The 60,020-nt window shown below is 41.6% G+C and overlaps 1 protein-coding gene and 1 pseudogene across 2 annotated transcripts; both read right to left on the bottom strand.

Annotated features, from left to right (window-relative positions):
• Positions 1–23,858: 23,858 nt before the first annotated feature.
• Positions 23,859–46,456, bottom strand: LOC103304779 (eukaryotic translation initiation factor 2 subunit 3-like; annotated as a pseudogene).
• Positions 46,457–54,178: 7,722 nt separating this feature from the next.
• Positions 54,179–59,799, bottom strand: LOC103297403 (cyclin-dependent kinase inhibitor 2A). Of its 2 annotated transcripts, none has more exons than XM_008154096.3 (3): positions 59,644–59,799; positions 56,886–57,162; positions 54,179–54,396 (listed from the first exon to the last, which is right to left on the bottom strand). In XM_008154096.3, exons 1-3 carry the CDS (start codon positions 59,767–59,769, stop codon positions 54,383–54,385), a joined length of 417 nt encoding a protein of 138 aa, XP_008152318.3. In that variant the 5' UTR covers positions 59,770–59,799; the 3' UTR covers positions 54,179–54,382. The 2 variants fall into 2 exon arrangements, with proteins under 2 accessions (XP_008152318.3, XP_054582914.1); XM_054726939.1 differs by having other exon boundaries at positions 59,661–59,744.
• Positions 59,800–60,020: the final 221 nt, after the last annotated feature.

The raw sequence follows: 60,020 nt of genomic DNA, 5'->3' as shown, positions 1-60,020 counted from the left end.
CCTGGGAGAGTCAAGCAAAAAAAACAGCTAAAGGTACCGTCCCCCACCACCACCACCACTGAGCACTCGGCCACTAAACAAAGTGTTACTCAGAAGCTTGCCATTGTCCGCACCTCCAGCTCCATAGGCATATCCAGAGGTGTTGCCTGGAGGGAGAGCAGGCCATACACCAGAGAGCTCCTTTTCTTTTCCTAAAGGAACTGGTTTCATTTGAAACACTAAGGGTGCTCTCAAAAACTGGAAATTGTAGGGAAGGGCAATTGCCAGAATCATTGGACATATAAACTAAATTGTAGGCTGGCTCTTTAGCATGAGAGAACTTGGGAAGGACATAGCTGGGAGGAGACTGGGTCCAGAACAAATCTCAACTGATTTTCAGAACTATCCCTTCAAAGGAGTCTGAATTTCATTGTTTTATTGGTGAGCAATTTGTGCCTCAGGGCATTATGGAAAGCAATAAAGCAATCACCTAGCAATTAGTAAAGCTTAACGGCTCGGTATGGTCAGGGATGGAGACAGCCAAAGAGAACTACCCAGAGAGGGGCCCAAACAGCCTAGTTCTCGGCTCCCAGGTAACTGAAAAGGGAACTTTCACACTGTCCGGAGCCCTTAATGTCCTGCACATGAAAGAGGAGGATGTCTTCAAATTCCTTGCAGCAGGAACCCTCTTGGTGGCACCAACCTTGACTTCCAAGTGGAACAATTCAATCACAAAAGGAAAAGTAATGGCATCTACATCATAAATGTGAAGAGGACCTGGGAGAAGCTTCTGGCAGCTCGTGCCGTTGTGGCCACTGAAAACCCAGCTGATGTCAGTCATGGTCCAGGAATAATGGCCACGAGCTGTGCTGAAGTTCGCTGCTGCCACCGGAGCCACTGCTATTGCTGGATGCTTCACTCCTGGAACCTTCACTAGCCAGATCCAGGCAGCCGTCTGAGAGCTGAGACTTCTGTGGTTACTGATTCCAGGGCTGACCACCAGCTTCTCACGGGGGCATGTATGTTAACCTGCCGACCACTGCTCTGTGTAACACAGACTCTGCTCTGCATGGTGTGGACATTGCCATCCCTTGCAATAACAAGGGGGCTCACTCGGTGGGTTGATGTGGTGGATTCTGACCCAGGAAGTTCTGCACCATCTCTAATGAACACCCATGGAAGGTCATACCTGATGTCTACTTCGATAGAGCTCCTGAAGAGACTGAAAACGAAGAGCAGACCATGGCTGTGCTCCAAGGAGGAACTTCAGGGTGAATGGATATTCTAGCTCCCAAGTTCACTGCTGCTCAACCTGAGGTGGCAGACTGGTGGGGAGGCCTGCCAGTGCCCTCTGTGTCTATTCAGCAGGTCCCTACTGAAGCCTGGAGAGCTCAGTCTGCCACTGAAGACTGGTCTGCAGCCCCCCACTGTGCAGGCCACTGAATGGGTAGGGATAAACACTGAGTAGTTTTAAAAGTTCCACAAGCTTTTAAGCAAAATAGAAATAAGGTTGAAGGAAAATAGAAGTTCTAAAAATTAAAACGTCACAAAATATACTGTTAACCCAGAATGACAATGGGCATAACCCAAGAATATGCTCCCTGGGGAGCAATATTAGAAGCTTACCAGTACAGGAAAGAGAAAGACGACTAAGATAATCCAGCCAGTTGCTAAAGAAACCAAAACAACAACAACAAAAAACCTAGCAAATAACAACAAGCACCAGAGGGGAGGTACCAGTCCCTAGAGTTGCTACAATATATTATCTAAAATGTCCAGTTTTCAACAAAAATTATTAGTCATGCAAGGAAACAGGAAAGTATGACCCATCCACTGGGGAGGGGGGCGCGGACAGACACTGCCTGTGAGAGCAACCAGATGTCAAATTTAACAAAGTCTTCAAAGTAGCTGTTACAAATATGTTCAAAGAACAAAAGGAAACCAATGATTAAAGAGTAGAAAAGGTATGGAGAAAATGTCAAAGCAAATAAAGAATGTCAATAGATAGGAATGATAAGGAAAGAATCAAATGGAAATTCTAGAATTGAAAAGTATAATAACAAAAAACTCACTAAAGGGGCTCAACAGTAGATTTGAATCAGCAGAAGATAATAATTAGAAGAAAGGTCAGTAGTGATTATCCAACCTGAAGAACAGAGAGAAAAAAAGAATTTTTAAAAAATGAACGGGGCTTCAGAGAAATGTGGGACACTATTAAGTCCAGCATATTTGAAAAAATCATGGCTGACAACTTCTCTAATGTACTGAAAAACAATAATTACATATTCAGGAAGCACAACAAACTCAAAGAAGGATAAAGGTAAAAAGGTCTACAAACAAATATCATATGAAGAATACTGAAAGCCAAAGACAAAGAGAAAATCTTGACATGAGTAAGAAAAAAATGACTCATCATTTACAAGGGAACCCCAATAATATTCAAATCTGACTTTTCAGCAGAGGCCAGAAGCCAGGGGAATAATATATTCAAAGTGCTCAAAGAAAGAAAGTGTTAACTAAGAATTCAGCAAATTTATCTTTAAAAAATAAAAGCAGCCTAGCCAGTGTAGTTCAGTAGTTGAGCATCTATCCTGGTCAGGGCACATGGCCAGGGTTTGGGGATCCATCCCCAGTAGGGGGCCATGCAGGAGGCAGCAGATCAATAATTCTCTCTCCGATATTTCTATCTCTCCCTCTCTGAAATCAATAAAAATATATATACTTTTAAAATAAACTATTAAAGAACACAGCCATGTACACAGACAATAGTGTGGTGAGGACCAAGTGGAAGTGGGGTCAGAGGCTGAGTGAAGGTGGGCAAAGGAAGGAAAATTGGGGACATCTGCTATAGTGTCAACAATATAAAATTTAAATTTAAAAAATGAATCAACCAATGAATGCATAAAAAAGTGGAACAACAAATCTCAAATCAGTTTTTTAAAAAATAAAATGCTTAGGAATAGACTTAAGTTATGAAAACATCAAAACACTGATGAATGACATTAAAGAAGACACAAATTAATGGAAGGACAGCTTATGCTCATGGATTGGAAGAATAATATTGTTAAAAGTTCCATACTACCCAAAGTGGTCTACAGATTCAAAGCAATCCCTATCAAAATTCCATCCTCATTCTTTTTTCAGAAATAGGAAAAAAAAATACTAAATTTATATGGAAACACAAAGGATACAGAATAGCCAAACCAATCTTGAGAAGAACAAAACTAGATGCATCACAATTCCTGATTTCCAAATATATTACAAAGCTACAATAAACAAAACTGTGGTACTGGCATAAAGACAAACATAGAAACCAACACAATGGAAAAAGGAGCCCCAAGGTAAACCCACACGTATACAGTCACATGGTTTTCAACAAGGCTACCAAAAATACATAATGGACAAAGGATAGTCTTTTTAATAAATGGTGATGTGAAAAGTGGATATCCCAATACAATAGAATGAAGTTGTATCATTACCTTATACCACATACAAAAATTACTCAAAATGGATTAAAGACTTAAACAGAAGACTTAAAACTCTAAAACATAGAATAAAACATAATAAAACAACATTGAATTTGGCAATGATTTATCCTATCTAATAAAGAGGGAATATGCTAATTGACCATCATGCCTTCACAAAGATGGCAGCGCCCATAGCCAATAAGGAGAGAATATGCTAATTGACTGTCACGCCCTCAAAGATGGCAGCGCCCACAGCCACAAGATGGTGGCGCCCAGTCCTCTCAGCCCCGCCGGGGTGGCAGATGCACTGCTCCGCACACCTGCCTCCGGAGGAGTGCCCCAGTCTCCTCAGCCACCCAGAGCTGGCCAAGGCGCAGGCAAGCCTCGGATGGCAGCTGCCCAGCAGGGCCACCCGAGGCTCAGGTAAGCTGGGCCAACTGAGGCTTGCGCTGCCAGCAGTGGCAGCAGCAGAAATGTGATGGGGTGTCGCCTTCCCCTGATTGCCAGGTCACCTCCTGCCCCTGAGGGCTCCCAGGCTGTGAGAGGGGGCAGGCCAGGCTGAGGAACCCCCCACTCCAGTGCATGAATTTTCATGCACCGGGCCTCTAGTTGTATATGATACCAAAGCACAAATGACAAAAGTAAAAGGAGACAACAGCAAACTTTTATACTTCTGTGCATCAAAGGACACAATCAATAGAGTATAAAGGTGACCTATGGAATGGGAGAGGATATATTTGAACTATATATCTGATTGATAAGGGGTTAGTATTCAGAATATATAAACAATTCCTACCACTCAACAACAAATAGACAAATAGTCTGATTAAAATTTGGGCAAAGACTTGAATAGACATTTATCCAAAAATAATACATAAATGACCAACAAGAAATGAAAAGATTCTCTATATAACTAATCATTATAGAAATGCAAATCAAAACCACTCTGATATATCACCTCACAACCATTAAAATGGGTGCTATAAAAAACAAATTAATCCAGCAATCCCACTTCTGAGTATGCAAAAACAAACAAAAAAACCCCTGAAAACAGGATCTTAAAGAGATATTCAAACACCCATGTTTGTAGCAGTTTTATTTGTAAGAGCAAAGAGGTGGATGCAACCCAAATATCCATCAAGAGATGAATGGATAAACAAAATATGATATACAAACAATGGAATACTACTCAGTTTTAAAAAGGAAGGAAATAGTGTCACATGCTATAACATAGAAGAACCTTGAGAACATCATGCTAAATAAAATTAGCCGGTCACAAAAATACAAATACGTATGATTATATTATGTATCTAAACTAGTTAAACTTACCTATATAATAAAAGGCTAATATGCAAATTTTCTCCTCGGGAGTTTGACAGGAGACCAGGAGTTTGATCACTCGCTATGACATGTGCTAAATGTCAAATAACTGTTAATCAAGAATTATAGCCACAGAAAAATTATTGCCAAGGGACCCCACCTGTGCACAAATTCGTGCACTGGGCCTCTAGTGAAAACATAAAATAGAATGGTAGTTACCAAACACTGGGGAGAAGGGGAAATGGAGAGTTGTTGTGTAATGGGTATAGAGTTTTAGCTTTGTAAAATGAAAAAAAGTAGTGAAATGTGGCACAATAATATATATGTACTCAATGCTGCTAAACTGTACACTTAAAAATAATTAGGATGGTAAATTTTATGTAATGTGTTTTATCACAATTAAAAAGTAACTTATAATGTTTTGTAACTCTGAAAATTACAAAACATTGTTGAAAGTAATTAATAATCTAAATAAATGGAAAAACATCCTATACTTATGGATTAGAAGACTTAATATTATTAAAATGCCACTACTCCTCAAATTGGTCTAGAGATTCAACACAGAATTACATGGAGAAATTTACAAAGCCACAATCAAAGTGAGAGATTTTTCTTTTTCTTTTTCAGTAAATGATGCATCAAATAGACCAAAAATTTAGATATAGAAGATCTGAACAACATAATTATCAAATGTTATTAAATAAATAATATCCTATATATGATAATTAGAAAAGTTACATTCTTTTCAAAAACCCATTACATTTATAAGAAACTAGAGTCCTGGTGCACGAAGTTCATGCATGGGAGGAAGTCCCTCAGCCCAGCCTGCACCCTCTCCAATCCGGGACCCCTTGCGGGATGTCCGACTGCCTCTCGCAATCCAGGACCCTGGCTCCTAACCGCTTGTCTGCCTGCCTGCCTGATCGCCCCTAACCACCTCTGCCTCACTCCACACTCTGGCCGGTCGCAGGCACCAGGGACCTGGGCTGGCTTCGCCTGGGTCGGCCGCAGCTGCAGGTGCCCGGGACTGTGGGATTGGCGGCTTGTCCCTCTCCTGGGCTGCAGCTGCAGGTGTAGCCGCTGGTGCCCAGGACACGGGGCAGACGGCTTGTCCCTCTCCCGGGCCACAGCCTGGCTGGTCCCTATTCCTCTTTTGTGAGCTCATTTGTGCCTGATTGGTCCCCATTCCTCTCTCCCTAGTGTTGAGTATCTGAGACGTGATAGTGTGATAGCGTGACAATCATTTGCATGTTAGCTCTTTATTATATAGGACTAGAGGCCTGGTGCACAAAATTTGTGCATGGGGGGGTGTCCCTCAGCCCAGCCTGTACCCTCTCCAATCTGGGACCCCTCGAGGGATGTTTGACTGCCCGTTTAGGCCCGAACGTGGTGGGATTGGGCCTAAATGGGCAGTCGGACATCCCTCTCACAATCCAGGACTGCTGGCTCCCAACTGCTTGCCTGCCTGCCTTCCTGATTGCCCCTAACCACTTCTGCCTGCCAGCCTGATCACCCCCTAACCACTCCCCTGCCAGCCTGATTGACGCCTAACTGCTCCCTTGCTGGCCCGATTGCCCCTAACTGCCTTCCCCTGCTGGCCCGGTCACCCCTAACTGCCTTCCCTTGCCAGCCTGGCTGCCTCCAACTGCCCTCCCCTGCCGACCTGGTCGCCCCTGTCTTCCCTTGCAGGCCTGGTATGCCCCAACTGCCCTCCCCTGCAGGCCTGGTTCCCCCCAAGTGCCCTCCCCTGCCGGCCTGGTTCCCCCCAACTGCCCTCCCCTACAGGCCTGGTTGCCTCCAACTTCCCTCCTGGTCACCCCTAACTGCCCTCCCCTGCTGGCCTGATCACCCCCAACTGCCCTCCCCTACAGGCCTAGTCCCCCCACAACTACCCTCCCCTGCCAGCCTGGTCACCCCTAACTGCCCTCCCCTGCTGGCCTGATTGCCCACAACTGCCTTCCCCTGCTGGCCATCTTGTGGTGGCCATCTTGTGTCTACATGGGGGCAGCCATCTTTGACCACATGGGGGTGGCCATCTTGTGTGTTGAAGTGATGGTCAATTTGCATATTACTCTTTTATTAGACAGTATAATGACATTTTAGTACACAAATTATGTTTCAACAAATTTTAAAGTAACTTTATCAGAGGTTTTACTCTCTGACCATAATACAAAAGCGAATGTTAATAAAAATTAAAAATCATAAACAAATAGTATCATTTGTAAGTTTAAAAATACACTTCTAAATAATTCATGTGTAAAAAAATAAAGAGTAATTAGAAAATTTGATTACATATTAAACTGTGACATGCAGCTAAATTTTACACTTAAAGGAAATTTATAGCCTTTAGATGCTTATGCTAGAAAAGAAGAAAAACTAATAACTGCAACTGTGATGAATTATCAGTATTATAAGAATTTAAAAAGAAGAGCTCTGGCCAGTGGCTCAGTTGCTTGGGCATTGTCCCATGCACTGAAAGGTTGCCTGCTCGATTCCTGGTCACAACACATGCCTGGGTTGAAGGTAGGGGACGTGCAGGAGGCAGCTAATTGATGCTGCGCTCTCATATCAATGTTTCTCTTTCTCTGCCTCCCTCTCTCTCTCTCTCTCTAAAATAAAAAATCTTAAAAGAGAGAGAATGTTCTGGTGATGGCAGAGTAGGTGGATCTTGTACTCACCTCCTCCCAGGACCAAGTTGGAAATACTATAAATTGGGGAACAATTACCCTGAATAACCAACTGAGGACTAGCTGAAGAGGAGTCTTATAACCAAGGATTTGCAGAAGAAGCCACATCAAGACTAGTAGGAAGGGTGGAGACTTGAGAGGGGTTGACAGAGGTCCTACTGGTGGTGGCTGAGGTGCCAGAGGGATACCTCAGCTGTGGTAGGTTACTCTGAAGAGATGTGGGGCCTAAACCCCAGACCAGGCTTCCCAGCCCAGAGCATCAGAGCTGGGAAGAGGTGCCCACATAGCTTCTGGCTGAGAAAAGCAGCAAGGTTTCTGTCCACCAAGGAGAAGCAGAGTCTGACGGAGACACAGGCAATATTTTAAAGGGCCAACATGCAAAATTTCATTCATAGCCACACACCCTGGGCTCTGACAGAAGGAGGGTGGTGTGGACTAGAGTCATCTGAACAGAATCTGGGTTTGTGGCTCTGGGGAGAAGTATTGGGGGACAACCACCAGAATCCTTGTACTGAATCATTCTCGGATACCGCAGTAGCCATCTTTCTTGGGTGGAGCAATACCCTCTGAGTGGCATCAGCCTGGGGCAGAGCAATTACCACACCGTCCGGAATGCCTCTTGCGCCACTCTGCAATGTCACGCCCTGCTGAAGAATCAAGGGCATAGGCCCAGACAAGGAAGTCTGTGCTGACTCAGGGGGTGTCAGTGACTGGCTTTGGGGCAGGGCAGCTCACACCACTTTTCCGTGAGCCTGATTGGCGCTTACACCTCAGGAGATCTGATAGAAACATCCATCCGGCTTTTGGCAGACCAACCTCTGGGCTCAGGAGGCCCCACCCCTCTGACCACTAGTTGCTCTATCCTGAAGAGGGCAGGCCAAAATCCAGGATAGATTCAGATATGTGGCTCTGGAATGGGATGTTATACCCACCACATTTTCTTAAGTCTGAACAGCACCGCCCCCTTATGAGAGATCCACTAGCCCCATCCTTCAGATTCTGCCAGAGGCTCTTTCAGTGACTGAGCTTAACAGGCAGCTGGCAAATCGAGGCAGGCAGAGGCAGAGATGGGTCCTGGGGTGCCTTGGGACATTTGCTGACCTGCCCTGGGGCCTAGTTCTAATAAAAAGCTGTCCTGGAAAACAGCTTGGTTCTTCCCAGGTGCAGCCAAGCCCCACAGAGGCAACTAAAAGCTGTGGATCACTTGTATATTCAAACAGGTTGCCAAAGGCCTGGCCCAGACGTCTGATATTGGCCTGCACCAGAGTCCCTCCCAAGAGACCTCAAAACAACACACCAAGTGGCAAGCTTCAGACAACATCAGAGCAGGATCCACAAACTTCACAAAGAGTCTATCCAAAGGGCAATCACAACAGACACTAAACTCTGCTGAGGTGAATGCTACTTTTTTTCTTTTTTAATATTTTTCTTTTATCTTCTCTTTTTTCTTAAACATTTTTTCTTTTCTATTTTAATCCATTTTTCTTATCCTTTTTTCTCTTTTTTCTTTTCTTATTCTTTTTTCCTTTTATCTTTTCTTATTCTCTTTTTCCTTTTTTAATTAACTTTTTTAAAAATAATTTTTTGGTCAGCACTTTGCACAACAGCTTGCATGCCAAGGTCTGGGTTGAGCTTCACAGTCAGCCAGCCTGTGGGTCAATCCCATGCAATCAAGACTCAATTACAACAGGAGGGCCCACATAACCCACACAAAAGACATTCCTAGAGAAAACAGCTCATATGATCAAAGAGATCATACCACTGGGTCCCATAGGACACCTATTACATAAGGCTGAGATCTATCTAATACATAGGAAGAAAACAAAGAGACAGCCAAAATGTGGAGACCAATAAACAGGCACAAAATGAAAGAACAGGAAGAATCTCCAGAAAAAGAGCTAAATAAATTGGAGGCATTCAATCAGATAGAGTTCAAAGTAATGTTTATAAGGATGCTCAAGGAACTCAGTGAGAACTACAACAGCATGAAAAAGGACATAGAAACCATGAAAAAGAACCAGTCAGAGGTTAAAAATATCATATCTGACATCGAGAATACACTGGAAGAATTAAAAAGTAGTTTGGATGAAGCAGAGGATCAAATCAGCAATTTGGAAGACAAGTTAGGAAAAAAACACACACACACACACAATCAGAGCAGGAAAAAGAAAAAAAGAATTAAAAAGCAGGAGGATAGTTTAAGGGAACTTTGGGACAACATGAAGCATAACAACATTAACATCATAAGAGTACTAGAAGGACAAGAGAGAAAGCAAGGGATCAAGAACCTATCTGAAGAAATAATGACTAAAATTTTCTTAACCTTTTGAAGGAAAAGGACACACAAGTCCAGGAAGTGCAAAAAGACCTGAACAAGATGAACCCAAAGAGGCCCACACACAATAATTAAAATGCCAAAGGTTAACCTTTTGCACTCGGATGTCGAGTGTGACTCGACACGGTTAGCATTGGTAGCAGCTCGTATGTTGAGCCACACTCGACGCGTAGTTTCACCGTGGGGGGTAGGGGGATTTTTGTCTATTTTTCCAGTATCTTTTCTTGTTTTCATTAGCATGAAAGGACAAATAAAATGTAAATGCCGTCTCAACTGATGCCACCATTTAAGCTTATCTTTTGGATAGGCAGCAATCTTGATTAGGAGGGTCCAAGGCATGAGTCCTTGCATCATGCCTTTTTGAGCTTGCATCATCTTCCCTTGGAAAAGAACCTTCCTTATCTTTTCGTCTCCTAGGTTTGTTTAGGTTTCTATTAGCATATCACAGATGTTGTCATGACACAGGGTTTAGTTGGATGATTGGTTTGCCCCCTAGCAGTCGCACGTTCTGAGTGAATTTCCCCTCCTCAGGATGGATAAGTTTTCCAAAGACAGAAAGCAGCGATGATGAATTTTACTTCAAAAACGAAGAAAAAAGTGAAAAATGTAATAGTGACTAAAGTGAGTTCTCCGAGGATGCGAGTGGAGATGATGAACAAATTGCTGGTCCTAGTGGAACTACAGAAAGGAAAAAGTCCCTTGCTTTGCCCAAAGATCTGGCTGAAAGTACTGACAGTGACAGTGACATTGAATTCATAAAGGCAAAACGAAGACGCACAATTGTTTATTCGAGTGAGAGTGATGGAGATATAGGTGATATCATTGAGAATTCGGGTATAAGACCCAGTGAAAGTTACGTTTCTAGGGGAAAACAGGAAAAAGAAAAGTGGACATCTACATCTGTGAATGACAAAGAGCCTAGCAGAATCCCTTTCTCCACTGGTCAGTTACATGTTGGACCTCAAGTTCCTTCTGGATGTGCCACACCAATAGACTTTTTTCAGTTGTTTTTTCCTGAGACGTGGATAAAAAATATAATGGATGAGACAAATGAGTATGCTAGGCATAAAATTAGCCAGAAAGAACTATCCCAGCGATCCACTTGGAATAATTGGAAAGATGTGACGATAGAGGAAATGAAGGCTTTTCTTGGTGTAATACTAAATATGGGTGTATTGAATCACCCCAACTTGCAGAGTTATTGGTCCATGGATTTTGAGTCTCATATATCATTTTTTCTATCTGTTTTCAAAAGAGAAAGGTTCTTGCAAATATTTTGGATGTTACACTTGAAAAACGACCAAAAGTCAAGTAAAGATTTGAGAACAAGAACCGAGAAGGTAAACTGCTTCTTGTCATACCTTGAAATGAAATTTAGGGAGACATTCTGTCCTGGAAGAGAGATTGCTATTAATGAGGCTGTTGTTGGTTTCAAGGGAAAGATACACTTCATCACATATAATCCTAAAAAGCCAACAAAATGGGGTATTCGTTTATATGTCCTCTCAGATTCAAAATGTGGTTACGTACATTCATTTGTCCCTTATTATGGAGGAATAACATCTGAAACGTTGGTGAGACCTGGTCTCCCTTTCACTAGCAGAATAGTTTTAGAGCTTCATGAAAGATTGAAGAACTCAGTACCTGGTTCTCATTTCTTCACTGACAGGTATTACACTAGTGTCACTCTTACAAAGGAATTGTTCAAGGAAAAAACACACTTGACAGGGACAATAATGCCCAATAGAAAAGATAATCCACCTGTTATCAAACATCCAAAGCTAATGAAAGGAGAGATAGTGGCTTTCAGGGATTAAATGTAATGCTTCTTGCGTGGAAAGACAAGAGGATAGTCACAATGCTCAGTACATGGGACACTTCAGAGACTGACTCTGTGGAAAGGAGAGTGTGTGGTGGTGGGAAGAAAATAGTTCTCAAACCCAAGGTCGTGACAACTATACAAAGTTTATGGGGGGTGTTGATATAGCTGATCACTACACAGGCACATACTGTTTTATGAGGAAGAATCTAAAATGGTGGCATAAATTGTTTTTCTGGGGGCTTGAGGTCAGTGTTGTAAATTCCTATATATTGTACAAAGAATGCCAAAAAAGAAAAAATGAAAAACCGATAACGCATGTGAAATTTATTAGGAAACTAGTACATGATCTTGTTGGAGAATTCAGAGATGGTACACTAACTTCCAGGGGTAGATTATTATCCACTAACTTAGAGCAACGTTTAGATGGAAAGCTCCATATAATCACACCTCACCTTAACAAAAAACACAAAGATTGTGTTGTTTGTTCTAACAGAAAAATCTAAGGAGGAAGAAGAGAGACGATTTATATTTGCGAAACATGTGAATGTAAACCAGGTCTTCATGTGGGTGAATGTTTCAAAAAATATCACACCATGAAAAATTATAGAGATTAAAATTACTCTTTGAATGTATCAATAATTTGAAATATTAAAAAATCCAAATAAATAAGTTTGTATGAAAAGAAACTCCAGTTTTTTATTCTACTGCCACACTTTGTAAAATCTGGGTTATTTAAAAAATTAAATCCTGAGTAGAATAAAGGAATTGAGAAAAAAGCAAGCGAGTGCAAAGGGTTAAAGACAAAGAGAGAAACATAAGGGCAGCAAAAGCAAGATAGTCAGTTAGCTGCAAGGCAGCTCCCATAAGGCTATCAGCTGATTTCTCAATAGAAACATTTCCAGCCAGAAGGGACTGGCAAGAAATATTCAAAGTGATGAAAAACAAGGACCTACAACCAAGAATATTTTACCCAGCAAGGCTATCATTTGAAATTGAAGGAGAAATAAAGATCTTTCCAGACAAGAAAAGGCTATAAGAGTTTGTTATGACCAAACCAGCATTATAAGAAATGTTAAAGGGCCTGTTAGAAGGAGGAAGAGGAGAAGGAGGAGAGGGAAAGAGCTAAAAGAATGCAATGACAACACTGGCCAGTGTGGTTCCAGTTGGTTGAACATCATTCCATGCACCAAGAGCTCATCAGTTCAATTCCCAGTCAGAGCACATACCCAGGTTGTGGGCTCGGTCCCCAATAGGTAGAGTGTAGGAGGCAACCAATCAATGTTACTCCCTCCCTCTACCTTCCTCTCTCTCTCTCAAATCAATTTTAAAAACATGTTTTTAAAAGAATACACCGGTAATAAATATGTGCCTATCAATAATTACTTTAAATATAAATGTCTTAAATGCTCCACTCAAAAGACAAAGGGTAACTGATTGGATAATAAAGGAAGATCCATATATATGCTGTCTACTAGAGACCCACCTCAAAACAAAATATACACACAGACTAAAGGCAAAGGGATGGAAAAAGATATTTCATGTGAATAGAAATGAAAAAAAAAAAAAAAAGCTGGCATAGCAATACTTATTTGGGACAAAATAGACTTCAAAACAAAGGCTAGAGTAAGAGACAAAGAAGTATGCTACATAATGATAAAAGGAGAAAACCAGCAAGAGGATATAACTCTGCTAAACATTTATGCACCCATCATAGGAGCATCTAAATATGTAAAACACATTTTAATGCACATAAAAGGAAAGATTGACAGTAAGGTTTTTTTTTAATACCCCATTTATATCAACAAGGTAACAGTGACCTTAAATGAAATACTTGATCAGAAGGGTTTAATTAATATCTTCAGAGCACTTCATCACAAAACAGCAGAATATATATATATTTTCCAGGCACTCATAGAACATTTTCTAGAATAGATAAGTTAGGACACAAAAAAAGTCTCAATAAATTTAAGAAGATTGAAATCATATCAAGCATCTTCTCTGACCATAATGACATGGACTAGAAATTAATCACAGGAGAAAACTGGAAAACACAAATTCATGGAGGCTAAATAACATGTTACTAAACAATGAATGGGTTAACAATGAGATCAAGGAAGAAATCAGTTATCTTGAAACAAATGAAAATGAGAACACAACAACCAAAAATCTGTGAGACATAGCAAAAGCTGTTCTGAGAGAGAAATTCATAGCATTATAGGCCTACTTCAGGAAGCAATAAAAAAACTCAAATAAACAATCTAACTATAGTTAATAGAACTTAAAAAATCAACAAACAGAGCCCAAAGTGAGTAGAAGAAAGGAAATAATAAAGATCACAGCAGAAATAAAATAAGTATTAAAAAATACAAAAGATCAGTAAAACCAAGAGCTGGTTCTTTGAAAATATACACATGATTGACAAACTTTTAACAAGACATATCAAGAAAAAAAAAGAGAGGAGCCAAGTAAATCTCCTATCTAATAAAAGAGCAATATGCAAATTGACCATACCTCTGCCACACCCACCAGCCATGCCCACAGCCAATCAGGAGCGAGTATGCAAATTAACCCAACCAAGATGGCTGCAGCCACAGAGCGAGCAGGAGGCTTGGGTTTCCCAGGCAATGGAGGAAGCCAAACTTCCCGCACACCCTGGCCGGCCCAGGCCTCCACTCCAGGCTACAAAGTTTCAATTATAGAAGATAAATAAACCCCAGATACCAGGGCCTCCGCTTGGGTCGATGGGGGGCGTGGCTGGCCTGGAAACCACCACAGGCACCTCACAGAGGCCGCCCCACGCCCCAAGGGACACCTTCAGGGCAAACCAGCCGGCCCCCACCCATGCACCAGGCCTCTATCCTATCTAATAAAAGAGTAATATGCAAATTGGCCATCACTCCAACACACAAGATGGCTGCCCCCATGTGGACACAAGATGGCCACCACAAGATGGCCAGCAGGGGAGGGCAGTTGGGAGGGACCAGGCCTGCAAGGGACGGCAGTTGGGGGCGATCAAGCCTGCAGGGGAGGCCGTTAGGGGTGACCAGGCTAGAAGAGGAGGGAAGTTGGGGGCGACCGGGCCTGCAGAGAAGGGCAGTTAGGGGCAAACAGGCTGGCAGGGGAGCAGTTAGGCATCAATCAGGCTGGCAGGGGAGTGGTTTGGGGGTGATCAGGCTGGCAGGCAGAAGTGGTTAGGAGCAATCAGGAAGGCAGGCAGGCGAGCAGTTAGGAGCCAGCAGTCCTGGATTGTGAGAGGGATGTCCGACTGCCCCTTTAGGCCCGATCTCAGTAGGATCGGGCCTAAACGGGCAGTCGGACATCTCTCTAGGGGTCCCAGATTGAAGAGGGTGCAGGCTGGGCTAAGGGACACCCCCTCCCTGCACGAATTTCGTGCACCGGGCCTCTAGTAAAATCATAAATGAAAAAAAGTCAACTGACACTAAAGAAATACAAAGGATGATAAGAAAGTATTATGAACAACTATATGCCAACAAATTGGGGCAATCTGGATGAAAAGGATAAATTCTTAGGACATACAATCTTCCAAAACTGGACCAGGAAGAATCAGAGAATCTGAATAGACAGATTACAACTAGTGAAATTAAAGCAGTAATTTAAAAAAACTCCTAAGAAATAAATAGAAGTTTTGGACCATGTGACTTCATACACGAATTTTATCAAACATTCTAAAAATAACTAACAGCTATCCTTCTCTAACTATTCAAGAAATTCAGGAAAAGGGATGACTTCCAAATTCATTTTATGAGGCCAGTATTATCCTAATGCCAAAACCAGATGAAAACACTACAAAAAAAAAAAGAAAAAGGTAAGTATAGGCAAATATCACTGATGAACATAAATGCTAAAATCCTTAACAAAATATTAGCAATGTATTAAATAGATCATTCACCATGATCAAGTGGGATTTATTTCTGGGATGCAAGATTGGTGCAATATCCACAAATCAATAAATGTGATATACTACATAAAGAAAATGAAGGATAAACACCATGTATTCATATCAATAGAGGCAGAAAAACATTTGATAAAACTCAGCACACATTTATGATAATATCTCTCAAGAAAGTGGGAATAGAGGGAAACTACCTCAATGTAATAAAGATCATATATGACAAACCCACAGCCAACATCATACTCAATGGGCAAAAACTAAAAGTGTTTCCCTTAAGTCAGGGATGTCTGCTTTCACCACTCTTATTTAACATATTACTGGAAACTCTAGCCATAGCAATGATACAAGAAGAAATAAAAGGAACCCAAATGGGAAAGGAAGATGTAAAACTGTCATTTGCAGATGACATGACATGATATTGTACAGAGAAAACCCTAAAAACTCCACCAAAAGCTACTTAGATCTAATAAATGAGTGCAGCAAAGTAGCAGGATACAAAATTAATATTCAGAAATTGGTGGCATTTCCATACATCAATAATAAAAAAAAAGAAAAATAAGAAACCAATCCCATTTACTATTGCAAAAAAAAACAAGGTACCCAGGAATAAATTTAAACAAGGAGATAAAAGACCTGTACTCAGAAAACTATAGAACATTGAAGAATATAGTTGAGGCAGATACAAATAAGTGAATTGAATTGGAAGAATTAACATCACTAAAATGCTCATACTACCAAAATCAGTCTATAGATTCAATGCATTCTTATTAAAATACCCACAGCACATTTCATAGATATAGAAAAACTATTCCAAAAAATTTATATAGAACCAAAACTGAATAGCTTCAGCAATCCTGTGAAAAATTAACAAAGTTGGAAGTATCACAATACCTGATATCAAACTATAATACAAAACCATTATAATAAAAACAGCTTGCTACTGGCATAAGAACAAGCATACAGATCAGTGAAACAGACAGAGAGCCCAGAAATCAACCCACACCTATATGCTCAATTAATATTTGACAAAGGAGGCAAGAGAATACAATGGGATAATGACAGTCTCTTCAATGAATGCTATTGCTAAAATTGGACAGGTACATGTAAAAAAATGCAACTATACTACCAACTTACACCATACACAAGAATAAACTCCAAATGGATAAAATACTTAAATGCAACTCGTGAACCCATAAAAATCCTATAAGAAAGCATAGGCAGTAAGATCTCAGACAACTCTCTGAGCAATATTTTTGCCAATATGTCTCCTAGAGCAAGGGAAATAAACAAATGAGACTACATCAAACTGAAAAGCTTCTGACAGCAAAAAAAACCATTAACAAAATGAAAAGACAACCAACTGGATGGGAGAACATATTTGCCAATGATAATACTGATAAGGGGTTAATCTCCAAAATATATAAAGAATTTATACAGCACTCAACACAGAAAAAAAAAATCCCAAAGAATTCAATTTTTAAAAATGGGCAAAGCACCTGAATTGATACTTCTCTAAAGAGGATATACAGATGGCCAATAGACATATAAAAAAATGCTCAGTTTCACTAATCATCAGAGAGATGCAAATTAAAAGCACAATGAAATATTACCTCACATCTGCCAGAATAGCTACCATCAATAAATCAAGAAAATAGCAAGTATTGGTGAGGATGTGGAGAAAATGGAACTCCAGTGCACTGTTAGTGGGAATGCAGACTAGTACAGCCCTTGTAGAATACAGTATGGAGTTTAGTAAAAAACATTTAAAAAGAGAATTACATTTTGACCCAGCAAACCTACTTCTGCGAAAATATCCTAAGAATCCCAAACACCAATTTGAAAGAATATATGCATCCCTATGTTCACTGCAGTGTTATTTGCAATAGGCAAGATCTTAAAACAGCCCAAATACCCATCAGTAAATGAGTGGATAAAAAAGCTGTGGTCCATTTATAGAATGGAATACTAAGTGGCCATTAAAAAGAAGGAAATCTTGCCCTACCTGGTTTTGCTCGGTGGATAGAGCCTCGGCCTGAGGACTGAAGGGTCCCAGGTTTGATTCCAGTCAAGGACACATGCCTGGGTTGTGGACTCAATCCCCAGAGGGGGACATGCAGAAGGGAGCTGATCAACAATTCCCTCTCCATTCCTCTCTGAAATCAATAAAAAAAATATATTTTTTAAGAAAACAAAGGAAATCTTACCTGTTGTGACAGCATGGATGGACCTGGAGATTATTAGTGAAATAAGCCAGTCAGAGAAAGACAAATACCATACAATCACACTTATATATGGAATTTAATGAACAAAATAAACTGATGAACAAAATAGAACCAGAGGCATGGATATACATGGAACAGAGTGACCGCTGTCAGAGGGGAGGGGTTGTGAACTGATGAAAGAATGTGAAGGCATTAGCTAAAGAACATATATGCATAACCCATAGACACAGACAACAGTGTGATGATGGCCACAGGGAGGGGGTGGGGGCAGTGTAAAGGAGGGCAAATGGGGGAGGGGGAGAAATGGGTACAGCTGCAATTAAAATGATAATAATAAAATAATCTTTCCTTTTCCAATAAAAAATTAAAAATGGAATCAAAATTATTAACAGAGGAAATATATAAATAGAAACTCCATATTAGACTTGAAGAGAAGTCATTAGAACTACTATGTTAGTTCAGCAAGTTTACTGGATACATGATTAATATTTTTAAAATCTATTATCTTCCTATATGCAATCAATAAACATTTAGATATGTAGTTTTGTTTTATTTTTAACATTAATTTTTATTGTTGACAGTATTATAGATGTCCCATTTTTAAAAGATCCTATTTATAATAGCAACAAAACAAGATCTCTAGGGAAAAAGCTTAGAAAAAATGTACAATAGATTCATGGGGCCGGGGGGGAGGATTACTGAAAGCACTAAAGAAAGCTTAAATAAATGGAGAAGTCTTCATGGGAAGAAAGACCCAATGTTACAAAATCATCAGTTTTCCTTGATGTAAACTAGCCAATTCAATTCTGATTTTTCAAAAAATTGAACAGAGTTGAGCGTTACATTTTTTTGTATTATTTCACAATATTTTAAGTTTAAGTGTAATAGAGTAGGAGGAAGTTTAATGAAGCTTGAGAATTTAAAAGGAGACAGAGTCTTAACAGCACTGTGATTGACTATCTCAGAAATAATCATACATCAGGCACACAAAATTGACAGATTATCGAGGCTTGTCTACTTCTATTTTGCTGTAGCTTTTCCTGTCATTATTAACTGGAAAATCCTTCAATGAGCTTTTATTAGGAGTCAGAGATGAGAGTGAGGGCCTGGAGAGACTATGTCACTTCCCTTTGCCTGGTGTGTGGAGGAAAATAAAAGGGTAACCACAGCCACAAGGTCAAGGGAAGATGACCAAGACCTAGGGCCTGGCCACAAGGAAGGAATAAGAATTTGAGGAACCCATGTGGGCCTGAAAAGACCCATGGAGTTTCCTGATAGGCTGCTTAAAACCAATGGCATACAATACAAATAAAATAAATTAAAAAAACAAAACACACACACACACAAAAAAAACAGGGAAAAGAGCAAAGATAAATAAGCGAATTATGCTAATTATAAGAGCTATTCTCTGTACTATGATCCAGTTCCAAATTTGATTCTGAGATTTCTATCTGTCAGTGGGGAAAAAAGGAAAGTATGACAAATGTTATAGTGCTCATTTCTAGAAATTACTTAGGGGATACTATAAATCCCTAAGTAAAGTGTATGAGAAATAGCTGTCAGTCTGGATTCTTACATGCAAGAAATAGATACCATCTTCAGTTGAGTTAGGCAAAAACGTAATTTACTAAACAGATATTGGATAGCTCACAGGATCCGCCATGATGGATAGAGATACAGGCTCAAGGCTAAACTACTAGGAAAAATGCACTGAAGGATGCTTTAGAATTGGTCTGGGGAGAAACTGTTCCCACTCGTGCTGCAGATACTGCCACTTCCATCTGCAGAGCTAGTGTCATGTTAAAATCCTATAGGTCTCCTTCTGATTGGTGGAGCCTAGATCACATGTCTATGCTTTAGCTGCAAAAGAGGAAGGGAAACTAAGTATCTGTTATTTTTAGCTTCTGTCATACAAACCAAATATTTATATTTATAAGATTAGGGACTCAGCAAACATTAAAAATGGTTCTGCTGCTGGTCAGTCAAAATAGATGACAGTTGTCCTGATAGTAACCATACATCATTCACTTCTGAGTGTGTGTGTGTGATCAATGACATCAATCCTGGGAAAGGCTTAAACTAAGGATGCAAATTGTTACTTATAACTAGCATATGACCTAGAAATTCCACTTTTGGTTATTTGTCTGAGAAAACACAAACACTAATTAGACAAGGTATATGTACTCCTATTTCACTGCAGCATTATTTACAACTAGAGGCCCGGTGCACGATATTCGTGCACGGAGGGGGACTGTCCCTCAGCCCAGCCTGTACCCTCTCCAATATGGGACCCCTCGAGGGATGTCCGACTGCCCATTTAGGCCCGATCCCGGTGGGCAGTCAGATCCCTAAACGGGCATCCCTCTCACAATCCAGGACTGCTGGCTCCCAACTGCTTGCCTGCCTGCCTTCCTTTTTGCCCCTAACCACTTCTGCCTGCCAGCCTGATCACCCCCTAAACTACTCTGCTGCCAGCCTGTTTGCCCCCAACTTCCCTCCTCTGTCAGCCTGGTCACCCCTAACTGCCCTCTCCTGCAGGGTTGATCACCTCCAACTGCCCTCCTTTGCAGGCTTGGTCCCTCTCAACTGCCCTCCCTTGCAGGCCGGCTGCCTCTCAACTGCCTTCTCCTGCTGGCCATCTTGTGGTGGCCATCTTGTGTCCACATGGGGGCAGGATCTTTGACCACATGGGGGCAGCTATATTGTGTGTTGCAGTGATGATCAATCTGCATATTACTCTTTTATTAGATATGATAGAGGCCTGGTACAGGGGTGGGGGCCAGCTGGTTTGCCCTGAAGGGTGTCCTGGATCAGGTGGGGATTCCCTTGGGGTGTGGGGCGGCTTGAGCAAGGGGCCTGTGGTGGTTTGCAGGCTGGCCACGCCCCCTGGCAACCCAAGCGGAGGCCCTGGTATCTGGAATTTATTTTCCTTCTACAATTGAAACTTTGTAGCCTGGAGCGGAGCCAAGCCTGGGGCTCCCTCCGAAGCTGGCAGCCATTTTGTACAGAATGTGATAATATATTTGTGTTGGGGTTATAATTGAAACTTTGTTGCCTTAAGCGGGTGGGCCCGGCCAGGGTGTGCGGAAAGCTTTGCTTCCCCTGTTGCCGACGGCAACCCTGGCCTGCTCTCTCAAGCTCCATTCTGCCGCCATTTGTTTGAATTTGTTTACCTTCTATAATTGAAACTTTGTAGCTTGAGTGGAGGCTTAGGCCTGGCAAGGGCAGGCGGAAAGCTTGGCTTCCTCTGTTACCTAGGAAACCTTGCTCTCTGTGGCTGTAGCCATCTTGGTTTGGGTTAATTTGCATACTCGCTCTGATTGGATGGTGGGCGTGGCTTGTGGGTGTGGCTTGTGGGTTGGTTGGAGGTATGGTCAACTTGCATATTTGTCTATTATTAGATAGGATAGCTAAGATATGGAAGCAACTTAGGTGTCCCATCGATAGATGAATGATAAAGATGTGATATAAAATGAAATACTATTCAGCTATAAAAAAGAATGAAATATTGCCATTTGTGACATAGATGGACCTACACAGTATTACACTAAGTGAAATAAGTCAAGCAGAAAAACACAAATACCGTATTTCATTTATACGTGGAATTTAAAAAAACACAGACAAAACAAATGAGCAAATAAAAAACAGAAACAGAGCCATCAGAGAACAAACTGATGGTTGCCAGAAGGGAGGGTGTTTGGGGAGGGGTAAAAAGGGGCAATATGAAGTACAAACGTTCAGTTATAAAAGTCACAGGATATAATGTACAGCATAAGGAAAATAGTCGATATTATCATAACAACTTTCTATGGATACAGATGGTTACCGACATTGTGGTGATTGCATTGTAAAAAAATATAAATGTGAAATCACTATGTACACCTGGAACTAATATATTATTGCATGTCAACTATAACTTTAATAAAAAAAAGAAATTACATTGAATTCTAAAAATAATTGTTACTTGTGCCCATATTGACTTATTGATTGAACTATTATCAAGTCAATCATCTATAATAACACTGCATTCATTTCATTTACTGTTTTCAGTAGAAGCTCTTAATACATCCATATATGTAGCTTTCTTGTATTAATTTAACTTGATCAAAGGGTAGAATCCAGAGTTCTACCTTTTGAAGTGGATAAAATAGCCAATCCTTTTTATTATCTCTAAGGGCTCTTGATAAAAGAGAGTTAAGAAAGCAAATGATTATGCCAAGAACAGAAATAACAACACATAATGCTTGTTTACTTTAAAATGAAATTAGTCACTATATGACTAGAAACTGAAAATTTCACCAAAATATAAATCTCTAAAGTGACAGGTTTATAGGAAGAATGAAAATCACAATATTATTGAAAGCTATTGGGGAGAAGATTTATTCAACTACATGCATAACCATCTCAAAATGGGCTCTGTTGTCTTCTCTCTGAGTATTCTCTAAGTGCAAATGAGGAAGAAGGATTCCATGATGGCCTGTCTCTTCCCGTGGCACTGATGGAGCCTGCTCTGTTAAGTTACCGCAATTGCAGGCTATTTCAGAAGGGGGTGCAAGGACAGTCTGATATGCACAGTATGGCCGCCGTGAGCATAGCTGGGGCATGCTGAGGCTTGCTGTGAAAAGATGATCCTTGGCTTATCTGAACAAGGTAGCTTGAAACATATAATCTAAGATCAAAACAAATCATATCCAGAGCCAATTTTTAAACAGTATCTAAAATGTCATCTACTGATAACATAATGTGTGGAATTAGAAAGAAATTCTCCTGGAAGGAGAAGAGATAAAAAATACAGAGCAGAGATGCTGGCAGAAGAAGAAAGCCCAAAGCAGCTGCTCACAGAGCTGCCATCTGTCCCAGGGCCATTCTGGGCTTCTCTGTTCTACTGTTCTTGCCTCATGAACCCAGGGACGTCTGAGTCACTTTTGCCAGTGGGCAGACAGGTCTTCATAACTGGTAAACAGCATGAACAAATAATCCTGACTCAAAAAATATATATACTGTACCTTAGACATCAGAGCCAGCAGAGAAAAAAAGATTCAGGGCGGAAAGAAAGTTATCTAATAATACATGAGATTGTTTTGGTACTTGTTGCTATTGATTAATAAGGGTTTATTTATTTATTTATTTATTTATTTATTTATTTATTTATTTATTTTTTACTCTAACGCAGTGGTTCTCAACTTTTCTAATACCATGACCCTTTAATACAGTTCCTCATGTTGTGGTGACCCCCAACCATAAAATTATTTTCGTTGCTACTTCATAACTGTAATTTTGCTACTGTTAATGAATCATAATGTAAATATTTGTGTTTTCCGATGGTCTTAGGCTCTACAGAGAACTGGCTAGCAGGGTCCTACAGGTTGAGAACCGCTGCTGTATAGCCTAAGACCATCGGAAAACACAGATATTTACATTATGATTCATTAACAGTAGCAAAATTACAGTTATGAAGTAGCAACGAAAATAATTTTATGGTTGTGGGTCACCACAACATGAGGAACTGTATTAAAGGGTCGCGGCATTAGAAAGGTTGAGAACCACTGCTCTAAAGGATTGTTTATTTGAACCTATTAATTTCTTTTCACTCAACATTGCAAAGATAAAGCAACATAAAATATGAGGCAAAGGGAGGCCGGTCTTTAAGAATTCGTGTTTTCAAACTTTTACTGGTATAACAATCCTTTCAAGCCTGGAGCCACTCAAAGATGAATCATGAAAATAAGAAAAACTTTCTTTCCAACAGGTTTGGCGGTACGTGTGCTACAGCAAGGCTGGTTGTAGCAAACAGCGTCATTCAAGCCTACATTGTGACATAAATTAGACATTACTTGGAAATAATTCCTTTATGCTGAAATGCAAATTCAATCCAACATTATGCCAATTTTTGCAATTATGCTACACCCCATTTTAGTACTAGAGATCAAATGTTCACCACCAAAAAATGGGAATAACAGCTACTACTAAGGTAATAGCTGTGAAATTCATTCCCCGGTATTGCTTTGAAAATATGTCCCTTAGGTTGTTAAGAGAAAATCTGACTTTAATGAAATGTATTTTTTAACTGGAATTCTTCAGTCATCAAATTGAAATAATAAGAGGAATGACGGTTAGCCTGTCATTCTTCTTATTTGACCCCAACCAATTAAACACCAGTGTTTTCTCAACTCTTCTGCTAAGGGGGCACAACTTTTTCTCCTACTTCTGTGCACACAGGATTAGACAAAACGATTTTGCCCAGATCAGCCTCAACTGCACCTAGCTCTTCCTCCTGTTGACAGGAATATTATGTTCACCAGGAGCACTTCACTCTTTTTCACAACTTTTGCACCTTAGCTGCTTTCTTGTCTCCTTCAGTGCATGCACCTCAGAGCCTTTTAAGCAGGAAATAGGAGGGTTTCAATTCTGTGAAAATCTCAGGTAAAGCACCAACTGCATCAAGTACCTGCTTCACCATTATATCAGCCCAGAACAAAGTGGGGCCAATTTTTGTTCCTACTTCAATAAGACTTCCTGGAGCACATACTGAAGATCATCATGTTCCCCAAACAGTGATACAGTTTTGAAAAAGATCAAACTACACATGAGTTTTCCTTCCCTATCTTTGGAAACAATACCAGGTCTGACTTCCATCTCCTAGCCCACCTTTAGCATTCCTTTTAGAATACCACCACCAGCTACGCCCCCTTAAGTTCATCGACTTCACAGCCAGGTTTGTTGATATCAAAAGACCTAATAACAATAAGTGGGGGTCCTGAAGTAAAGTCTCTTGGGGGCACTAGAATTTTCTTTACTATGTACTCACAGACAACTTCAATGTTGTACTTCAGCTGAGCAGAAATTGGAATAATAGAATGCAAGGATCTGTTCATACTGTTCTTAGCTTGGCTTTTTATTTATTTTTTATTTTTTATAAAATATATTTTATTGATTTTTTATAGAGAGGAAGGGAGAGGGATAGAGAATTAGAAACATCAATGAGAGAGAAACATCTGATCAGCTGCCTCCTGCACACTCCCCACTGGGGATGTGCCCGCAACCAAGGTACATGCCCTTGACTGGAATCGAACCTGTGGCCCTTGAATCCGCAGGCCGATGCTCTATCCACTGACCCAAACCAGTTAGGGTGGCTTTTTATTTTTTTACCAAAGAATTTTATTTTGTGGAATCAAAATATGCTTCAGTTTCATGATTTCTATAGCAGCCAGGTGTGCAGAAGTCTGAAGCTGAGGGCAAGTCTCATTCCAGCTATCAACAGAAGAGCTGCATCCATTACTGCTACACTGTCCAGCAGAATAGCCATCAAAATATCGTGGCCAGTGAACATATTCCTAGAAAAATACAACCTTCCAAAACTCAATCAGGAAGAATCTAAAAATCTCACAGGCCGATAACTATGGAAGAAATTGAAACAGTCATCAAAAAGCTTCTAGCAAACAAAAGCCCAGGGCCAGATGGCTTCACAAGGAAGTTTTACCAAACATTCAAGGAAGAACTAAAACCTATCCTCCTCAGACAATTCCAAAAAATTCAAGAGGAAGGAACACTTCCAAGCTCCTTCTATGAAGCCAGCATCACCCTAATATCAAAACCAGATAAAGACAACACAATGAAAGAGAATTATAGGCCAATATAACCTCATGAATATAGATGCCAAAATCCTCAACAAAATTCTAGCAAATCGGTTCCAGCAGTACATCAGAAAGATCATACACCATGACCAAGTAGGATTTATCCCGGGGATGCAAGGATGGTACAATATCCACAAATCAATAAATGTGATACATCACATAAACAAATTGAGAGATAAAAATCACATAGTCATATCAATTGATTCAGAAAAAGCATTTGACAAAATCCAACACCCTTTCTTGATAAAAACTCTCAGCAAGGTTGGGACAGAAGGATCATACCTCAACATCATAAAAGCCATATATGACAAACCCACAGCCAACATCATACCCAATGGGCAAAAATTAAAACCATTTCCCCTAAGAACAGGAACAAGACAGGGATGCCCACTCTCACCACTCCTGAACAACATAGTACTGGAAGTACTAGCCATTGCGATTAGACAAGAAGAAGAAATAAAAGGCATCCAAATTGGAAAAGAAGAAGTAAAACTGTCCTTATTTGCAGATGACATGATACTATACATAGAAAACCCTAAAGACTCCATAAAAAAATTATTAGACTTAATAAATGAATTTGGCAATATAGCAGGATACAAAATTAACACCAAGAAATCTATGGCATTTCTATACACCAAAAGTGAACTTACAGAAAGAGAGACTAAAAAAGCAATCCCATTTACCATCGCACCAAAAAAATTAAGATACCTAGGAATAAACTTAACCAAGGAGGTAAAAGACCTATATGCAGAAAACTACAGGACACTGAAAAAAAAGATAGAGGAAGACATAAACAGATAGAAGAACATACCGTGTTCATGGATTGGTAGAATCAACATCATTAAAATGTCCATACTACCCAAAGCAATCTATAGATTCAATGCACTTCCCATTAAAATACCAATGACATATTTCACAGACCTAGAATGAACTTTCCAAAAATTCATCTGGAATAAAAAAAATTTTTAAAAAGACTCCAAATAGCTGAAGCAATCCTGAGAAAGAAGAACAAAGTAGGTGGGATCTCAATACCAGACATCAAGCTGTATTACAAAGCCATTGTTCTCAAAACAGCCTGGTACTGGCACAAGAACAGACATATAGATCAACGGAATAGAGTAGAGAACCCAAAAATCGACCCAAACCACTATGCTCAATTAATATGTGACAAAGGAGGCATGAACATACAATGGAGTCAAGACAGTCTCTGAGAAAACCAAGATAGCGGCATAGGTAAACACCTATACTGCTGCCTTGCACAACAATTTCAAAACTGCAACTGGAAGACAGAGCGGACATTGTCCAGAACCACTGGAAAGCTGGCTGAGTGGAAATTCTACAACTAGAAGGAAAGAGAAAAGGACACTGAGACTCAGAGGAGCTGTGGAGGACAGAGGAGTGGAGACACGTGTGTGCAGAAAGGGCGGGTGGCTGAATACACGGCTGGCTTACTCGTGGAATACGGAGAGGGTGGGCAGCAAGTGCACTGTTAGCTTTCTCGTTCGGGAGGAAAACAAAATCTCCCGACTGAACTGAACTCCAGTTCCGGGTGAGACTTTGGGTACCCAGACTTATTTGGGGAGAAACTGGACTGTCTGGCAGCGGGTGAAACTTGAGGGCAGCCTTCTCTCAGAGGTGCATGCAGCCATTGCCATGGGGCATGGAGACCCAGAGGAACTGCGGAAGCAGAGGTGAGGAGGCGCATGAGCGTGGAGAGGGCTCGGGCAGTTGAATGCGTGGCTGCCTTTCTCATTCCAGAGAAAAACAAAGCCACCCGACTACACATACTCCAGTTCCGGGTGAGACTTTGGGTACCCACACTCATTCAGGGAGAAACTGGACTGTCTGACAGTGGGCAAAACTCGAGAGCAGCTTTCTCTCAGAGGTGCGTGCAGCCATTGCCACGGGACACTGAGACCCAAGCCTCTCAGGGTGGGGCTGACGGGAAACCAAGGCTGCCTGCTCTTCCCTGAGACCCCACCCCATCCAAACTGAGCACAGAAGCTCTCCCAGTATAGACACAGCTAATCCTCACAGCCAATTGGCCTGGAGGTCAACTCTGCCCAGTGATACCGACAACAATCAAGGCTTAACTAAAACAAGACTGTGCAGCCCACAAAGGGGTGCACCAAGAGTGTCCACCTCAGGTAACTGGAGAGGTTGAGCCACTGGGCCCAAAGGACACCTCGCACACAAAGCCACTCCATCAACTCAGGGAAGCAGATAAAATGCGGGACAAAGAGGCAGATCACAAATGAAAGAAATGGAGGAAAGCAGAAGACTGGACATAGAGTTCAAAACCACACTTATAAAGTTACTCAAGAATCTGTTAAAAACCTCTGAGGAATTTAGTGAGACCTTTAAAGATCTTAATGAGAATGCCAAAAAAAAAAAAAAAATGGAAAAGGACCAATCAGAAATTAAGCATACATTGTCTGAAATAAAGAATATACAGAAATTCAACAGTAGATCAAAAGACCCCAAGAATAAAACCAAAGATTTGAAACATGAGGAAACAAAAACCACCCAACCAGAAAAACAAAAAGAAAAAATAATCCAAAAATATGAAGATAGTGTAAGGAGCCTATGGGACAACTTTAAGCATACCAACATCCAAATTATTGGGGTGCCAGAAGAAGAGAGACAGCAAAATGTTGAAAACCTATTAGAAGAAATAATGACAGAAAACTTTCCCTATCTGGTGAAAGAAATAGACTTACAAGTCCAGGAAGCGCACAGAACCCCAAACAAAAGGAATCCAAAGAGGACCACACCAAGACACATCATAATTAAAATGCCAAGGGCAAAAGACAAAGAGAGAATCTTGAAAGCAGCAAGAGAAAAACAGTTAGTTACCTACAAGGGAGTACCCATACGACTGTCAGCTGATTTCTCAACAGAAACTATGCAGGCCAGATGGGAGTGGCAAGCAATATTCAACGTGATGAACAGCAAGAACCTACAACCAAGATTACTCTACCCAGCAATGCTATCATTTAGAATTGAAGGTCAGATAAAGAGCTTCACAGACAAGAAAAAACTAAAGGAGTTCATCAACACCAAACTAGTACCGTATTTCCGGCGTATAAGACAACTTGGCGTATAAGATTTTCCTGGGTTAAAAAGTCGTCTTATATGCTGGAAAATACAGTAGTCCAATATATCTAATCCATTGTATCTAATCCCATCAATATAGTCCAATATACCGTATTTTCTGGCGTATAAAACAACTTTTAATCCAGGAAAATCTTATACGCCCAGTTGTCTTATACGCCAGAAAGTACGGTATTATATGAAATGCTGAAAGGTATTCTTTAAGAAGAGGAAGAAGAAGAAAAGGGTAAAGATAAAAATTATGAACAACAAATACATGTCTATCAACAAGTGAATTTAAAAATCAAGTGAATAAAAAATCTGATGAACAGAATAAACTGGTGTATATAATAGAATCAGGGGCATAGAAAGGGAGTGGACTGACAATTCTCAGGAGAAAGAGGGTGTGAGGGGTGTGGGAAGAGATTGGACAAAAATCTTACACGTGGAGATAGGAGAAAATGGCGACGGAATAGAGACGGGTTTGGAGTCTGTTCCTGGGGCGGAGTGTCGGAGAGGCAGAGGCTCGCAGAGGGATTGTATGTGGGCAAACCAAGGGACAGCTGGACTCCAGGAGAAGGCGGGGGAGTGCTGGGCAGTGTTCCCCTGACCGTGCAGCACCCACAGGGGCTGGGTCCCCTCCCGGAGCTGCGGGCTCACCTGGCGCCTCGCCATCTTGCAAGGAAAGGAGGATTTTATCAGAAACCTGACTTTCCACGACAACTGCAAACACTGAACGGCTGCGATCACCAGACCACCGGTCCCCTATCAGCGCAAACATTCGGATTCAAAGGAACTCTTCGCTGCACCACGGAAAGGTCAGATTTCGCCTGAAATAAGGTGCGGTTTCTAATCCCCGCGGTGGGTGAGGGAAGCGCTGGGTGAGGGAAGCGCGGCAGCCGCAGGACCGGCAGGAGCCGGGAGGTCTGTGCCTAGAAAAATCTGTGGCAGTTGGAACTGCCGTGATCCGTGAATGTGGAGGGGGGTCTTCTGAGCTGCTAACAGAAGTGACCTCTTAAAAGCAACTCATTTTAATCTGACGAGGAGGGTCAGACTAAGAATTTTCAAAGGAGTGCAGGATCCTCAGTTTTGCGCGCAGACCCACGGTCCGCACACTTGGGCTCTTTCTGACTCTGATTGCTGAGCCCAATACATAGAAAAACCCAGGTGGAAACCCTGAAAGTCTGCAGGGGGAAGGTGATTTTTCGGAACCTGGGGACCAGAGCTGCGTGTGACCATCAGAGAGGCAGCTCTGAGGCACACACCTCCACAAGCTCTGAGGTGCACACTTCCACAAACCGGTAGTGAGTGCCATAGAGGGGAAAAAAAAAAAAAAAAGCTAGAGGCCCGGAAGTCAATTCAGAAACACCGCCACCCAGGGGCTGAAACGCTAATTGTCTCTGGTGTAATAAAAAATAAATACGAGAAATTAAGACACGGCCGGCTTAAAAAGCAGGACTGGCTTTCAACACTGAGGAGCCCTGGAATGAAGCTGAACTGAAATACCGCCCAGACTGGGAAACAGGCGTACCAAACAGAATAATAGAGGAAGTGAATGACAGCCGCTACTGCACATTTTAGTCTTCCTATTTTTTAATTTTAAATTCTTTTTTCAATTTTTTAAATTTTTTATTCTCATTTACTTTATTTTTTATTATCATTTTTTGCATCTTTTATTTAAGAAACTAAATTTTTTTCTTTTTCCTCATTCGATTTTCACCTTTTTAATTATTACATTTTTATTTTCAATCAGCATTATTATTACTATTATTTTACTTTTTTTTTTTTTAATGTCAGTTGATTTTCTCTTTCTTTTATTTTTGGATTAGTGTCCTACATTCGATTTGCATCTTTCCCTTACAATTGTTTTACCCTATCTCAAAGCTAACACTATGCCATCACTCTCCTTCTAACCTTTCCCCTTTTGGTCTCCGGTTTATCTTAACCCTTTCTGGCTTTAGATTTTCCCTACTTTTTCAGTTTACTCTCTGCTAAAACTTCACCCTACTTATATATCTAATTCCCAACCCCCTGCTCCAAATCCATACAAACCTCTCTCTATGCTACCTAAAAAAAAAATTATTTTTCTCTCTGGCCTTTTGTTGTTGTTTGCTTGAAAGTTGATTAGATTGAATTTTTATGCTTTTTTATGAGATTGTTTTGATTATTCTTTTTGTTGGTTTGGTTGGTTCTTTTGTTTGCTTTGTTTTTGTTTGTTTTTTACTTTTGTTTTCCCTTGCCTCACTAGATATTAGCTGGTGTTGCAGTTTGTATTAATCTCCAGGCTCGTGTTGCTGGAATTTGCTGGAAATAGTGGTTGTTCTAGTGGAGTTTACTACCCATATATATAGTTTGTTCCCCTTTTCTCTCTTAGTATCGTTCTTGTCTCTCTTACTCTTTCTTTTCTTTTCTTTTTTTCTTTCTTTCTGCTCTTTTCCCAAGTTAAGATTCACACTCTTTGTTTTTTTTTGTTGTTGTTGTTGTTCTTTCTTTCTGCTCTCCCTCTTCCACTCCAACTCCCTAATTTGTCTTTCTCTGGTGGTTACCTTTATTGGAAGTTATTAATATCGTGAATACAATTCTGTTCAGTGCCTTGTCTGTTGTGCCTGGTTGTGTTGTATTTTGTACCTTTAAATCAACGCCGGAGAGAGAAATCTATATAACCAGACATCCGGAGAAGAGAGACCATGAGGAGACAAAGAAACAGCCCCAACAGGAAAGAGAAACAGGCATCACCAGAAAAGGAAGTAAACTATTTAGAGGCAAACAACCTATCAGAGAAAGAATTCAGAGAAATGATCATAAAGTGGCTGAAAAGGATGGAAGACAAATTCGACAATATGAGTAAGAACCAAGAGGAAATGAAGAAGAACCAAGAAGAAATGAAAAATGACATCGCTGCTGTAAAGAACTCAATAGAAAGCATCAAGAGTAGACTAGACGAAGCAGAGGACCGCATAAGTGAGCTAGAAGACAAGATGGAAAAAAATACCCAATTAGAACAGCTTCTAGAAACAAAAATTAGAAAGTTTGAGGAGAGCCTAAGGGAACTTCGGGACAACACAAAACAAAACAACATCAGGATAATAGGGGTGCCAGAAGGAAAGGAAACTGAGCAAGGAATAGAAAACCTGTTTGAAGAAATAATAACAGAAAACTTCCGTGATATAGGGAAGAAAAAACCCACACAAATCCAAGAAGCTCACAGAGTTCCAAGCAAAATGAACCCCAAAAGACCAACGCCAAGGCACATTATAATCAAGTTGGCAAACACCAACGACAAAGTAAGAATCTTAAATGCGGCCAGAGAGAGACAGACAGTTACATACAAAGGAACCCCCATCAGACTAGCAACTGATTTCTCAACAGAAACTCATCAGGCCAGAAGGGAATGGAATGAAATATACAAAGTCATGCAAAGGAAGGGTCTAAATCCAAGAATACTGTACCCAGCAAGGCTATCAATCAAAATTGAAGGTGAAATCAGGAGCTTCACAGACAAAAAAGGACTAAGGGAGTTTATCACCACCAAACCAGCAATGAAAGAAATGCTAAAGGGTCTGCTGTAAAAGAAAGAAATAGGAAGCAAAGAAGGAACACAGGGGTATAGAATAAAAATGGCATCAAAAAAGTACCTATCAATAATAACTTTAAATGTAAATGGATTGAATGCCCCAATCAAAAGACACAGGGTAACAGACTGGATAAGAAAACAAAACCCAGATATCTGCTGTCTACAGGAAACCCACCTCAAAAAAAAGGAGGCATACAGACTGAGAGTAAAGGGCTGGAAAAAGGTTTTCCAGGCGAATGGAAATGAAAAAAAAGCTGGGGTAGCAATACTTATATCTGACAAATTAGATCTCAAAGTGAAGGACATAACTAGAGATAATGCAGGCCACTTCATAATACTAAAGGGAGAAATCCAACAAGAAGAAATAACTCTGGTAAACATATATGCACCCAATACAGGAGCACCAAGATACATTAAAAAACTCCTGGAAGATATCAAAGGAGAGATTGACAGCAATACAATCATAGTAGGAGACTTCAATACCCCACTATCACCATTGGACAAATCCTCTAAACAAAAAATCAGCAAAGAAACATCAATCCTAAATGACTCACTAGAACAGATGGAATTAATCGACATCTTCAGAACATTTCACCCCAAAGCCACAGAATATACATTCTTCTCAAGTGCACATGGGTCCTTTTCAAAGATAGACCATATCTTAGGTCATAGGCAAAGTCTCTCCAACTTCAAGAAGATAGAAATCATATCAAGTATCTTCTCAGATCACAGTGGCATAAAACTGGAAATCAACTACAATAAAAACAACCCAAAGAAATCAAACTCTTGGAGACTAAACAGCATGCTATTAAACCATGACTGGGTTACCAAAGACATCAAGGAAGAAATAAAAAACATCATGGCAACAAATGACAATGAAAACACAACAATCCAAAATCTATGGGACACAGCGAAAGCAGTCCTGAGAGGGAAGTTCATAGCTCTACAAGCCTACTGCAAAAAACAAGAAACAATGGTAATAAATTACCTAACCCAACAACTCAAAGAGTTAGAGAGAGAGCAACAAGATAAGCCCAGTGTAAGCAGAAGGAAAGAAATAATAAAGATCAGAGCGGAGATAAACGACATAGAGACCAAAGAAACAATACAAAAGATCAACAAAACCAAGAGCTGGTTCTTTGAAAGGATAAACAAGATTGATGAACCTCTAGCCAGGCTCACCAAGAAGCAAAGAGAGAGGACCCAAATAAACAAAATCAGAAATGAAAGAGGTGAAATAACAACAGACCCCGACGAAATACAAAGGATTGTTACAAAATACTACGAACAACTCTATTCCAACAAACTGGACAACCTAGAAGAAATCGACATATTCCTAGAAAAATACAACCTTCCAAAACTCAATCAGGAAGAATCTAAACAGCTCAACATGCCAATAACTATGGAAGAAATTGAAGCAGTCATCAAAAAGCTTCCGGCAAACAAAAGCCCGGGGCCAGACGGCTTCACAGGAGAGTTTTACCAAACTTTCAAGGAAGAACTAAAACCTATCTTCCTCAGACTATTCCAAAAAATTCAAGAGGAAGGAACACTTCCAAGCTCCTTCTAAGAAGCCAGCATCACCCTAATACCAAAACCAGATAAAGACAACTCAATGAAAGAGAATTACAGACCAATATCCATCATGAACATAGATGCCAAAATCCTCAACAAAATTCTAGCAAATCGAATCCAGCAGTACATCAGAAAGATCATACACCATGACCAAGTAGGATTTATCCCGGGGATGCAAGGATGGTACAATATCTGCAAATCAATAAACGTGATACATCACATAAACAAACTGAGAGATAAAAATCACATAGTCATATCAATAGATGCAGAAAAAGCATTTGACAAAATCCAACACCCTTTCTTGATAAAAACTCTCAACAAGGTGGGAATAGAAGGATCATACCTCAACATAATAAAAGCTATATATGATAAACCCACAGCAAACATCATACTCAATGGGCAAAAACTAAAACCATTTCCCCTAAGAACAGGAACAAGACAGGGATGCCCACTCTCACCACTCCTGTTTGACATAGTACTGGAAGTATTAGCTATCGCAATTAGGCAAGAAGAAGAAATAAGAGGCATCCAAATTGGAAAAGAAGAAGTGAAGCTGTCCTTATTTGCAGATGACATGATATTGTACATAAAAAAACCAAAAGATTTCATAAAAAAACTAATAGACTTAATAAATGAATTCGGCAATGTAGCAGGATACAAAATTAACGCCAAGAAATCTATGGCTTTTCTATACACCAATAATGAACTTACAGAAAGAGAGACTAAAAAAGCAATCCCATTTACCATCGCACCAAAAAAATTAACATACCTAGGAATAAACTTAACTAAGGAGGTAAAAGACCTATACACAGAAAACTACAGGACACTGAAAAAAGAGATAGAGGAAGACATAAACAGATGGAAGAACATACCATGTTCATGGATTGGTAGAATCAACATCATTAAAATGTCCATACTACCCAAAGCAATCTACAGATTCAATGCACTTCCCATCAAAATACCAACAGCATATTTCACAGACCTAGAAAGAACTCTCCAAAAATTCATCTGGAATAAAAAAAGACCCCGAATAGCCACAGCAATCCTGAGAAAGAAGAATAAAGTAGGTGGGATCTCAATACCAGATTTCAAGCTGTATTACAAAGCCACTGTTCTCAAAACAGCCTGGTACTGGCACAAGAACAGACATATTGATCAATGGAACAGAATAGAGAATCCAGATATTGACCCAAAACACTATGCTCAATTAATATTTGACAAAGGAGGCATGAACATACAATGGAGTCAAGACAGTCTCTTCAATAAATGGTGTTGGGAAAACTGGACAGATACATGCAAAAAAATGAAACTAGATCACCAACTTACACCATACACAAAAATAAACTCAAAATGGATACAGGACTTAAACATAAGACAGGAAACCATAAAAATACTAGAGGAATCCACAGGCAGCAAAATCTCAGACATATGCCAAAAGAACTTCTTCACTGACACTGCCCCTAGGGCAATGGAAGCTAAAGAGAAAATAAACAAATGGGACTACATCAAAATAAAAAGCTTTTTTACAGCAAAAGAAACAATCAACAAAACAACAAGAAAGCCCACTGCATGGGAGAACATATTTGCAAATGCTATCACTGATAAAGGTTTAATCTCCAACATCTACAGGCAGCTTATGCAACTTAATAAGAGGAAGATAAATGATCCAATAAAAAAATGGGCAACAGACCTAAACAGAATATTTTCAAAAGAAGACAGAAGGAAGGCCAAGAGACACATGAAAACATGTTCAAACTCACTTATTATCCGAGAGATGCAAATCAAAACAACAATGAGGTACCATCTCACACCTCTCAGAATGGCTATCATCAACAAATCAACAAAGACAAGTGTTGGCGAGGATGCGGAGAAAAAGGAACCCTCGTGCACTGCTGGTGGGAATGCAGACTGGTGCAGCCACTGTGGAGAACAGTATGGAGTTTCCTCAAAAAACTGAAAATGGAACTCCCATTTGACCCAGTAATCCCACTCCTGGGAATATATCCAAAGAAACTAGAAACACCAATCAGAAAGGATATATGCACCCCTATGTTCATAGCAGCACAATTCACCATAGCTAAGATTTGGAAACAGCCTAGGTGCCCGTCAGCAGATGACTGGATCAGAAAACTGTGGTACATCTACACAATGGAATACTATGCTGCCATAAAAAAGAAGGAATTCCTACCATTTGCAGCAACCTGGATGGAATTGGAGAACATTATGTTAAGTGAAATAAGCCAGTCAATGAAAGAAAAATACCACATGATCTCACTCATTTATAGGTAATAAAGAACATTATAAACTTGAACAAAAAGATAGATACAGAGACAGTAAAGCATCAAACAGACTGTCAAAATTACAGGGGGAAAGTTAGGGAGAGGTGGGGGAGATAAGAGATCGATCAAAGGACTTGTATGCATGCATATAAGCATAACCAACGGATGAAAAACTCTGGGGGGTGAGGGCATATATGGGAGTGGGGTGGGGGGTGGCAATGGTAAGATATGTATACATATAATACCTTAATAAAAAAAATGAAAAAAAAAAAAGTAGAGCTGGAGTAAGAACAGCCCTCTGTATCTGGAGCAGCCTGGCAGGTTCTGGGCTTTACTTCTGCTAAAAAAAAAAAAAAATCTTACACGTATGGATGAAGACAGAGGCGGGGGGGTAAGGGCATGGGGTGGGGTGGGGAATCAGGTGGAGGGGAGCTGTGGGAGGAAAAAGAGGAACAACTGTAATAATCTGAACAATAAAGATTTATTAAAAAAAAAACAAAAAACGCCAACTCATTGGCACTGAAATATAAATGAAAAAAAGAAAAAAGAATCCAAAAAGTTGAAGATAGTGTAAGGAGCCTCTGGAACAACTTCAAGCGTACCAACATCAGAATTATGGGGGTCCCAGAAGAAGAGAGAGAGCAAGATACTGAAAACCTATTTGAAGAAATAGTGACCGAAAACTTCCCCTACCTGGTGAAAGAAATAGACTTACAAGTTCAGGAAGCGCACAGAACCCCAAACAAAAGGAATCCAAAGAGGACCACACCAAGATACATCATAATTAAAATGCCAAAGGCAAAAGACAAAGAGAGAATATTAAAAGCAACAAGAGAAAAACAGTTAATTACCTAAAAGGGAGCACCCATACGACTGTCAGCTGATTTCTCAACAGAAACTATGCAGGCCAGATGGGAATGGCAAGAAATATTCAAAGTGATTAATAGCAAGAAACTACAACCAAGATTACTCTACCCAGCAAAGCTATCATTTAGAATTGAAGGTCAGATAAACAGCTTCACAGATAAGGAAAAGCTAAAGGAGTTCACCACCAAACCAGTATTATATGAAATGCTGAAAGGTATTCTTTAAGAAGAGGAAGAACAACAGTAGACTACAAGAAGCAGAGGACCGAATTAGTGAGTTAGAAGATCAGGTACAGAAACAAGCTCAATCTGAACAGCAATTGGAGAAAAGAATTAAAAAGCAGGAGGAAAGCCTAAGGGAGCTTCGGAACAACATGAAACAAAGTAACATGCGTATAATAGAGCTGCCAGAAGGACAAGAAGAGCAGCAGGGATTAGAAAACCTATTTGAAGAAATAATGACAGAAAACTTCCCGGATATGGGAAAGATAAAGTTACACAAATACAGAGAGTCCCAAGCAGGATCAACCCCAAAAGACCCACACCAAGACATATCATAATTTCAATGGCAAATATAAATGATAAAGAGAGAATCTTAAAGGCGGCAAGAGAGAGACAGAGAGTTACCTACAAAGGAACACCCATCAGAGTGTCAAATGATTACTCAACAGAAACACAACAAGCTAGAAGTGAATGGAAGGAGGTATACAAAGTGTTGCAAAGCAAGGGACTGAATCCAAGAATACTATATCCAGCAAGACTATCAATCAAAATTGAAGGGAAAATCAGGAGCTTCGCAGACAAAAAAAGGCTCAGGGAGTTTATCACCACCAAACCAGCAATGCAAGAATTGCTAAAGGGAATACTGTAAAAAGAAGAAATAAACAGGTAAGAAGGAATACAGACACAAAAATAGATATGACTATAAACAAATACCTTTCAGTAATAACTTTAAATGTAAATGGACTAAATGTTCCAATCAAAAGACATCGAGTGGCTGAATGGATAAAAAAACATGACAATATATATGCTGTCTATAAGAGACCCACCTCAGAGCAAGAGACTCACACAGATTGAAAGTGAAGGGATGGAAAAATATCTTTCAGGCAAATGGAAATGAAAAAAAGCTGGGGTAGCTATACTTATATCTGACAAAATAGACCTCAAAGTAAATGCCATAATAAGAGATAAGGAAGGCCACTTCATAATACTAAAGGGAGAAATCCAACAAGAAGAAATAATTCTGTTAAACATATACACTCCCAATATAGGAGCACCCAAATACATTAAAAAAACTCCTGGAGGATATCAAGGGAGAGATTAATAGCAATACAATCATAGTAGGAAACTTTAATACCCCACTATCACCATTGAACAAATCCTCTAAACAAAAAATCAGCAAAGAAACAGCAATCCTAAATGAATCACTAGACCAGATGGAATTAATTGACATCTTCAGAAGATTTCACCCCAAAGCCACAGAAAATACATTCTTCTCAAGTGCACATGTGTCATTTTCAAAAATAGACCATATGCTGGGTCACAGGCAAAGTCTCTTCAAATTCAAGAGGATAGAAATTATATCAAGCATCTTCTCAGATCACAGTGGCATAAAACTGGAAATCAACTACAATAAATACAATCCAAAGAAATCAAACACATGGAGACTAAACAGCATGCTATTAAACAAGGACTGGATCACCAGAGAGATCAAGGAAGAAATAAAAAACATCATGGCAACAAATGACAATGAAAACACAACAATCCAAAATCTATGGGACACAGCAAAAGCAGTCTTGAGAGGGAAGTTCATAGCTCTACAAGCCTATTGCAAAAAACAAGAAACAATGGTAATAAATTACCTAACCCTACAACTCAAAGAGCTAGAAAAAGAGCAGCAAGAAAAGCCAGTGTAACCAGAAGGAAGGAAATAACAAAGATCAGAGTGGAGATAAATGACATAGAGACCAAAGAAACAATACAAAAGATCAACAAAACCAAGAGCTGGTTCTTTGAAAGGATAAACAAGATTGATGGACCTCTAGCCAGGCTCACCAAGAAGCAAAGAGAGAGGACCCAAATAAACAAAAATCAGAAATGAAAGAGGTGAAATAACAACAGACCCCGCAGAGATACAAAGGATTGTTACAAAATGCTACGAACAACTCTATTCCAACAAACTGGACAACCTGGAGGAAATGGACATATTCCTAGAAAAATATAACCTTCCAAAAATCAATCAAGAAGAATCTAAACAGCTCAATAGGCCAGTAACTGTGGACAAAATTGAAGCAGTCGTCAAAAAGCTTCTAGCAAACAAAAGCCCATGGCCTGAGGATTTCACAGGAGAGTTTTACCAAACTTTCAAGGAAGAACTAAAACCTATCTTGCTCAGACTATTCCAAAAAATTCAAGAGGAAGGAACACTTCCAAGCTCCTTCTATGAAGCCAGCATCACCCTAATATCAAAACCAGATAAAGACAACACAATGAAAGAGAATTACAGACCAATATCCCTCATGAACATAGATGCCAAAATCCTCAACAAAATTCTAGCAAATTGGCTCCAGCAGTACATCAGAAAGATCATACACCATGACCAAGTAGGATTTATCCCAGGAATGCAAGGATGGTACAATATCCGCAAATCAATAAACGTGATACATCACTTAAACAAACTGAGAGATAAAAATCACAGTTATATCAATTGATGCAGAAAAAGCATTTGACAAAATCCAACACCCTTTCTTGATAAAAACTCTCAATAAGGTGGGAATAGAAGGCTCATACGTCAACATAATAAAAGCTATATATGATAAACCCACAGCAAACATCATACTCAATAGACAAAAACTAAAAACATTTCCCCTAAGAACAGGAACAGGACAAAGATGCCCACTCTCACCACTCCTGTTTGACATAGTACTGGAAGTATTAGCCATTGCAATTAGACAAGAAGAAGAAATAAAAGGCATCCAAATTGGAAAAGAACAAGTAAAGCTGTCCTTATTTGCAGACGACATGATATTGTACATAAAAAATCCGATAGGCTCCGTCAAAAAACTTATAGACTTAATAAATGAATTCGGCAATGTAGCAGGATACAAAATTAACGCCAAGAAATCTATGGCCTTTCTATACAGCAATAGTGAACTTACAGACAGAGAGACTAAAAAGGCAATCCCATTTACCATTGCACCAAAAAAATTAAGATACCTAGGAATAAACTTAACTAAGGAGGTAAAAGACCTATATGCAGAAAACTACAGGACACTGAAAAAAAGAGATAGAGGAAGACGTAAACAGATGGAAGAACATATCATGTTCCTGGATTGGTAGAATCAACATCATTAAAATGTCCATACTACCCAAAGCAATCTATAGATTCAATGCACTCCCCATTAAAATGCCAACGGCATATTTCACAGACCTTGAAAGAACTCTCCAAAAATTCATCTGGAATAAAAAAGACCCCGAATAGCTGCAGCAATCCTGAGGAAGAAGAATAAAGTAGGAGGGATCTCAATACCAGATTTCAAGCTGTATTACAAAGCCACTATTCTCAAAACAGCCTGATACTGTCACAAGAACAGACATATAGATCAATGGAACAGAATAGAGAATCCAGATATTGACCCAAACCACTATGCTCAATTAATATTTGACAAAGGAGGCATGAACATACAATGGAATAAAGACAGTCTCTTCAATAAATGGTGTTGGGAAAATTGGACAGATACATGCAAAGAAATGAAGCTAGATCACCAACTTACGCCATACACAAAAATAAACTCAAAATGGATACAGGACTTAAACATAAGACAGGAAACCATAAAAATACTAGAGGAACCCACAGGCAGCAAAATCTCAGACATATGCCAAAAGAACTTCTTAACCGATACTGCCCCTAGGGCAATGGAAGCTAAAGAGAAAATAAACAAATGGGACTACATCAAAATAAAAAGCTTTTTTACAGCAAAACAAACAATCAACAAAACAATAAGAAAGCCCACTGCATGGGAGAACATATTTGCAAATGGCATCACTGATAAAGGTTTAATCTCCAACATCTACAGGCAGCTTATACAACTTAATAAAAGGAAGATAAATGATCCAATAAAAAAATAGGCAACGGACCTAAATAGAATCTTTTCAAAAGAAGACAGAAGGAAGGCCAAGAGACACATGAAAACATGCTCAACGTCACTAATTATCCAAGAGATGCAAATCAAAACAACAATGCGGTACCATCTCACACCTGTCAGAATGGCTATCATAAACAAACAACAAGTGTTGGCGAGGATGTGGAGAAAAAGGAACCCTCGTGCACTGCTGGTGGGAATGCAGACTGGTGCAGCCACTGTGGAGAACAGTATGGAGTTTCCTCAAAAAACTGAAAATGGGACTCCCATTTGACCCAGTAATCCCATTCCTAGGAATATATCCTAAGAAACTGGGAACACCAATAAGAAAGGATATATGCACCCCTATGTTCATAGCAGCACAATTTACAATAGCTAAGATCTGGAAACAGCCTAGGTGCCCATCAGCAGATGACTGGATCAGAAAACTATGGTACATCTACACAATGGAATATTATGCTGCCATAAAAAAGAAGAAATTCTTACCATTTGCAGCAACCTGGATGGAATCGGAGAACATTATGTTAAGTGAAATAAGCCAGTCCATGAAAGAAAAATACCACATGATCTCACTCATTTATGGATAATGAAGAACATTATAAACTTGAACAAAAAGATAGATACAGAGGCAGTAAAGCATCAAACAATCTGTCAAATTACAGCAGGAAGTTAGGGAGAGGTGGGGAAGATAAAAGATCAATCAAAGGACTTGTATGCATGCATATAAGCATAACCAATGGACGCAAAACTCTGGGAGGTGAGGGCATGTACGGGAGTGGGGTGGGGGGACAATGGTAAGATATGTACACATATAATACCTTAATTTAAAAAAATTGGAAAAAAAAGAAGAGGAAGAAGAAGATGAAGAAAAAAATTATGAACAACAAATATGTATCTATCAACAAGTGAATATAAAAACCAAGGGAATAAAAAATAGATGAACAGTATTAACTGGTGAATATAATAGAATCAGGGGCATAGAAAGGGAGTGGACTGACAATTCTTGGGGGAAAAGGGGAGTGGGGGGTGCAGGAAGAGACTGGACAAAAGGCATACACCTATGGGTGAGGACAGTGTGGGGGAGGTAAGGGCAGAGGATAGGGTACTAACCTGGTGGAGGGGAGCTATGGAGGGAAAAAAGAGGAACAATTGTAATAATCTGAACAATAAAGATTTATTGAATTTTAAATAAAAGACAGTCTCTTCAATAAGTGGTGTTGGGAAAATTGGACAGATACATGCAAAAAAATGAAACTAGACCACCAAACATACCAGACACAAAAATAAACTCAAAATGGATCAAGGATTTAAACATAACACAGGAAACCATAAAAATACTAGAGGAATCCACAGGCAGCAAAATCTCAGACATACGCTGAAGCAATTTCTTCACCGATACCGCTCCTAGGGCAATGGAAACTAAAGAGAAAATAAACAAATGGGACTACATCAAAATAAAAAGCTTTTGCACAGCAAAAGAAACCATCAACAAAACAACAAGAAAGACCACTGCATGGGAGAACATATTTTCCAATGGTATCACTGATAAGGGTTTAATCTCCAACATTTACAGGGAACTCATACAACTTAACAAAAGGAAGATAAACAACCTAATCAAGAAATGGGCAACAGACCTAAATAGATACTTTTTGAAAGAAGACAGAAGGTGCCGGGGGTCTTAATCCAGCATCTAGAAGAGGGGTTCAGGAATCTGGAGAAGGCACTGTGTATAAATTAATCAAGAGTCCAGAGACGAAACAATATTGGAAGGCATTTTGGGGAGCCAAAGAAGACTAAACTAAAGAAACTAAGTTCTCTCTTGTCTCAGGACCCCTTACTTTTTATTAACACAAATAGTCCTAAGGCAAGGTAGATAGATATACACATCAAAGGCAAGGGTTTAGTATACAGAATCCATTGTCAGATTGTAAGAACTACCTACAGCTGTTCAGGTGTTTGGCCAGGAGGAGGCAATAACATGTAGATTGAAATGCCCTCAGCTGTCTGACAGCAAGCAATCATTTATGCATCCTTTTCAGGTTTGGGGAGATACCCTCAGCCATTTCCAGATGATTCAGCCCTGCTGACATGCTGGAATTGGCTTCCAGCAAGAAGGAAGGCCAAGAGACATATGAAAACATGGTCAAAGTCACTAATCATCTGAGAGATGCAAATCAAAATGACAATGCGGTACCATCTCACACCTGCCAGAATGGCTATCATCAACACATCAACAAACGACAAGTGCTGGTGAGGATGCAGAGAAAAAGGAACCCTCGTGCACTGCTGGTGGGAATGCAGACTGGTACAGCCACTGTGGAGAACAGTATGGAGTTTCCTCAAAAAACTAAAAATGGAACTTCCATTTGACCCAGTGATCCCACTTCTATGAATATATCCCAAGAAACTAGAAACACCAATCAGAAAGGATATATGCACCCCTATGTTCTTAGCGGTACAATTCACCATAGCTAAGATTTGGAAACAGCCTAAGTGCCCATCAGCAGATGAGTGGATTAAAAATTGTGGTACATCTACACAATGGAATACTATACTGTGGTAAAAAAAAGAAGAAATTCTTACCATTTGCAACAGCATGGATGGAACTGGAGAGCATTATGCTAAGTGAAATAAGCCAGTCAGAGAAAGATAAATATCACATGATCTCACTCATTTATGGAATATAATGAACAACATAAACTGATGAACAAAAACATATCCAGTGACAGAGAAACATCAATCATATCATCACACCTCAGAGGGAAGGTAGGAGAAGGTGGGGTTAAGAAGGAGAGATCAACCAAAGGACTTGTATGCATGCACATAAGCCTAACCAATGGACACAGACAACAGGGGGGTGAGGGCATGAGTGAGGGGTGGGGGGGTAATGAGGGGATAAGGACACATGTAATACCTTAATCAACAAAGAAATTAAAAAATTAAAAATATATATCATGGCCAGGACAGTCAACAAAGGAGACATGTCTGACTAATTTGAAGTTTCCTTTGGTCCCTGGAATGTGTGCAGGAAACTCATCAGGCATACTACTTCCACAGGATCTACAGCATTCTGACTCAGGACAACTTGAGTCATCAGATTTCTACATCTTAGCATTAGCATATCCAAGCTTGATTGTAATATTGCTTTCTAGTTAGTTTTTGAACCTGATGGTGTGAACTCCAGACATAGCTTTTTACAACTGTGGATTTCCCATGAGCCACCTGACCAACTGTACCTCTATTAATTGTGGTTTGTCTGCTGATAACTTCATGTGAAAGTGGCATCAATTTGGCAACATCCAAGGTGGCAGGATTCTAGTGAGAAAGATGCAGCTAGCTCAGTCACCCCACTGTCGCACGCCCGGGCCATCTTGCCCAGAGAGAAGAATTGATTTTTAACACCAAATTTTCAGCATACAACTGTCTCAACACATTTAGAATATCATTAGGATGAATGATGTTCAGAGATTGTCCTTTTTTTGGAGGAAAATGTTAAATTGCTTAGAGCTAATATCATGGGATGTTGATCTACTTATTATTCAATCGTGAATAGAAGGCAATAAATTAAAGCCAACATACCTTTAAAAAAAGCTATTGGTGCTGAAACCAGTTTGGCTCAGTGGATAGAACGTCGGCCTGCGGACTCAAGGGTCCCAGGTTCGATTCTGGTCAAGGGCATGTACCATGGTTGCGGGCACATCCCCAGTAGGGGGTGTGCAAGAGGCAGCTGATCGATGTTTCTCTCTCATGGATGTTTCTAACTCTCTATCCCTCTTTCTTCCTCTCTGTAAAAAAATCAATAAAATACCTTAAAAAAAAAAAAAAGCTATTGGTTTACTAGTAGGTTTGTGTTCCCCTCCCAAGTTTCCATTAATATTCCTAGTTATAACACACACACACACACACACACACACACACACACACACACACACTCAACTGCCTTTTCCAAGAATATGGAAGACTAGAAAATGTGAAAAATATTTCACCACAGAAAGTTAGGAATGCTGGAGAAAATGTAGCAGACATTCTGTTCAGTTCAATAAAGTGAAAGAATTGCCAAGGGCTACAAAACAAAGGAACTGAAAAACAAAGCAGTATGAGAATGGGAAGGGGAGGCGTGAGTGTAGGTGATCACTATTTGGGTCATAATAGCCACTCTCTGATGGAGACAAGACCTTGAGACTATGAAAGCAAGAAGTCAGAATTGAAATCCCCACATAGAATCAGATCTCTAAGAGCTATAAACTGATGGCCAGGAGATCCTAGAAAATATTGCAAAGACAGATGGCGATACATAAGATTGTGCCACTTGTTGCCATGAGTGACTTTGAGTGGGGAAAAACATCTTGTCAGAAAGTCTGCCTTCAAGTTGGTTTGATGTTCATTTTAGTTACATGTTCTGAGTAGCTTCAAGCCAATAAATTGACTAATTGTAGGTTGGCAATATTCTTGTGAAGCCTAAAAGAAACAAACAGAAGCAAAATGCTCTAGAGGGATTCATCTCAAACCCAGTCTACTCGGGATTTCTATGAATAAAGCTCCACTTAAAATGAACTTATTCTCCAAAATACAAAACTCAAAAGGTACAATCTTCCATGAACAGATGTCAGTAGATGAAGAAATAGCCAGGTTAAATCCCTAAGAACTTGAGGTAATAGAGACATCAGCTCACATTATCAACTCTCTCTCTCTCTCTCTCTTATTCTGCTCCATGCCAGTCTGTTCCGTTCTGCCCCGTGCTGCTCTGCTATGTAAATGAGGATTCCAAAACCTCACAGTTTGATTGGTTCAAAAAGGCACTGTCCTGATTGGTCGGGATGGAGCCTCTCTGACTTGTTGGTGAAGATGCTGATGGGGATATAGCTGCACAACTTTGTTTGGACAAGGAAAGCCTCAGTCCTATTGGCTGAAATACAACCCCATTGGACATTGCCATTATTCCTCAACATCAGCAATATAAATAACTTTTATATTGTAAATAACTTCTTTATAAGGCTGACTCATATGCAGAAACAGTGTAGGCAGGCATTCAGTAAGGGAGGGAGGCAGCTAGTGCAGGCTTCTCCCTGAAGTGCAGTTTGCGTGAGAGGCCCCTGTATGGAAATGAATGTTAGGCTCTGTGTTTGTTTGTTTGTTGGTTGGTTGGTGTTGAATTAAGGATCTGCCCTATGATTTAAAAAATGAATTCCTTTTGAGAAGAAAGAAAGAAGTTGAGTCATCTCTTTTCCTGTACATGAATACTTGGCAGTAATTCAGTAAACCTACGAATAGCCTGCAACTGAAGGTTGAACCCAGCAATTGAAACTAATGTTAAATGACAGGTATTTTCCAGTAATTAAGGCTATGTAATTTTATGAAAGAATGTGGTTGGGTTAAGGGTCAAATGGGGAGTTGGAAATGCTTATTAAGGAAATCGCATTTGATAACTAAGTACAATGCCAGATGTTGGGGTCAGCTAATCTATATTTTGGCTATTTAGACACAATGTGGTCAACAGTGTTTAACTTACATTAAACTCTAATGCAATGATCTCTAAAAGCTGCCACATAATATATTAATGCTTAATAATCCTATCTAATAAAGATGGAATATGCAAATTGACCATCACATCATCACAAATATGGCGGCGCCCAGTCCCCTCAGCCCCGCCAGAGTCCCACAGTCCTTTCAGCCCAATTGGGGGTGGGGGGGCGCGTAGCAGGTGCATAGTGCAGCCGGACCCGCCCCGAGCTCCCCAGCTGCCCAGGGCCGGCCCTAGGCACAGGCAAGCCTCGAATGGTGGCTGCCCAGATGCCTAGGGCCGTTCCGAGGTGCAAGCAAGCTGTGGATGTCGGCTGCCCAGCCACCAAGGGCCGGCCTGAGGCATAGGAAAACCTTGGATGGCGGCCACCCAGCTGCCCAGAGCCACTTGAGACTCAGGTAACCAGGGCCGGCTGAGGCTTGTGCTGCTGGCAGTGGCAGCAGCAGAGGTGTGATAGGGGCATCGCCTTCCCCTGATCGCCGGGTTGCCTCCTGCCTCTGAGGGCTCCCAGACTGTGAGAGGGGGCAGGCCAGGCTGAGGGACCCCCCCTCCAATGCATGAATTTTCATGCACCGGGCCTCTAGTCTATATATATAAAAGGTTAATATGCAAAGTGTCCCCTTGGGAGTTTGATGGGGAGACCAGGAGTTCAATTGCTCACTATGACATGTGCTGATCACCATGGCAGGCAATCAGCGGCAGCAGCGGGAGGGGGGAGCGGTTGCTGAGGGAGTGAGGGGAGGAGGAGGTGGGAAGGTGGGGAATCTGATCGGCCATGATCACTGGTCAGGCCTAGAGACCCTGCCTGTGCATGAATTTCGTGCACTAGGCCTCTAGTTTGTATATAATAAAACAGAGTTATCAATGTATTTCAAATGGTGTGATTGGATTTCAGGGTTATTCTTTCTCATGCATCATACTTTTTTTTTTTTTTTTACTACAAAAGTAATTCCTGTGTAAAAATTTAAGATATATACAAATCACAAGAAAAAAACTTAGACATTGATAATCACCCAAAGAAAGCATTGATCAGCTTTTTAGAATATTCAAAGTATATTTTGCTTTATTATCTTTTCATTAAGCTTTTTATTTTGAGAGACTTAATAGATTCACATGTAATTCTAGGAAACAATACAGACAGATCCTGGGTACTCTTTATCCAATTTACTTCAATGGTAATATCTTGCAAAACTATAGAAAAATATCAGAGGCAAGATATTAACATTAATAGAGTCAAAATACAAAACATTTCTTTCACTACAACAATCCTACAGATTGCCCTTTTTAAAGATTGGATCCAGCAAGACTATAATAGAGTACCACACTATGACATGAATTTAATTCTATTGTAGATTATATTCATTCCCTTAACATTGGACATTTCCATTATTCCTCAACATCAGCAACATAAATGACTTTTATATTATAAATAACTTATCAGTCCTACCTCCACCCTTACAAAGGATAGAAGGATCTATGATAAGCACAAAAATACTATGTGATAAAATAAAATAAAAAATAGCTAATATTCATTCAACACTTTCCATGTGCCAGACAGTGTTATTTATTTAAAGAGCATTGCCTCTTTGGTTTCTCACAATCCCTAACAGTTGGGGAAGAGAAAATGGGAAGCAAGGAGGGTAGCAAATTCACCTCTTGGCTCTACAATAGGATTGCATTTATACCAAGAAGGTATGAACTTATCTAAGAAGAAACTGAGGCTATAGGGCATTGGTTAACTATGTAGTAAAAGTACCAGGGAACACAGTGGAAAGTATGGGCAGTGGGAGAGGTTTGGGTTAAGGACAAATAAGTACAAAGCATTATGGGAATGGAGGGGAGGTAGAGGGAATTGATTAGATTACTTACTTACTAGTATACTGATTGATGAAAACAGGCATGAGAATCAGGGTGGCTTTAATTTCTGTTGCCTTTTTGAGAAAGGTCAAAGGACCTAGACTGCCCAGTCTAGAGCAAAGTCAGGCTTAATGGTCATGGTCTATGAGTTCCTGGACAGAACTAGCATCAAATACTGGCTCCACCATTCACTCGATGTGTGTGGTTGGGCCAGATACAGCACCTCCCAAAGCCTCAGCTCCCAGGTTTGTAACATGAGTAGTAACTAATAGTAGTTAGTTGAGGAAGCTTGTGCAGTCAATCTCTGTATCACTACTGAAGGCCTGGAGGATAAGCATGCCTTCAGCAAATTGTGTGATCCCTCAGATTCTCTATTTCTTGATTTTAAAGGTGAAGAGCAATGCCTGATGGGGAGGGGGTTGCAACAATTCATTGAGATATTGTTTATGAAGGTGGTTGGAAAAATAAGAGGTAATGCTAATTTTCTTTAGTGACATTGAGCCACGATTGTGTTCTGTAACTGTCTAAATGCACCATAAAAGGGTCCTTAAAGAAGGCAGCCCCCACTCTCCAAGAGGAAAGCAGCCCCACTCTATTCTGCTTTTCTCCTCTATCAGTCTGGGTTAATCTTTCACGCCAATGTAGCTTCCTTAATCCACCTGGTCCTATAAAGAGATCATTCCTGTTAGTGTCCTCACCTCAGTTTGTGGGAGAGAAATCTTGTCCAGAATTTTTTCCTGATGGCCACAAAAGGCAAACTCTTATTCTCTTTGCCTTACTCTAAAAATTCATATCCAGTCAGAGCTCTAATTTTATTCGCCAGGAATTCTGGATGTCGTAGACTGATCTTGCAAGAGTTTTTGGATTTGAGGCTCATCTTTGAAAAAATCTATCTTTGGTGTACTTTTTTCTTCCCTGGGGTCTAGGGGGGGGGGGGGAAGCAATGAATTAGGCAGTGTATTAAGTTGAATACTGCCTTCCAAAAAGATGTGTCCAAGTCCGAACCTCCAGAACCTATGAATGTAAACTTATTTTAAAATAGGGTCTTTGCAGATGCAATTAAATTCAGGATCTCAGCGTGGGATTATTCTGGATTTAGAGTGGGCTCTAAATCTAATAACCAACGCAGATACAAGAGAAAGGCGAGGGGGATTTGACAACGGAGACCCAGAGGAGAATGCCATATGAAGACGGAGTCAGAGATTGCAGTGATGCCTCTACAAGCCAAGGAATGCCAAGGATTCTCACCACCCCTAGAAGCTAGGAGAGAGGCCAAGCAACACACTCTTCCTCATGCTTATTACTGATTATTGCTTAAACCAGATATATGAGGCTGGGAGGAGCTGCCGCCCCCGCCCCCCGCCCCCCGGGGGTGCGCAAGGACCCAGGACCCACAGCCAGTTTCCGTCCCTGGAGGTGGCTGGGCCCAGGCCTGCTCTGCTGGCCCGCGGGCTCCCAGTTGACCCACTAAAGCTGAAAAAAAAAAATTTTTTTTTTCTTTTTCAATGCAGCACCAGACCAGCAGAGCCTTTGATATCCTCCAAGTCTGGCTCGTCCGTTAGCCGTGGGAAAGCCCCGCGCCTCCCTCCCCGCCCCCCTTCCCTCCCCCCCTTATGGCCTTAAACTTACCTAAAACTCCTCCCTTTGTTTTCTTTCTGTCCTCCCTACCCCCCTTTCCCCCCCTCCTTTCGTGCCTCTTTTACTTTTAATCAGACGCGGCTCTTCAGCCAGCACTTTTGAAACCCTGGCCCAGTGACTCAGAGGACTTGTGGGTCCCGCCCCGAAGGGGGCCGGGCGCTGCGTGCGCGCGCCTGGCGCACTGGGCGAGCTCCCGGCGGAGGCCCCGCGGGCCGCTGCGGGGAGGGCGGGGCGGAGCGGGAGGCCCTGGGACTGGAAGTCGCACTTGCCGAGGCTCTGGCTGCCGCCCTCAGCAAGGGAGCCTGCAGGCGAGGGGGGGCGGAGAGACTGCTCCCGAGGAATCAACGGAAAGGGCGCGCGCGTGTGCGGGTGTGTGTCTGTGTGTGTGTGTGTGTGTGTGTGTGTGTGTGTGTGTTCGCATTAATCTGCTCTAAAACAAAAAACAGTGAAAATGGCAGAGCAGGAGGCCCCAAGGGCCCCTCCCTACACAGAAACACCAAGGTAAGTGTTAGAATTGGCATTGTGGGGACGCTAGAAAATAGTCAAAGGTTTACAGCAACCTAGCGAACACTCAGTTAATAAAATGATGACTTAAACACAACATAATGGGGATGTTACTAGCTACCTTAAGAAAATAAAAAGGGTTATAAGAGAAAACTATGAACAAGTAGGTGAAGTGGACAAATTTCTAGAAACACATAAACTATCAAAACTGACTCAAGGCGGGGAAAGATAATCTGAAGACTTATAAATAAGGAAAGAAATTGAATCCCATAGTCAAACACCCCTTGACAAAGAAAAGCCGGAGGCCAGACAGCTTCCCTAGTGAAGTGTATCGAAAGTTTAAAGAACAATTAACACCAGTTCTTCTCAAACTTCTCTAAGAAATGGAAGAGGAATGGACACTTCAAAATTGTTCAATGGGCCCAAAATTACCCTGGTGCTAAAACCAGACAAAGATATGACAAGAAAAGAATACTATAAACCCAAATCCTCTATGAATATAGATGCAAAAAAAATCCTCCACAAAATATCTGCAAACTCAGTCCAGCTGAATAATAAAGGATTACACGCCATGTCCAAGGAAGACTTATTCCAGGAGTGCTAGGGGGTCAATGTATGAAAATCAATGTCATACACCATATTAATAAAATGAAGAAAAAAATAGTCATCTCAATTGATGTAGTAAAATAATTTTGCAAAAGCCAACACTCTTTTATGATAAAAATATTCAACAAACTAGAAATGGAAGAGAACTTCCTCACTCTGTGTAAGGGCATTTCTGAAAAAGCTACAGCTAACATCATATTCAGTGATGAAAGGTTGAAAGATCTCTCACTGAGATCAGGAACAAGATAAGAATGGCTGCTTTTATCCAAAATTCTATAAGCAACATTGTCCTGAAAATTCTAAACAGAACAGCTAGGAAAGAAAAATGAAATAAGAGGAATCCAAATTGGAAAGGAACAAGTAAAACTATTCATCTCCCCTTGCAGATGATAAAATTTTATATGTAGAAAATCCTATACACACAACTCTAGTAGGGCTAAGAAACAAATTGAGTGACCCTGACTGGTGCTGCTCAGCAGTTAGTGTCAGCAGGTGGACTAAAGGGTCAGAGGCATGTGCCTTGGTTGCAGGCTTAATCCTCACCCCAGTGTATGTGTGTGGGGGGGTGGGGTATGGGAGGCAACCTATCCATTTGTCTCTGTCATATCGATGTTTCTCTCTCACCCCCTCCCTCCCTCCTTTGCACTTTCTCTAAAAAGTCAATGTAAAAAATATCCTTGAGTGATGATTTTTTAAAAATTCAGCGAAGCTGCAGGATAAAGGAGTAACACACTAAAATCAGTTGTATTTCTACACATTAGCAATGGACAATCCAAAAAAAGAAAATTAAGAACACAATTCAATTTTATTTATTGATGTGTGTGTGTGTGTGTGAGAGAGAGAGAGAGCGAGAGAGAGCGAGCGAGAGAGAGAGGGAAGAGAGAGAGAGAGAGAGAGAGAGAGAGAGAGAGAGAGAGAGAGAGAAGGGAGGGAATTTGTTGTTCCACTTAATTATGCATTCATTAGTTAATTCTCATATGTGCCCTTTGGGTATGAGGACAACACTTTAAGCTATATGGCCAGTGCCTCAATTCAATTTTCAATAGCTTCAAAAAGAATAAAATATTTAGGAATTAATTCAACCAAGTAGAGGCAATAATTATACACTGAAAACTACAACATATCACTGGAATTAATGTAGACCTAAATGAATGGAATGACATTCTGTGTTCATGATATTTTCAAGATGGCAATAGTATCCAAAGTGATCTACATATCCAATGCAATCCCTATGAAAAGCTCAATGGCTTCTTTTATTGCTTCTCCTTTTTTTTTTTTTTTTTTGGCAGAAATTTATATGGAATTGCAAGGCACAAATTTGAGACAGATCAAAATAATTTTGAAAAAGAAAAACAAAGTTGGAATATTTACACTTCCCAATTTCAAAACATATTACAAAGCTACAGTAATCAAAACTGTGGAGCTGACATAAAGACAGACATATATTCTGGACGTTGCATATAAGTGGAATTATAGAAATTCTGGACATTTCTTGTAAGTGGAATCATGAACAGAATAATAAATTCATAGACACAATAGGAGATTAGTAGTTGCCAAAGTCTGGGGCTAGGGATTTAATGAGGGCTTAATTAGTATGGGGTCTCCTTTGGAGGTGACGAATGTTATGGGACTAGATAAATGGTGATGGTTGTACAACACTGTGAGTGTTCTAACTGCCACCGAATTGTACACTTTAAAACAATTAATTCATGTTATGTGAATTGCACCTCAATAAACAATAAATAACTGGAGGCACGCCTCGGACCTGGGAGGAAGGGCCGTGGCCTCCTGCCCAGTTGAAGTTGGAATCAGTCCCTGCAGCATCCCTGCTGGGGCAGAGAAGCCCCAAACTGCTTTTGGTTTGGGTGGTAAACAGCAACTTCACAGCCCAAGGGGCCAGGCATGAGGTGCCAACCCGTGAAGGCCCCAGCGGGCTGCAGAGCCGGGCTCCGTGAGCCACCTGCTGGCTGTGGCTTCTTGGGCAAAATACCCTCACTTGGTGGGGGGAGGGAGGCTGGAACACTGAGGCGAGTAAGTGAGGGAAGGCCAAGCGGGCTCCCGGCTCCGAGAGTCTGGCAATCTGAGGTCTTCCTTCAAACCAATGAAACGTTTCCACTTTTCACCCCATCACATCCATCTTAAGACGTGACTTTTGACATTGTATTACCTGAGATCTGCACTTGTTTTCAATCCACGGGTGTGCTCTTACACTGCACTTTTATTTATTTACTTATTTATTTTTAGAAGATTTTTAAAAATATATTTTATTGATTTTTTACAGAGGAAGGGAGAGGGATAGAGAGCTAGAAACATCGATGAGAGAGAAGCATCGATCAGCTGCCTCCTGCACACCTCCCACTGGGGATGTGCCCGCAACCAAGGTACATGCCCTTGACCGGAATCGAACCTGGGACCCTTCAGTCCGCAGGCCTGACACTCTATCCACTGAACCAAACCGGTTTCGGCTGCACTTTTATTTTTAAGAAATACAAGAAATGGCCCTAACCGGTTTGGCTCAGTGGATAGAGTGTAGGCCTGCAGACTCAAGGGTCCCAGGTTCGATTCCCGGTCAAGGGCATGTACCTTGGTTGCGGGCACATCCCCAGTGGGAGGTGTGCAGGAGGCAGCTGATCGTTGCTTCTCTCTCATCTATGTTTCTAACTCTCCCTCTCCCTTCCTCTCTGTAAAAAAAATCAATAAAATATATTTAAAAAAATAAGTTTATTAAAAAAAAATACATGAATCGACGGTGAGTCTCGGAAACAACGCTGTCTTTGATTCCATGAAAGTGCATTTAAATTTCTAGTCGTGTGTTTGTATCTAATATTTGGTGTCTGTCTTCCCCCACTAGACCTCTCGCATGGTGCCGGCATAGGTGCCCTGTGATTGTTGACCGAATAAATAAGCGAATGGAAGAAACTTTTTTTTTTAATTGAGCCCTGGCTCTGACACTTGCTGGCAGTTTGAAGGCCACGCACCCCATTCAAGCTCCGTGTTCCCCGTTCACACACCGGCTGTCATCACAGCAGGTAGCAGGCACCAGGCCCCCAGGGAGGCATCCGCCAGGCTGTGCGCTCAGGGCCTGCGCACTCGCTCCCGGAAAACTCCAACCCAATAAAAAGGCAGGAACGGGCGTTGGGTTTTTAAAAACCCTTTTTTTATTATCAATGTATGAATTCAGATACAAAGGGGAGTTAAGGGGAAGGGAAAAGATCTGCTAGCGAGGAAGCGGCTTACAGTGTTAAAAGGCGCCGTTTGCTAAACTGCAGCTCGCAAAGCGGGGAAGAACTGGTAGGGGACGGGGCAGTGGTCCAGGCATCCTCTGTGCCTCTGGCTTCCGGTGGTTCTTTAAGCCGGGGTGTCTGCAGAAAAAAAGACATTAGACATCAGGAATCAAAAGTATGCGACTCATCCCTCCTTTTCCTTGCAGGCCCGCACCAGGTATTCAGACGCGTACGGACAAGGATAGCTTCGTCTGCACGTACACCTCCTCTCAGTATCAACCAACTCCGGGCACAGGGTCTGTCCACGGAGTCGGGACCCTGCCAGCAGCCACCTCCCCTCCCCCTCCCAGCCTTCCAGATCTCGCAGCGCGTCCACCGCCCGCCCGGCTGGCCTCTCTGGGCTCCCCGCGCTCCCCGCTCCGGAGCACTGGGCACCGGCGGCCGCGGGGGTTGCAAGAGGAAAGCCGGGTATGCAGCAGGCGCCCAGGGCTTGTCACACTGGACGCCAGGGGCAGGAATATAAAGGCGCTGCCTCGCCCTTCGCACGTCCCCAAACATCTCTGGCACCTGATGCTGGCTGGCGGAGAGACTCCGCGAACTCATGTAGAGGACCCCAGTGGAGGCGCTGCTCCGCAGTGTGCGAGCCTTGGGTTCCAGTCCTCTTGTCTTCCTCCACAGGCCCCCCTCCCAAGCCACCTAATGGCTTCCTAAAGTTTCTAGAACAAAATCCACATTCTGACCAATCATCCTTTCCTTGACCTACAAGACCCTACAATTATCTGGCCTCTGCCCTCCTCTCTGATCTAGTTGGGTACACGCCCCACCCCCTCCGCCTTGCCATCCTCTTGACTCGCCATTCATTCTACCCGCATTCCTTGCACTTGAGAGTTGCTCTGTCTCTAGTGGCTATTTTTTTTCCTCATCAGTCAGGTTCCCAGAGCACTCTAAGATAGCCTCCCACCTCCTAGTCACACTTCATTCTTATCCATCACGTTGGTTTTACAAACCCATTCCTTAAAATACATGGTTACAGTGTGTAAAGTCTGTTTCCTAGGCGGTAAGCTCTATGAGGGCAGGGCTCCTGTTTTGTTTTCTTCAGTCCTGTGCCCTGCCTAGAAGGGGTCTGATCACAGAATAGGATCTCAGTTAAGCGAGGAAGGGAGGGAGGGAGGGAAGTGGAGGGGAGGAGGGAAGGAAGGGCGTGTGTGCTTGGCTTACAAAGCTTGGGTTTGGTTATAAAGGGTCGCTCAATTTTCATTTGTCTGGGGCCCAACTGAATCATTGAATTCTCTTCCAACTGCTCCCAATTCTTGCCCCTGCGATTGGGCCCCCGGTCCTCTGCGGAGTCTGGGACTTAAACTTCCATTGGAGGAGCGAGAGGGTGGGCAGGTTAAAGGAGATCTTCCTCCCGCTGGTACCTGAGGCGCTGCACTCAGAGTAAGACTCTCCACTCTGTCCCGGCTCCCCTGAGGCCCAGGGAGCCTAGTGCCCCAGTTCTGAGCCCATAGGATCGATTTCAGTATTTTCAAAGCCGATGTTTACTTTAACTATCCGTGCTAACTTCGCATATTGCTTCATATATGTATTTTAATAAAATGGTTCCCCCTTCAGGAAAAAAGTTGGTGTTGGCACTTTAGGCGGGCAGGGGTGGAGGTGGGACGTGGGGGGGCTCGTGAAAGGCTTTGTGGTGGTAGAATGAGAGGGAAGAACCACACACACACACACACCCTCTCTGAGCGATCTCTCCCGTTCCAACGGAAAGCTTAAGAGAGGGAAAAGCTTCAGAAAGGTTCTCCTTCCCGTAGCAAACCCCGCCGCAAACCCCGCTGCGGCTGCGGCTGCTGCGGCTGCGGCTGCGGCTGCGAGGGTTGGCGAGGTCTCTATCCCAGATGCTTCCAGAGCCCCTGGGGGTGGGGGGAGCTCTGAAAAGCCCCGTTGCTTAGAGCGGAGGGCCAGATCGCGTATAATTTTGCAACGGAGCCCGGGAATGACAGATCTCTGACAGGTTATGCGGGTCGCAACTGGTTTTGGAAGTCCCAAGGTTGGTCCCGTGACTGGGGAAGGAAGGAACCGCTTGCGAGCTTGACTTGCACACCTTAGGTGTGGTCAGAAAGGTTGACTCGATTTTCATTTGCCTGGGGCCCAAGTAAATCACTTCATTCTCTTCCGCTGCTCCCAGGTCTGGCTCCTGCAACGGGCTCCTCGCCCTGAGCGGCGTCTCCCACGCCAGCTTCCACGGGAGGAGCGAGAGGGTAACCTCCTGGGGAAAGCGGGCCGCCCAAGGGGTGCGCCACCGGACTCCAGCCTCCAGGCGATGCTCCAGGTGTCCGCCTTGAGCTGCGGGGAGGCTGAGTTTTTGGAGAGTGGGGGGCGGGGTGTAGGGGATGGGTTTTGACCTGCGGAAGTCCATCTGAGGCTGTTTCCTACCCACAGCCCTGCGAGGCAGCGCGATCTTTCGGGATACGGGGTTGTCCCATCCCGATCGGGATACCGGGGTTGTCCCATCCGCCAGCGCGAGCTGAGAGCCACGGCTCCGCTCCGCCTCCGCCCGCGTTCTCTCTGACGGAGGAGTGCGCTGGGCGGCGGAAGCTCTCCGAGTTCACTTTCTTAGCTCGAGGCCATCTCACCTGCTGGACCTTCGCCGGCATCTGCTGCGGCCGCACGCAGGTACCCGACCACGTCCCGGTGGCCGCGCTCCTCAGCCAGGTCCGCGGGCAGGCGGCCCCAGGCATCGCGCACGTCCAGCCGCGCCCCGGCTCGGTGCAGCGCCACCAGCGTGTCCAGGAAGCCCTCCCGGGCGGCGTCGTGCACGGGCCGCGTGAGGGTGGCGGGGTCCGGGCGGTTGGGGTCCGCGCCGTGGGTCAGCAGCAGCTCGGCCACGCGGGTGCAGCCCATCATCATGACCTGCGGGGGAGAGCGGAGTGGTCAGGGCGAGGGCAGGCGGGAGGCGGCAGAGGCAGGATTAATTAATTTAAAGAAACTTTTCGTGAAGCCGCTACCTGGTGTAGACAACCCTACAAGCCACGGGTGTCTAGTTACGCTTTATTTGCCTTCAGTTACCAACTCTCTTAGCCAGTTCTCCTTCTCATTCCACTTTTCTGTACACATTGAATTCCCATTGTATTCTCCAACCCTTTGCAGAATTCCAGCCACACACAGAGCACTGCTGGAGGCACAGACAACAGCAAAAGAGTGAGGGGCAAACCTGCCTAATCTCCTGTACCCTCCCCCAATTTTGATATAAAATTATGTAAGACCCAGAGATTTGGTATGGTTCACTGCTGAATATACAAGCCTTTGTTTAAAAAGTGAAAATTAAAACACACACAGAAAACCTTAGTTCTTGCAAAAATTTTCAGTCACCCTTAGCTTCCTGAGAGAGAGGATGTGGATATGTTGCTTCCTGTATGCATACTGTGATCAAGCCAAACCTTAACCTAGGTATATGCCCTGACCAGGAATCGAACCAGAAACCTTTTAGTGTCCCCGTTGACTCCCCAACAAACTGAGCCACTCGGCCATGGAAAACTTCAAATTCTTGAAGTATAAAATGGGAAGGCTTGTCTAAAGAGTCCTAAACTTTGTCCCGTGGTAAGCTAAATAACATCCTCCAAAGATGTCCACTTTCTAAGATTCTAAAGCTGTGAATATATTATCTTATATGGCAAAAGGAATTTTAATATATTATATTAATATATAAATGTTAAATATTAAAAGGCTGAACTTTTATATATTACCTTATATGGCAAAAGGAATCACTTATTTTAGTAACATTCTGTATTTAACACAAATTACTTGTGTAATTATAATAAAATATTAATTTTTATATTAAAAGGCTGGACAGTAGCCTAACATTTAAATATTTAAATCATAATAGCAATCCCATGGGGGGGGGGGAGAGAAATCTATTACAGAAATATTTGTAGAGTGCTTACATACATTTGTAAAAACATTCAATTTAATTTAGTAGTTAAAATGTTTTTCTATCAACTAAGTATTTCTATATTATGCACACTTTTCATTAGGGTTTTAAAACAAAATCATACTCCCTTTTCTCTATATTCTCATCCTCCCCATTTAAAAAGTTAAAACTAATTATCCAACTTTCTTTCTTCTTTTTGTATAATAGGTCTCTTCTAACATATTCCAGAGCTCCAAGGCCAAACTCTACGTTTCCAAACGGCTGGTGATATTTTAGAGATATTAAATTATGAATCAGGCAAGCATTACTTTGAAAGGACACATGCTTTTACAATTCCCAACCTCTTTAGATTAAAATTCTCTCCACATGTCAAGTCCCAGATAACCCCAAGTTTTAGGCACTTTCATTTTATTTTTATATCTGTATTTTAAGTATAAAATTTATACTATTAGCAGTTTCAGGAAAGGAAGATTTGCTTGTGAAGTTCCAAGTAAAGCTACTTTCCTTTGTCTTGGTATGCTGGAGTTTTTGCGATATGTATTTGTTTCATATACATTTTCTTTTCAGAATCAGAAATAATTGTCAACACTGGGAATTAAAACCAGGATGGTGACTGCCAGGAAGAATTCTTTTATTTATTTATTTATTTTTAGCCTGAGATTTAGAAAGTTAATGAAGGCCAACAACAAAAACCTGACCCCTCCCCACCCCCACACAAACCAACAACAAAAAACTGGAGTGGGGAGAGGAGAAATGACACTTCTCAACATTGAGGAATTGAAAACTCTACTTCAAATATGTTAATTTATAGCAAGTAAGTTAACAATAACAGGAGATACCACTAACATGGTGACTAAATTGATATTTCAGAGGCGTTTACACTAATGTTCTTCATATATGTCAGCATTTTCTAGATTCTTATAAGCACCTATTGTAAAGCAAGCATATACTTGTACATTAAGTCCTTGTACACTAAGTAGTTACATCTGAAAATCTCAAATTGATATTTATTGCAACATACATAGCACATTTCCTCTGAAGTCCCTTCGAGGGAGGAAAATCACCTTTCGGCGGCCTGTGAGTTCAGGGCTAAGTGATCCCAGCTAATCTTACATTTCTCTAAAACTGTACGTTTTACACACCAAACATTCGAAAGTTTTGTATTTGATAAAGAACATATTTTTACAAAAGAATATAGCTTGGTCTATATTAACATACATAGTTTCTCCCTCCACATCCTGCACCCCTTCTGCTTCCTCATTCCTCCCTCGGCTTCCTGAGAGAGGGGGAGGGGGCGGGCACGGGGGCATCGCCCCGAGGAGACGCCTAACTCCGGCCCTAACACCGGGGATGTCGCCCCTTTACCGGGGATCGAAAGGCTATCCCTGGTCCGACCCCCTCGCGAACCTAGTCCCCCGAAGCCGTTCACCACCCCTCTGCCCGCGGCAGACTCGCTCTCCCACCTGAATCGGGGTCCGACCTTGACTGTTGGGGGCATTGGGCGATGCTCCGCCCTGGAGCAGCGCCCGAACCTCCTCGGCGCGACCCCGGGCCGCTGCAGCGGCCAGCCTGTCGGCGGAGACCTCCATGCGGCTCCCCAGCGCTCGCCCCTCGCTCTCCTCAATCTCCTCCACCCCCACCCCCGGCCCCCGAGCGCCCGCCCAGCCTCGCGGGAGCCGCCCGCTCCTCCCCCCTCCTCGCGCGGCGGGCGGAGGCGGCCCCGGACGAGTCCTGCCCGTCTTTTCCTCTCCGCGCCGCGCGCACAGAAAGCTGTCCCTCTGACTCCCTGTAAATGTGCCACCCCTGACGTCACCCCACGCGGGCAGCGTGCCCGGACCCC

Source organism: Eptesicus fuscus, chromosome 15, assembly GCF_027574615.1.
Source record: "Eptesicus fuscus isolate TK198812 chromosome 15, DD_ASM_mEF_20220401, whole genome shotgun sequence".
Lineage (NCBI taxonomy): Eukaryota > Metazoa > Chordata > Mammalia > Chiroptera > Vespertilionidae > Eptesicus > Eptesicus fuscus.
This window is presented reverse-complemented; position numbering and strand designations above follow the sequence as displayed.

What these genes read in the sequence shown, in the direction of transcription:
- LOC103297403 (XM_008154096.3), bottom strand. Translation starts at nt 59,769, where the DNA reads ATGGAGGTCTCCGCCGACAGGCTGGCCGCTGCAGCGGCCCGGGGTCGC. An exon ending in AAGGTCGGACCCCGATTCAG is followed by an intron (nt 57,163 to 59,643) that starts GTGGGAGAGCGA and finishes TCTCCCCCGCAG; the next exon opens with GTCATGATGATGGGCTGCAC.